This window comes from Arachis stenosperma, chromosome 2, assembly GCF_014773155.1.
Source record: "Arachis stenosperma cultivar V10309 chromosome 2, arast.V10309.gnm1.PFL2, whole genome shotgun sequence".
Lineage (NCBI taxonomy): Eukaryota > Viridiplantae > Streptophyta > Magnoliopsida > Fabales > Fabaceae > Arachis > Arachis stenosperma.
Window position 1 is genome coordinate 3,106,365 of NC_080378.1, and position 72,089 is coordinate 3,178,453.

Here is a 72,089-nt window from a genome sequence, read left to right on the forward strand (position 1 = left end):
ATCGAAGAAGAGAAGACAATAATTTAGAGATTCGGATTTTATAATTGAAAATGGACTAATTTGGATATTATTAAGTAATTTCAGGTACCAATTTGAATTAAATTCAAGTTTGGTACACATCAACATACAGTTGGAATGCCACATCATCAACGTTTAGACGACACTTCTGTAAGGGACTAACGGAGATGCAGTTTTTCAAATTTCAGGAATTTAATTGGTCATTTTAAAAAGTCGAGGACTAAATTGAATAACGATTTGAAATTTAAGGACCATTTTGAGCATTTACTCAAATTTCTTGTGCTAAATTTGATGTTATTTGAAGGAATAGTGATAAGAGACTTATATAAGAGGGTCAAAAAATATGAAATTTGAATATTTGTAACGTAAAATTTATTATGATTAATAATATTATTATGACATTTGTAATATAGATGTTTATTACATTTAATGAATTATTTATAAAAATTAATTATTGGGGTTATAAACTTATTGTATTGTTTATAACGGTAAAATATAATAAATATAGGGATAGGTATTCAATGTCTTTGTAGGTTAATTTTTAATTATCGGTGTTTTTTATTTTTTTATAGTTTATTTTTTTGCTGATTTGGAAATAATAGATGAGTTGGCAAAATTTGAGTGGTCGATTCTAAAATTTTGCCAAGTAAGCGATGTTGCTGACATGGTATTAGTAGGAGAAGAAACATGTCTTAAAAGTAATATGGATAAACTTATGTATCTACTTTTATATATTAAGAATAGATACTAAAAAATTACTAAACACACACGAGAAGTGATTTTTTGCTGTATTGATAGAATTACTCTGCTTAGTATGTCAAAAAATTATTAGTATAAGTTGATAAAAATAATTGAAAAAAAAAATCAATGCCACATGATCATTCTCAAATGGGATATATTTTTGGACATAATGATAACAATAATAATAGTAATAATAAATATGAGAAAAAATACTTATTCTTGGATGCAGGAACAACTTTATTTTAGAGATGCAAGGCAATTATGTCAATCACCAGAGTGAAAAGCTGTATAGGACTAAAGAAGAGTGGTTTAGACATTAAATTAGAACTAACTAACGACGTTGAATTAGGCAGCAAGAGACAAAGAAAAAGACATCCATGATCAAGTATTCCTAATCAAATAAATGATAGTATAATCAAACCTTTTCTTATTTAAGTGGAGATTCTTCGGTCATAGTTCTTCAATTTGGAGGTGTAGTTGTGATCTTAGCTCTCAAGTAGAACTGCCACAAAATCTGTAAACGAGTATCACTGATTTCATTTTGTTGATGCGCCTATGTCCTTGTACAATGCAAGAGTCATGTATGTATGCTTCTTAGTGCTTGTAAGTTTTGAGACTTCTTTGTAGCTTTGATTTGAATACTTATTCTTAGGCTGAAAAACAAATTTTGTATTATACTATAAAATACTGGTTAAGTATCTTGCCTATGAACCGTGAAGGCATGAATATATTAGAATCTAACAAGAAGATATCTCTATAGGCAAACATTATAGTTGTTGATTCAATAGAAGTGAAGAATCACACACTATTAATCACTCAATTCATTAGGAAACCATGTGTTATTATTATTTTTTACCACAAGTACAAGAACCAGTTTGCAGCAGTGTTAAAAGAGATCATTACGAATTTTGCTACAAATGTTTTACTGCACAACAGCATCGACAGATTAAAATGTTCATCACAAGTACAAGGAATAGGAAATTTGGCCCAAAATTTCTCACATCCCCACCATTCATTCTGGACGAGACTTGTTTCGCACTGCAATACTTGTCTCAAGGTAATATGCATTATTTTCTTTCATTCGTGGTGATTGCTATTATAATCCTGCCTAAGAAAAATACTTACTTGGTGATTGCTCACAAATCTCTCTTGCATTATGCACATGGGCATCAAGTCTTTAATGTGTTGTGAATTGTGATTGTTTAGCACTTCATGTCTTATTGATCGTTACTTGGTTCTCTTCATCAAACAAAGCGGTAATAAAGCTTATTGCATTGCTGGAGAAAAAAAAAATAAATTAAAAAAAGACTTACGACACAGTTAAAGCGCTGTCACAGCAAGCAAACTGGAATTCTTCAAGCATTATGTCCAATGCATGTAGTTGTGATGTGAGAGACAAGGGCCTGATGCAACCATGCTTCAAGACTCAAACCGGTAATTTATTCCCTATGTACTCTACATCATTTGCATTTTAATGAAAAAGTTATTTACTTATTTAATTTTTTTTGCTGTCATAGAACATCACATAAAGTTTTGTTTAGTAGTACCATATTTCGAACCAAGACCATTGTTTTGTATAATACACCAAAGGTTTTGGAATCAAAAGCAAAATTAAGGAAAAAGTAAGAAAATTTAAAAATTCATTTCATCCTACAAAATGAGAACCTTTAATAGAAATTATATATAGGTATTGTAGACATGTCTGTATATTTATGAAAATCCTCAGTTTAATTTTTGGTCGATCAACCGGTAATGGTCTTTGACTTCCTCTCTGTTATTGTTTCGTTGGAAAAAAAAAACACTCGGTGAGAATATATGGTTGTAATAATGGTTGCTACCTTTTTTTTTTTTCCATGTTGATTCCTTGTTTTGAGAATATATATATTTTCATTTATTCCAATTTTTTGTTTACAATATTTTGTGAAGTAGAAAATGAAAAATAGTGCAAACAACAAAAATATTAATTGTGCTGAGCTGGACACAGTAACAAACTCACTAACTTTCTGGTTGCTGCACATATCTAATTGCACATGCTTCTCACTCTCACTGCTTCTATCACCAACATCTGTCTGTGGAGATTACCACTATGATCAAGGATCTGCTTTCAATATATGCAGCTGTGTTCATGAACCATTGGAATGTGCATTGGGCAGCCTCTTTGGCAAATGAATGCTGGTGAACGTGTAAGTAACTGCAAACAATTTTCTCTCTCTTTTGACATTATGTCAGCCTCAATTTTCACTGCTACATTGTTATTTTAATGTCCAATTTCCTCAAACTGATTTTATCTCTTTGAAGATGACATGGTACAAAGGAAGATTGGTTGTGCTGTACTTCCATTTATTAAATTTTTCATATTCTTTTGTTAATCATACAGGTTCTGGTGATATAGGCATTTTTTAACATTTGAGCAGTTGAGCAAATAGAAAAAAATTTGAGCAGGTTTTTCCATCAGCAACTTGTCTTCATCAACTGAACATCGGATGGTAAAATCTTGTGATATTGAGCTGAAATTTAACCGGAGATTCTTCACTCACAGTTCTTCAATTTGGAGTGTCTTTTTCTATTAATTTAATCTTTTGGGTGACCAATTTCTTATGTAGAATAGTTGTGCATATGTGGTCAGTGCTTTCGAGTTCTGAAACTTCTCTATTCTGTTCCTTTGATTTGAATAATAACAAAACTTTCTTTATTTTTCTGCCTTCTCTTTAATATTTTGCTGCTATTATCTATTGCCATGGTGCGCCTATGTTATGCCTTGTGGAAAAAATAATTGTACAATGTTAACGCAAATTAAGCATCTTGCCTCTGGAGTCTGAACCAAAAATATCTATTCTTCATATATAAAAAAGTAGATACATAAGTTTACTCACATTACTTTTAAGCCATTTTTCTCCTCCTACTAACGCCATGTCAACAACATCGCTTACTTGACAAAATTTTAGAATCAACTACTCAGTTTTTGCCAAATTAACCATTATTTCCAAATCAGCAAAAAAAATAAAAGATCCAGTAATCAAATTTGTAACCTACAAAGACATTGAATCCATATTCCTATATTTATTATATATCACCGTTATAAACAATACAATAAATTTATAGCTCCAATAATTAATTTATTAATTTTTATAAATAACTCATTAAATATATTAAAGATCCAATTTTAAGAGAGTGGGTCAAAGAAAAATATTAACATGTAATTTCATTTTAGATTATTTCAATTATGCTTATTAAAAATAACGTATTCAAAAAAAATTCTACATATTTTTGTTCTTTTTATTATAGATGTCGTTGGAAAACTACATACACTAGGAGAAGAAGAACAAGTAAATAGTACAGGAAAACCCAGAAAAATATAAAGAATGGAATTGATACTTAAAGAGTAAAAAAATATACAAGCAATTCATTTTTCATTTACATATATAGTTGTTCATACCCTGGCCCAATGATAAGGGCCCAGGTCCAATTAAAAGGCCTAATCCAGTAGATTAAGCCTTACTAAACGCCGACCTTCACACACGAAGTCGGTGTTCATCCCGATCTGCGCTAAAGAAGTCGGACATGAGATTAGCTGGCAGATAAACACTCATTTAAATGGGTAACCGCCCCTAAAATCTCTCTAACCGCTTCCTAAAGCCGTATCTTAACCTCCCCAAGATAATGGGGCAGTTACTATCCTAAAGATACGGCACTACACCAATGGTGGTTATTGGCTCACCACTATAAGTACACTGACACCTATCAGGTATCTCTAAGTCCAATACTCTCTAGGCCTGCTTACACCCTTGCTAACTTAGGCATCGGAGTGTCTTTGCAGGTACCACCCCCCATTCATCCAATCGAACAAGTCGGACGGAGCCTCCCGAGTTGCAGATCCATCCGGAGTCCTCCTCCTTCATACATTTGGGCCACCAAACGCCATCCATCTGTTTAATCTCCGGTTACCCACCGTAACATTGGCGCCGTTGCCGGGGACCCGAGAGATCATCCATCAATGGCGGATAGATCCCACGAAGAAGTCCATGCGGAAACAGATTCTGAAGAAGAAAATCTGGACGCAGGTAATGCGGACTTAACCCTCCACCAAGAGGTTAACGATCAGCTGAGGGAGGGCACCTCCGGGGTAAAAAACCCGAAGGCAAACCCCTCAGACGAGCGAGAATCGGAAAAAGGCGGACCATCCCACGTAACTGAGCTAATGGGGTTGGTCCACAGCCGCCTGGAGCAGTTAGAACAAGAGCGGGAGAAACAAAAAGAGACAGAGAAGTACTTAAAAGAGGAGATGGAACGGCGAAAAGAGTTAGAAAGAAAACTCTTACAGCTGGAATCCTCCCTCAAGAGTCACAACTCCCGCGACGAACAAGAAGACCAAATCCCGGGGGGAGAAGATCCTTTCAGTGAGGACATAATGAGGGCGAAAGTTCCGAGAAACTTTAAAAGCCCTGATATGGACCTCTACGATGGAACCACGGATCCAAAGCATCATCTCAGCAACTTTAAAAGTCGGATGTATCTAGCTGATGCCTCCGACGCTACGAGATGCAAGGCTTTCCCGACCACCTTATCGAAAGCAGCGATGAAGTGGTTCGATAGCCTTCCCCCGAGATCCATCACTAGTTTTGAGGACCTCTCAAGGAAGTTTTTGATGAGGTTCTCAATTCAGAAAGACAAGGTGAAACATGCACCGAGCCTCCTGGGAGTAAAACAGGAGGTCGGAGAATCTCTACGAGCCTATATGGAAAGATTCAATAAAGCATGTTTGGAGATCCAAGACCTGCCCACAGAGGCAGTCATAATGGGGCTAGTCAATGGGCTCAGAGAAGGTCCCTTCTCACAGTCCATATCTAAAAGGCACCCCGTTTCTCTAAGTGATGTACAAGAAAGGGCCGAAAAGTACATCAACATGGAAGAGAATGCAAAATTAAGAGACCTGAGTTGGCGACCTGGACCCCCTCCCTCATCTAAGGAGAGGGAAAGGAAAACCAAGAAGAAGGAGGAACTCGGTCTCGAGAGGCCCAGGAAATATCACTCTTATACTCCTCTAAAAACTTCTATAGTGGATGTATACAGAGAGATTTGCCACACTGAAAGGCTGCCACCCCCAAGACCTATTAAAAATAAAAAAGGGGAAAGTCGCAGCGATTATTGCGAGTACCATAAAATATATGGTCACTCCACCAACGACTGTTACAACCTCAAAAATGTGATAGAAAAGCTGGCTAGGGAAGGTCGGCTTGATAGATATCTCATGGAAAGGTCGGACACTCATGGAAAAAGAAAACGAGATGATATGGATAGAAGAGATCCACCGCCGCAGACTCCAGAGAGACATATCCACATGATCTCAGGAGGATTTGCGGGAGGAGGGCTCACTAAATCTTCTCGCAAAAGACATCTCAAAAGAGTCTACCAAGTCGGGGAAGAGATACCCGACCTCCCCACTATCACGTTCACAAAAGAAGATGGGCAAGGGATAATCCCCGGGCACGATGATCCCGTGGTGATAACTATGATCCTAGCCAATGCCCATCTCCACAGAACCCTAGTAGATCAAGGAAGCTCGGCGGACATCCTTTTCAAGCCCGCCTTCGACAAGCTAGGGTTAGATGAAAAAGAGTTGAGAGCCTACCCCGACACCCTATATGGATTAGGGGATACGCCAATAAAACCACTGGGATTCTTACCCCTTCACACCACTTTTGGGAAAGGGGAAAAATCAAGGACTCTGAGCATAGACTTCATAGTCATAGATGAAGGGTCAGCCTACAATGCCTTAATCGGCAGGACTACCCTTAATCGCCTTGGAGCAGTGGTATCTACTCCCCACCTTTGCATGAAATTCCCAACCTCAGGAGGAATAGCAACGGTGAAGGGAGATCAAAAATTGGCAAGAAAATGCTACAATGAAAGCCTAAATCTGAGAGGAAAGGGCAAGGAAGTCCACACCATAGAGCTAGGCGGCACCAGGACTAGAGAAGAGCTGCGACCCCAACCGGGAGGAAAAACCGAGGAGATACAAGTCGGTGAGGAGGAAGGAAAAAACACTTACATAGGAGCCAACCTAGGGGAAACCCTAAAACAAAGGTTGGGCGAACTCCTAAGAGCTAATTCCGACCTCTTCGCATGGAAGGCTTCTGACATGCCCGGGATTGATCCCGAGCTCATGTCCCACAGGCTCTCGGTTTACCCAGGGTCCCGACCTGTACAGCAAAGAAGACGCAAGCTCGGCCCAGAACGAGCCTTAATAGTAGAAGAGCAAGTACAGGCGCTCCTGGAAGCCGGCTTTATTAGAGAGGTCAAATACCCAACGTGGCTAGCCAATGTAGTGCTAGTCAAAAAACAGAACGGTAAATGGAGAATGTGCGTCGACTATACCGACTTGAATAAGGCATGTCCTAAGGACCCTTATCCCCTACCGAGTATTGATACCCTGGTGGACTCCAGCTCGGGGTACCAATACTTGTCATTCATGGACGCCTACTCGGGATATAACCAAATCCCGATGCATAAACCCGACCAGGAGAAAACATCGTTCATCACACCCAAAGCCAACTATTGCTATGTGGTCATGCCATTCGGATTGAAGAATGCAGGAGCCACATATCAAAGGTTGATGAATAAAGTGTTTTCCTCTCATCTGGGGACCCTGATGGAAGTATATGTCGACGACATGCTAGTAAAAACCAAGGAAGAAGTCGACCTCTTAACCGACCTCTCACAAGTCTTTGACACTATAAGGTTGCACGGGATGAGGCTAAATCCCGCAAAGTGCGCCTTCGCGGTCGAGGCAGGGAAGTTTCTAGGGTTCACGCTAACACAGAGGGGGATTGAGGCCAATCCCGATAAATGCAAAGCCATCCTAGAAATGAAAAGCCCGACTTGTTTAAGAGAGGTTCAACAGCTCAATGGCCGACTTGCAGCCCTCTCCAGATTTTTGGCAGGATCGGCACTAAAATCCCTTCCATTATTTTCCTTATTAAGGAAGGGATGCCAATTCGAATGGACTCCGGAATGCGAGGAGGCGTTCCAAGAGATCAAAAAGTTCTTAAGCCAACCTCCTATCTTAACCCGACCCATACCGGGAAAAGACCTCGTCCTATACCTATCCGTAGCAAACAAGGCTGTCTCGTCGGCCTTGATAAGAGAAGACGAGGTCGGACAACACCCGGTCTACTTCATCAGTAAGGTCCTACAAGGCCCTGAACTAAGGTACCACAAACTGGAAAAGTTTGCCTACTCCTTAGTGATAGCCTCACGGAGGTTGCGACCTTACTTTCAGGCTCATACAATAAGAGTTCGCACAAACCAACCCATGAAGCAAATCCTCCAAAAGACGGATGTTGCAGGGAGAATGGTTCAGTGGGCGATAGAGCTCTCCGAGTTTGACTTAAAATATGAAACTCGGACAGCTATTAAAGCCCAATGCCTCGCCGACTTCGTCGCAGAATGCGCAGGAGAACAAGAGGAAAAGACGACTACATGGGAACTCTATGTAGACGGATCCTCCAACAAAACAGGAAGCGGCGCAGGCATAATATTGGTAGATGAAAGAGGAACCCAGATAGAGGTCTCTTTAAAATTTGAATTCTCGGCTTCAAACAATCAGGCAGAATATGAAGCCTTGATAGCCGAATTGAAGTTGGCAGAAGAAGTTGGTGCTACAAAAGTATTGATATACAGCGACTCACAGGTGGTGACCTCCCAAATAAGCGGAGAATATCAGGCAAAGGACCCCAATATGAAGAAATACTTGGAAAAAACCTTGGAGCATCTTGGACGCTTTGCAGAAACCGAGGTCAAACACATAACTCGGGATCTAAACAGCAGAGCGGATGCCCTATCCAAGTTAGCAAGTACCAAACCAGGAGGAAACAACAGAAGCCTGATTCAAGAAACCCTCCAAGAACCCTCGGTAGCAAAAACAGAAGATAAACAAGAAACGCTTGAGGTAGTCGGTTTAAACCTCGGATGGATGAATCCCTTAGTCGAATACCTGAAATTTGACATCCTCCCTAAAGAGGAAAAAGAGGCTAAAAAGATCCGAAGGAAAGCACAAAATTATACTTTGGTGAGAAATGTCCTTTACAGAAGAGGGATATCAACGCCATTACTAAAGTGCGTGCCGACCTCAAGAACCACCGAGGTGTTGGAGGAGGTACATAGCGGGATCTGCGGAAACCATCTAGGAGCAAGGTCACTCGCCAGGAAAGTAATCCGAGCAGGATTCTATTGGCCAACCTTGCAGAGGGATGCCACAGAATTTGTGAAAAAATGCCAACCGTGTCAGATGCATGCAAATTTCCACATAGCTCCACCAGAAGAGCTCATCAGTATCACTTCTCCCTGGCCTTTTGCAAAATGGGGAATGGATTTGTTAGGTCCTTTTCCCCAAGCACCGGGACAAGTCAAGTACTTGATCGTGGGAATAGACTACTTCACAAAGTGGATAGAAGCAGAACCATTAGCCACTATCACCGCTCAAAGAAGTCGCAGGTTCCTCTACAAAAACATCATCACAAGGTATGGAATACCTTATTCCATCACCACAGACAATGGAACCCAATTTACCGACGCCACCTTCAGAAATCTGGTGGCCAGTATGAAAATCAAGCATCAATTCACCTCGGTGGAACACCCACAAGCTAATGGGCAAGCCGAGGCAGCTAATAAAGTCATACTGGCAGGATTGAAGAAGAGATTACAGGAAGCAAAGGGAGCTTGGTCTGAAGAGCTCCCTCAGGTGCTATGGGCTTATAGGACAACTCCCCAATCCGCCACAGGAGAAACACCCTTCCGACTAGTCTACGGCGTAGAAGCCATGATTCCTATAGAAATCAATGAGCAAAGCCCAAGGGTAATTCTCCATGACGAGGTCGGAAATATACAGGGGCACAAAGAGGAGCTCGACTTGCTCCCCGAAGTCTGAGAAGGTGCCCAGATAAGAGAAGCGGCATTAAAACAAAGGATGACTACAAGATACAACAAGAAAGTCATTCGAAGAACATTTGTCCTGGATGACTTGGTCCTCATCAGAAACGACATTGGAGTCAACAAATCAGGAGAAGGAAAGCTCGCCGCAAATTGGAAGGGGCCATACAAAATCAAGGAAGTGTTAGGGAAAGGTTATTATAAAGTAACCGACCTGGATGGCACTGAGCTACCAAGGTCGTGGCATGCTTGTAATATGAAAAGGTACTACAGTTAAAAGCGAACTCTACTCCCTGATGTACTCTTTTCCCAACTTCATGATTTTTTCCCAAAAGGGTTTTTTCTGGAGAAGGGTTTTTAACGAGGCATCATAGTAGAGGCTAAGGGAAAATAGGCTATCAAGACCCTTAGTAGCAAGACGGTACCTTCCCAATCAATAAAGATCTTTTTCATTTACAATATCTCTCTTAAATATCCTCCTTTATTTTTCTAAGTCTTTCTACGAAACGCGCCGACTTAAGCTCGACAAAACGTGAAAATCCCATGAACCGACCCAAGATGGTCGTCAGGATAAAACGACGAGGCACAAGTCGGTGTAAAGAGGTTGTATGAGTTGATCGTAACAAACTCGGGAACAGTCCGACTCGTAAGTCGAGACAAGAACCCGAGTAGATAAACTCGGAAACACTCCGAGTAGATGAAAAATGCATCACAAAAATAACCTAAGTCATAGAAACTCACTAAAGCAAAGTTGAGTATAAAGGATAACAAAAAGAGATTGAAAAACCTAGGAAAAGTTTAAAGGCTGCATAAAAGCCCTTAAACGGAAAGGGCTCGAGAAAACAATGCAAGCCAACAAAAAGGTTTTTTCCGAAAAGATAAAAAATAATCGAAAACAGAAAAGCATGCACGCACAAGGTAACTTAGAACCCTTATCCAAAAAAGGGCATTTATTTTTCTACACCCTTATTCAAAAAAGGGCACCCACCAGAAATATTTTGTTTACGGCCTTAAAAGGCCAAGAGAAATTGTTCACAGGTCACTAACACAAGCACATAAATAAGTTTAAAAAAGGGGGACCCACAGGCCGAGCCCCCATATAGCCATAAAAAAGAAATAGATAAAAGTCATTTTTTCAAAGGAGCAGAGGAGTCACCACCACCAGATTCAGGAGGAGCGCCACCAGGACCCGGAAGAGAAGCTAAAGAGGAAGACGGAGGAACGATGGAAGAACTCGGAGCATCTTTGGAATGAGGAGGAGACTCAATAATCCTCTGCCCCCGAGTCTTCAGGTCTGACTCGGAAACGACCTCGGGGGCAGGAGGATCAACGATGGCGCCGTCAATAACAACTTTATCAGGATGTAAAGGAGACAGATCCAAGTCAGGAGCGATAACTCTGACCTGCTCCAGAAAAATCCTCCAAGATTCCTCGGCACCATCGGCAATAGAGTCTTCTAACTCCTCATAGGCCTTCCGAGAATTAAGCAGGTCAGTTTTCACAGACACGTGATCCTTGAATAGGCTTTGGTAGCTGGCCTGTGCCGTCTTCCTCAAATCTGCTTCCATATTACATTGCGCCTGCAAAGTTTTTCCTCTCTCCCGAAGGGTATCCCTCTCCTCCTTTAACTTGGCAATTTCTTTCTTCAACTTCCCCTCGTGCTCTTCATACATACGGAGCCTCCCCTCCAGCTCCTCAACCTTCGAGGACGCCCCTAGGGAGCTGAGAGGAGCCCTATCAAAGATATCTATAAGCTTGCCGCAAACCCCCGCCGTCTTAAGACTCTCCTCGACTATGGTGGTGAGGTGGTTCCGAACAGACATATCATCCATGCCTATGCGGGCGTAAGGATAGATATTCTTTCGGACAAAGGCAAGAGCATCCACCTTAGCCTCCCCAGAAGAGCCAGACTCTAGGAGCTTGCGCTTCTTGGGATCGGGGGCAGGTCGGACGACGGGGGACGGCTGAGAAGGAGTTGAAGAAGAAATCACCATAGGGTTGGAAAGAGTTCCAACATTACGAGGAGGAGGAGGAGGAGAGATAACCCTGGCATCACCAGATCGAGCACGAGATTTAGCTTTAGCTTCCTGGACCCTTTGAAAAGATTCTTGAGCGTTTTTCTTTGCCATTTCTGAAAAAGAACACAAACAGCTAAAGAGTCAAACAAGTCAGAATATTAGGTCAACAAGTCGGGAATTCAACATACTATCAAAAACTACCTAGCTGTGATTGGACAAAGGTCGGAGACCCTTGGAGAAACTTTTTGGTATCCAAATAGGGGGCCCTCCCCCAAACTTCTCGGAGGAACCCCACGACAGTAGCCTCTACCTCATCCAGATCATCCAAACTATATTTCTCGCAAGGGGTCGCCTCCAGCCAGTATAAAGGAAAGCGGGGAAAAGAATTATCATCCAAGAAAAAGGGATGGTGACCCTCTACAGCTTGCACTTTGAAAAAGAAATTCTTAAAGTCATGGAAGGACTCATCAAAAAGGGTAAAAATCCTCCGACCTTGTATGGCTCGAAAGGAAACCCATTGCTGTTTATTATTCAGCCCGCTAAAGGGCTTGGTCATATGAAAAAGATGGAAAAAGATCTTCAGAGTAGTCGGGAAATCCAGAGCAAGGCTAATAAATTGGTAAATTTTCAAGAAACCCCAGGAGTTAGGATGAAGCTGGGTAGGGGCAACACGGCAATGCTGTAGAACAGACATCTCAAAATCCGAAAAGGGCAGAAAGACGCCCAGACGGGTGATCATGCACTCATACATAAAGAAGAAGTGGGGGGCCGTTTCGTTGGCTCTCCCATGACAAACCCGGTCCTCTAAACTGGGAACTAGTAATTCATATTTAGGCTCATCTTCATCCGAAGTACAGAGCCGATGATGAGTGCGAAGGTGAGTAATAAACTCTGCATCCACCAACGGCTCTTCCCCCAAAACTGTAACGTCAACCCAATCTATGGAGGCCATTTTTCTTTCTCTAAAGGTAAACAAAGAAAACCTACAAAAGGAAAAAGAAAAGAAAGAAAAAATCAAAAAGGTCTCTAGAGAGGAGAAAAAGAGCCAGGCAAAAAACTACAAAACTACTCCTCTACGAAATTAAGTCATGCAAAGACGAAGAGAAGGAACTAACCTCTTCCTGAGAATGAGGAAGCAGAAGTCTCCAAAGCACGAAAGTATAGTACGTCTAAACACAGCACGAACAAAGAAAGAAGAAGTTCGAAAGATTGCAGAAACGGAAAAATGGAAGAGAGGGAAAACGTTTATAAACACGCTAAGGGGCATAATGGTAAAAACGAGGCAGTCATTAATGTGATTGCACCGTTACCAAAGTCCTCAATCCCTAAACGCTTCCTCAACGGACACGACGCTTGAATTGACGTAACTGTCAGAAACAAAAGGTCGCGAAAATCACGTCGGTTTCAAAACCCGTGAAAGTCGGCTACGAACCCGAGTTAAATACTTGAACCCAAGCCTTAAAAGAGATCTTGGGCTCAAGTAGGGGCACTGTTCATACCCTGGCCCAATGATAAGGGCCCAGGTCCAATTAAAAGGCCTAATCCAGTAGATTAAGCCTTACTAAACGCCGACCTTCACACACGAAGTCGGTGTTCATCCCGATCTGCGCTAAAGAAGTCGGACATGAGATTAGCTGGCAGATAAATACTCATTTAAATGGGTAACCGCCCCTAAAATCTCTCTAACCGCTTCCTAAAGCCGTATCTTAACCTCCCCAAGATAATGGGGCAGTTACTATCCTAAAGATACGGCACTACACCAACGGTGGTTATTGGCTCACCACTATAAGTACACTGACACCTATCAGGTATCTCTAAGTCCAATACTCTCTAGGCCTGCTTACACCCTTGCTAACTTAGGCATCGGAGTGTCTTTGCAGGTACCACCCCCCATTCATCCAATCGAACAAGTCGGACGGAGCCTCCCGAGTTGCAGATCCATCCGGAGTCCTCCTCCTTCATACATTTGGGCCACCAAACGCCATCCATCTGTTTAATCTCCGGTTACCTACCGTAACAATAGTTATTAACAAAATATTAATAATTTTAAGAACATCATGTTAAAAGTCACGTTGTGGAAAAATTTCTCAACTCAGATAAATAAAAAAATTATGACACAGATAAAAGGCCAAAAAATTGTTGCACTCACATTATAGGTTAGTAAATACAAAGATACGATCGTTTTTAAAAAAATTTAAACCTATTATTTTTCTTGGCTCAAAGAATTATATTTTATATAATATATTAAATGAGACAATTATAACATAATTTTATTTTATATAACCTATTATATTATAATATTTTAGGTCATTATTCAGTTAGCATAATTTCAAGTACAAAAATCTACATCAATTCACAAATGGAAAAATTCACACATCTGACTTTTGGGTATTTCATAATTAATAAATCTCTCAAAAATTAATTTATTTATTTAATTATTCAATTTAACAAATATATAAAAAAAAAATTAAACAGAACTGATCAACATGAAGAAATAATGGAAATACCAAGTTAAGGCAATGTCAACACAAATCTTCATAGCAGAATGATTAGAAATAATAACTATTTAAGATTTAATGGCCATACAATGAAAATCTGATGATCAGGTATGACAAAAAAAAACTCACAACATGCATCATATATTCATATTTACTTAAATACCATATACCTAATGATAACATAAATTGAATATTGGAAAAGGAAAAGATCTTCACAATTTTAGCAACTATAAACGAAATTGATGACAAATTTGGATGGAATTATGTTGAATGTGAAAAGTGTCACAAGAAAACATATAAAAAAGGGACAACTACATTTGTGGCACATGTAATCAAATACCACAATATCCAACAATAAAGTACTTTTCATAATCTTATCTATTTAATTATTAGTTACTAACCCAATACTTATTTTAAGTTCAGAATTCAATTAAAAATTTCAAATCAAAACGCTAGAGCAAAAAGGAGGACGAGCGCCATATAAGAAGACTAAGTCCATCAAATAAAACAAATGCAAAAATCAAACCACCAAATAAAAATGTCACTTTATAGTTTATACAACTCCAACATCTAAATCTTTCGTACTACAAATTATTTTAAATAAAATATCTTTTAAATTTAACTTTAGTTTACACATATTTAATTTAATTCTACGAAATATAACAATTTTTAATATTTATTATATATTATCATTAATTTACCGTACCGCACATTGCGCGAGTCTCATTCTAGTATAACATTATCACAAGAAGGAATATTTATGATCAACATAGAATAATTTTTGTCGATTCAACAAAAGTGAAGAATTTTAACTGTTAATTACGTAGCTTGTATACGCCACTTTCTTTGGAAAATTATCTTGGTTTTATCTGCATTTCTCTGAGAAGAAGATAATATTTACATGCAGCAATCCAATAAAAGAATCATCATGAGGGCCTAATGCAGTAATTACCTATAGTTCTATGCATGATTAAATTTGGTCGTGCAACATTTGAAAGCTTCCTCTACTTTCAATTATTCTGTATCAACTATCAGAAATAAAAATACAAAAATTATTAGTCCTAAAGCATCACATATTTAACAGTGTACAGAGTTATTTTTTAAAGCAACCTCATACATAAGCTAGCTATCAACACGCGAAGGCGTGAAAGCCAATGTCTATTGCCAACAGATTTTAACCTTATATTATTACCATAATTAGAGTGAGACCCACGCGGAAAGGTAGATTATTTATACTATATAGTGTATTTTAATAATAATAATTATAAAAATATGTTAGAAAACATATTATAAATAGATTTTGAATTTATTTATTTTTAAAAAAGACATAAGTTATTTATATTAAAGTTATATAAAACTGCATTTTCATTTTTTTCATTTTTTGTTTTGCATTAATTACTACACTTTGTCTTTTTTTTACATTTTTTATTTGTTTGTAAATAAAAATGTTATATTAAATTTAAGAAATATTTTACAATTAGTATAAGAGATTAAGAAATGAAGAATAGTAAGAGTCTTAATATGTATAAGTTGTAAAATTTAAATATTTGTAACTGAAATTTTTTATAATAATTATTATTATTACACTTTTAATGTATGTTTATTGCATTTAATTAGTACTTGATGTTTCAATTGAATAATAATGGATAAGAGTTTTTTGTTTTAATTTTTTTAAAACATTTTATTTTACTAAATAGTGATTGGTTGATTTTCATCTTTTGCCAAGTCATTAGAATTGCTGATATGACATCATTAGCAAAGAAAAGATGGCTTAAAGTCATTGTGGAGAGAGTTGGTATCAACTTTTATATATTACTTGAGTGAGACCCGCACAATGCGCAGAGAGGTAGATTATTTACACTATATAGTATATTTTAATAAATGTTATATTAAAAATATTTTAGAGAATATATTATAAATAGATTTTGAATTTATTTATTTTTAAAGAGACAGGTTATTTATATTAGAATTATACAAAACTGCATTTTCTTTTTTTTTTCATTTTTCGATTTGCATTAATGGCTACACTTTGTCTTTTGTTGCGATTTTTTTGTTTGTAAATAATGAAAAAATAAATGAATGAGAATGAAAAACATATAAAAATGTTATATTAAATTTAAGGAACTTTTGATAATTAGTATAAGAAATTAAGAAATGAAGAGTAGTAAGAGTCTTAATATGTATAAGTTGTAGAATTTGAATATTTGTAACTGAAATTTTTTATAATTATTATTAATATTATGACACTTTTAATGTATGATTTATTGTATTTAATTAGTACTTGATGTTTCAATTGAATAATAATAGATAAGAGTTTTTTGCTTTAATTTTTTTAAAACATTTTACTAAATAGTGATTAGTTGATTTTCATCTAGCAATTTTGGGTATTAACTCTTCTGGTCTGTCATTACCACTGCAAATCCTTCTACAACAAAGAGGATAAGACATGGTTAAAGAATGATAATCCATTCTAAGTAAATTGTGGAAGTAATACTGCACATGTGGAATAACAATTTGAAAAAGAGGAATACGTAAATGTAAATTGTGGAACAAGTACTCCACGTGTAAAATAACAATTTATAATTTGATGATGAAATATTACAATCGATAGTATATAGGGAGCAATAATTTTAAATGCATATTAATTTTGGTTGTGAGTGTTGGATATTACCGTTTACAAAAGAGGAATACATAAACTTGTGCTACTTTTTTTTTTTTATCAAAGATAGAAGACTCGAACCCGCAACCTCTTAATTGAGTATGGGGAGACTATGCCATTTGAGCTATAACTCATTGGCACATAAACTTGTGCTACTTGCAATGAGTTCACAATTAAAATGTTATTATTTATAACAAATAAATAGGGCTATTGAAAATGATATTGAACAATGAGAAGAGTAAACGGCAAAGTTGAAAATCTTTAGGAAGATACTTGAGACATATTTTCTACGTTGGCGGTGCCGAATGGTGACGTTGGTCTGAGACCCAGAATCGAGCTCTGGATAACCGTTTACAAAAGAGGAATACATAAACTTGTGCTACTTACAATGAGTTCACAATTAAAATATTATTATTTATAACAAATAAATAGGCTATTGAAAATGATATTGAACAATGAGAATAGTGGAAATGGATCCTCTCCATTTTTTTGGTCACTGGAGAGAATAAAGTGTAATCTCCCACCTTTAGTTCTACAAGTGGGACCAGAAATAAATAAGAAAGAGAATGCAATGAAGGGTGAGATCTTCCACTGGATATCATCCAGTTTTTTTCCACTGGAGAGGATCCATTCCCGAGAATAGTAAACGGCAAAGTTGAAAATCTTTAGGAAGATATCTGAGACAAATTTTCTACGTTGGCGGCGCCAAATGGTGACGTTGGTCTGAGACCCAAAATCGAGCTCTGACAGAAAAACCGCAAGAGGAGGAATGGAGTTTGCCCTGATTTCTGCAATTTATACAATGCAGCTCCGCCGGAGATGGACATCACGATGTACAATTTATTTTGAGGAAAAAACAATGGCTCATGGGACTGGAAGAGGATGGAGGAAATAGAATCTTGGTACGGAGAGGTGCTAAGAGGGTGAGGGTTTGAGAAAGGTAACAAACTCTTTGGTTTTGAGAGCTTTTTGTTGGGGTAAATGTTAATTTGTGTTTTTGTTGTTTTAGAAATAAAGATTGATTTGGAAAAAGTTAATTTGTTGGTTTTTATTGTATTTTTTAGTTGTTTTTTTTGTGTTTTTTATGTGAAAATAAAAGGTGATTTGGCAAGATTTGTGGTGGATTCTAAAATTTTGCCAAATAAGCGTTGGTGCTGACATGACGTTAGTAGAAAAAGAGAAATAACTTAAAAGCAATGTGGGTAAACCTATGTACCTACTTTTATATATTAAGAATAGATACCATGATTGATATGCAGATTCATGCTCCTTAGTTTTATATAACTAGAATGAGACCCGCTCGATGCGCGGGACGGTAAATTAATGATAGTATATAATAAATATTAAAAATTGTTATGTTTTGTAGAAATAAATTAAATATGTGTAAATTGAAGTTAAATAGAATTAAATATGTGTAAATTAAATGTTATGTATCTTTGGTAAAATAAAATAGAATTTGTTTTTAATAATAAGTAAAAACTACAATAATAGTTCTTTGTATCTAGTGTTACTTCTAAAAATTAAAATCATTATTTTTTTACCAAAGATACAGAGACTCGAACTCGCGACCAATATGGGAGACTATGCCATTTGAGATATAACTTATTGGCAAAAATTAAAATGATTATAATAAGCATAATTATAATAATAAAATATAATTTTCATTTTTTAAACTTTTAATTTATAAATTGATTGTTGCGGTTATAAATTTATTGTATTGTTTATAACGGTAAGATATAATAAATATAGGAATATGAATATAATATATTTGGAGGTTACAAATTTATTGGATTCTATTTTTTAGTTTTTTATTTGTATATTTTATTCTTTTGCTGATTTGGAAATAATAGTTGATTTGACAAGAATTGAGTGGTTGATTCTAAAGTTGTGCCAAATAAGCAATATTGCTAACATGACATTAATTAAAAAAAATGTCTTAAAAGTAATGTGGTGCATGCTTATGTATCTACTTTTACATATTAAAAATAGATTCCCACAAAAGACTAGTGTCCATTGGTCACAGTGAAACCACACCACTAATATTTTTTCTATTTAACAATGTGTTGCTTCTTTCAAACAAGAATTAACAAATGGAGTTAGTGCAGAGCCAGCTAAGCACTCCACTGATACCGAATTTTTTATAGTTACTTTGGAAACCGATACCACGTGATATCATGTAGGACACCTTCTTTGAAAACTTGATTAAGAAAACCCCTCTATTGAGTTCACTACACCCAGCAAACATTGTTCTCTTACCTTTCTCTGCAAATCCATTCACTTTTCTGTTGTTGTTGAGATCATATCATGGCTGGTGCACTTGTTGGTGGAGCTTTCCTCTCTGGATTCATCAACGTTCTCTTTGACAGGTTCCTTACAATGGATGCTGTCAACTTGGTCTTGGGCAAGAAACTTGGCCCTGACTTGGTTCAAAGGCTGAAGACTGCTCTGTTGGGTGCTGAAGGTCTTGTTGCTGATGCTGAGTTGAAGCAGTTCGGTAATCCATCTGTGAGGAAGTGGCTCGATAGTCTCAGGGATGCTGTTTACTGTGCTCAGGACTTGCTGGATGCTGTCCTCCTCAAAGCTACCACTAAAAAGAATGTAAGTTCTTCTTGGTCCCTTAGCTTCTTCATCAATCGAGAAAGAGATGACATGGTAGACAAGATGGAAGGGGTAGTTAGAAGAATTGAGGATCTTGGAAAACAAAAAGATTTCCTTGGTCTTGAAAAGATTCCCACTGGTAGCTCATCATGGAGGACTCCATCCAGTTCTCTTGACAGAGGGAATGTGTATGGCAGGGAGGATGACAAGAAGGCCTTAGTCAATATGCTGAATGACAACAATGATCATCACTTGTTTGTGTTTGCTATTGTTGGCATAGGTGGGGTTGGTAAAACAACTTTAGCCCAATGGCTGTACAACAATGCAGAGTTGATGGAGGGATTTGATCTGAAAGCATGGGTTTGCGTTTCGGAGAAGTTTGATGTTGTGGAGACAACAAGGAATGTCATAAAGGAGATCTCTCCAGATACTCAAGGTCTTGAGCATTTTAATTCACTTCACCGTGCTTTGAAAGAAAAATTGTTGAATAAGAAGTTCTTTATTGTTCTGGATGATGTTTGGAGTGATGATGGTGACAAATGGAGTAATTTTATGACCCCTTTTCAACAAAATGGGAATAAGGGAAGTATTGTTCTTCTGACTACTCGGGAGGAAAATGTTGCTTCTGCAGTTCAAAATTGTCGCCCATATTTTCTCAAGAAGTTGTCGGAGGACTATTGTTGGTCAGTGTTTGCAGAAAATGCATCTTTTCCAGAATCAAATGGGAGTGCAGCACTTGAAGAAATAGGTAGAAAGATTGTCAGGAAGTGTGATGGCTTGCCATTAGCTGCAGAAACACTTGGTCGCTTGTTACGTACAAAGCATGATGTTGAGGAATGGAACAAGATATTAATGAGTGATATTTGGGGATTTTCTGTGGAGAAGAGTAAGATTATTCCAGCATTACTGATAAGTTACTTCCATCTTCCTTCATATTTAAAGCGTTGTTTTGTTTATTGTGCTTTATATCCCAAGGATTATGAATTTGAGAAAGATAAATTAATCCTTATGTGGATAGCAGAAGATCTTTTACCACCACCAAAGAGAGGAAAGAGTTTAGAAGAAGTTGGTAGTGAGTGTTTTGATGAACTAACTTCCAGATTATTTTTCACGAAGAGTGAAGGCTTTGATGATTATTTTGTGATGCATGATCTCTTGCATGACTTAGCAATATTCCTTGCTGGAGATTTCTATTGCAACTTAGAAGAACTTGGTAAAGAGGAGGAGATAAAGATTCAGACTCGGCATTTGTTTGTAGATTTAAGTCATTGTAGCTCAAAACTTTATAATTCTATTTCTAAAGTAGAATCTTTGAGAACATTATTATTGTTTCGCGATTTTTCGTCTACCAACTGCAACATTGAAGCGGCAACATGTGAGATATTATCAAAGTGTAAATACTTGAGAGTTTTATCCCTTACAAAACTTGATGAGGTGCCTAATTTAATAGGGGAATTGATCCATCTGCGCTACTTAAATCTCTCTTGGACTGATGATATTAAGACTTTGCCAGAGTCTTTGTGCAACTTGTGTAATTTGCAAATATTGAAGTTGTATCAATGTTCTGAGCTAATTACGCTGCCTAGTGGTTTGCATAACCTTGAGAATCTGCGGCATCTTGATATTAGAGGAACTTCTTTGGAAGAAATGCCCAGAAAAATGAGCAAATTGAATCAGTTGCACGTTTTAAGTTCCTTTGTGGTTGGCAAGCACAAAGACAATGGAATCCAGGAGTTAGGAGGGCTGGTAAATCTTCATGGATCCGTTGAGATTAAGAAGTTGGAGAATATTGTTGATGTGAATGAAGCAAAAAGCGCAAAGATAATGGATAAGAAGCACATTGACAAGTTATCCTTAAAATGGTGTTCAGGTGATGATATGGTTTTAAGCACACAGAGAGAAAGAGACATTTTCGATAACTTGCAACCGCAGAATGGGTTGAAAAAGTTGAAAATCAAGGGATACAAGGGTACAATATTTCCAGATTGGTTGGGGAGCTGTTCCTACGAAAACATGACACGTGTATCTCTAAAGTCTTGCAAGAATTGCTGCATGCTGCCTTCACTTGGACAGCTGCCATCTCTTAAGTCCCTGCGCATTCAAGGTTTGGATCAGCTGAGGAGTATTGGCGAAGAGTTTTACAAGAATGAAGGAGCTCATCATTCTTCGCGTATTGCACCATTTCCCTCACTGGAGAGACTGGAATTTGATGATATGGCAAGTTGGAAGGAGTGGCACTTACCTGACTTAAAAGCTTTTCCTCAGCTTAAGAGGCTTCAAATAAGAAATTGTCGAATGTTGAAGGAAGAGATGCTTAATCAGGTATTCTTCAGAATCGTTTCTTCTTTGTCGGATGTTCTCAAAGTTCGCAAACTACGTATAGGCGACCACTTTACAAAACGGCACACCGAGGCCATATTTCTTGATGGGGATACTTTAACAATTAGGGGGAGTGAATCTGTGATGGAGTCTGCATTTAAGGCAATGATGAGCATCAACCATCTACGTTGCCTCCAAGAAATACACATCTTGAGATGTAGAAAACTAGAATTCCCGCAGCTACAGCAGCACAAGTATGATTTGGTAGAGCTACAAATACACAGCTGTCATTCACTGAGCTCCTTGTCGTTGGATGTCTTTCCCAATCTCAAGAATCTCTATATAACGGCGTGTTCAAATCTGGAATCAGTGTCAATGTCAGAGGCACCACACGCTGCTCTTCAACGTCTCTCCATCTCTCATTGCTCCAAATTAGTGTCATTTGCAGGAGAAGGACTGGCTGCACCCAACTTGACTCATCTTCAAGTCACGTGGTGCTCAAAGTTGGAGGCATTACCACGTGACATGAAGAGTCTACTCCCAAGTTTACACTCTCTCGAGATATTTCGTTGCCCAAACATTTGCAGGTTGCCAGAGGGTGGTTTGCCGCCTAACTTGAAATCACTTGGTGTGGGAATTGGCGAGCAACAAATGAGGGATCTATCATGGATGCTCAACTTCCACGCCCTCACTCATCTTACCATTCATGGTTATTACTTCCACAACATAAAGTCATACCCAGAGGTGGGTTCGCTGCCTCAGCTTCCCTCCCTTACCTCTCTCAAGATATGGTTGTTTAATAATCTGGAGACATTGGAGTGCAACGAGCTTCTCCGCCTCACCTCCCTTCAACAATTAATAATTCAAGAATGTTGGAAGCTGGGGAATATGTCAGGAGAAAAGCTGCCTCCCTCTCTCTTGCTACTCAAAATGGAAAGCTGTGGTTTGCTGGGAAAACACTGCAAGAACAAGCATCAACTAATCTGGCCCAAAATTTCCCACATTCCCACCATTCAAGTGGACTACGAATAAATTTTCTAAACAGAGATTTCTGAGCAGGTAATTCTCTAATCTTCATGATTCACACATGCTACCACAATTAATTCACACATGCACAAGTCGTACTTATTAACACATATTTTTCAATAAAATTGCATCTATAAAGGAACATAAGAATTAATTACCATGAAATCAAAATTGAAAGACAATTAATATCATTTTTCGTGTATCCAGCACTTAGGAATTTCTTCAGATATATTAAATTATTGGATGAATCAAATTTACTGTTTTTACCATCCTCTGCAGGTAGCTTCTACTGAGGTACAAATGTCCAGATGGCTAAGATTTCAGCACATAATCTTTATATAAAACAAACCATACTTACATTACCTCTCTGCGATTTACTTCAGGTTGGAGAATTTGGCAGGAGAAAAGCTTCCCTTTTCTGTTACTATTTCAAATTCAACACTGTCCTTTGCCCGGCAAACGCTACAAGAAGAAGAGTTGCAGCTAAACTCTTTATGAAGGTAAGATAAACTTGATGGATCTAGAGGCATTGATCTTTGAACCTGCTCTATCTCATATCATTTCCTATGAATACCAACTCAAATAGATTTTCCAGGGGCATCAAGAAATAGATAACTGCTATGGTTGAAGATCTACTTTCTTTCTGGATTCAACCATTAAAATGTGATTGCAATCCAAGCTCTCTAGCCAAAAAGTTCTTATGCAACGGCCGTCTATTGTATCATTGATTTCACTATTTAGTTTATGTGTTTATGTTCTCGTACAAGAGTTCTACATGTATGCTTATTAGTGCTTGTAAGTATTGAGACTTGTTTGTTGAAATTTTTGCCTTCCCGTGGGTCTTTTTGATCTCTCACATTGAGAGGTTTGTCCCACATTAAAATTTGGTGTTCTGTTGTTCTGTCTTATCTTCAATTATTTGCTGGTGTTAACTATTGCCATAGTGTGCCTATATTATGTTTATGTGCTTTCATATTATGCCTTTGACAGGTTTAGTTTATTCCCACCATGAATGATCATTTTACAATGTTAAATATCTTGCCTATAAATTATATTGAGCTGCATTCTATATAACTAGTAGCTTAATGTTTCCAAATTCCAAATGTGCTCACAAGTAGGGGAAATAAAGCCTTGGAGTCTACCTTGGTTGAATATACAATGTACCTTTCATTTTGTCTGCTTTCTCTTTCACCCCTTTTTTTATAAAAGAAAGAAAAGAATTAAAGAAAACTAAAAGCAATTCAATTTGACTGTACTAAACTCAAGAATATTTATCTTGCTCATGCTGCTCATGCTGATTACTATATCTTGCTTCGGGCTTGCACTAGGGTCGCACAGGTTGATGTTCGGATTATGCATGTTGGCGTGTTGAAGCTCAAAAGAAGACTTGCTTGGTTAGAGGAACAGATTGATGAATGCTTGCAGTTGAAACCAGAGAAAATTTCTTGCAAGTTCTGCAGTGATGTGACCCCTGAAAATGAATCTGATGATGTACCTGGGTTGTCACTGTCAGATTTGGATATCTGAGAATTAATATAGAAGGACTGGCTGCACCCAACTTGACTCATATGGATGCTAGAAGGTGCTCAAAGTTGGAGGCATTGACACGTGACTGAATCTCTTGCAACAACTGTTCTGTGCTACCTTCACTTGGACAATTAATTGTCTTAACTTGAATATCTGCACATTGAGATTTGGATTCAGCCAAGATCACAGATATCAGGTTTCACAAGAAGGAAGGTGATATTAAGAAAGGTTTCACAGATATCAGATTTGGATTCAGCCAAGAGCACAGTCGTTTGTGATATTATTTACAAGGCACATTCTAAATTCTTTTATGAATCTGCTGCTATCTATTTATGTCTCTACCTTTCTTGGAGATAACGGAAAAGATATTTCCTCAAACATTATGAGACATTTGAAGAGACTGGCAATTATGATTTTATTGAACAAGAAAGTTTTTTAATGGTGTTTGATTCAATCCACTTCTCAATACTATCAATTGCTTTCTAAGTTGTAATATCTGTAAACTATCGGTTCTGTAATTTATCTTGAAGCACTTTCAAAGAGAAATTATATTAAATGTTTGTTATTTGTGTTGAATAAATATTTTAACTTCCAACTCTTCATAAAAAAAAGTAGACATTATGGTATTTCTTACAAGGTATGTGTTTGGAAATCTCAGCTGTCAAAAAAGAATTTAGAGTAAGTAATAGGCCTCTAAAAAGAATCTAGAAGCCAGAATACTACCAAGCATCAGCAAGAATTTTAGCGTTATTGAATCTGAAGCATTTCTAACATATCATTTTTTTTTCTGAATTGAACCACTAATACCATCAAAATAATATTTTTGCCCTCACAGTGAAGATGCAGCAGCAATGCACACAACAACTTGTCGCTTAGAAAAAAGAGAAAGCTGTGATAACTGTTGACTAGATTAAATCAAAATCAGATTCTTAATTTATTTCATGAATCTTTTCTGTAAATAGAAGTAATTAAAATATTCTTTCCTGTTTTAGTTTAGCTTATTTTAGGGATTTTATGATTAGAAATCTTTCCTTATTTTAGGCTAGTATTTTCCCCATTTTCTAGTTATTTCTATTTCTGTAATTCCTCTATAAAGAGATGATTTCCTGTACATTTGAATATACACAATATTCAGACACTTCAAGTTGGTATCAGAGCAGAATCTCTGCACTGTGCCTCTGATCTATAAATATGACTGACAGTTCCTCAGTCGTTAATCATGAACAAAAGGAGAGCACCACTCCTATTCCATCAGATTTAAAATCTGAGCAACGGGTACTAGTTAGTGGTGACTCCCATTCAGTTCAGATCACCACATTTCGACTCAATGGGTCAAACTATCTTAGGTGGTCTCAATCAGTTCAGATGTACATTCGTGGAAGAGGGAAGATTGGATATCTCACCGGTGAGCGAAGGCAGCCTAACGTCACTGACACACAAGATAACGTGTGGGATACCGAAAATTTCATGGTGATGACATGGCTGGTGAACTCAATGGAAGAGGATATCAGTAGTAACTATATATACTATACCACTGCCAAAGAATTGTGGGATAGTGTCAAGGAGATGTACTCTAATCTTGGGAATAAATCCCAGATTTATGAACTTACTCTAAAAGCTAGAGAAATTCAACAAGGGAGTGACAATGTCACCAAATATTTCCACACCACCAACAAACAGTGGAAGAAGGGAGGATATTTCAATTTCTTGCAGGCCTCAATGTGGAGTTAGATGAAGTTCGTGGCAGAATTATTGGAAGAGCAATCCTACTCTCAATTGGAGAAGTTTTTGCTGAGGTTAGAAGAGAGGAAACTCGTAGAGCTGTGATGATGGGGAGAGGCAAGACTGAACAAACTTCTTTGGAGTCTAATGCACTCTTAGTGGCACCTGCTGCACTTAAAAGTTCATCAAATCAGAAGCATCCCTCCAATCTTTGGTGTGACCACTGCAATAAACCTCGTCACACCCGAGAAATCTGCTGGAAGATTCATGGAAAACCAGCACATCTTAAAGGCAGCAAACCTGGTCCCAAAATACGTTCTACCCCAACTGCTCATGAGGCTGAAAAATCATCCTTGAGTAAGGAACAGGTTGAGCAGCTCATAAAGCTGTTAAATTCCAGTTCTTTATCTAGTACTCCTAGTGGTTCTTTGGTTCAAACATGTAATTTTAGTATTCCTATGTCCCTTAACTGCACCTCAAACTTGAATGCACCATGGATTGTCGATTCAGGTGCATCTGACCATATGATCAGCCTCTCTCCTTTATTTAAAACTTATTCTCCTTCTTTTGAAAATGAGAAAATTAGAGTTGCTGATGGTAGTTTTTCATCCATTGCTGGAAAAGGTACAATTAAATTGTCCAAAAACATTGACCTAAGAAATGTCCTACATGTACCAAAGCTTTCTTGTAATCTTCTCTCTATTAGTAAAATCTGCAAGGATTCCAATTGTGCTGTAACATTCTTTGATACTCATGGTATTTTTCAGGACCGGACCTTGGGGAAGATGATTGGCAGTGCTAAGATGATGGACGGGCTCTATCATTTGAGGATATTTCGGAAGATAAAGTAGCTCAAAGATTTAGTGGTATAAGTTCTATGCCTATAAAGGACCAAATAATGCTCTGGCACAATAGACTAGGACATCCTAATTTTCCATATCTCAAACATTTGTTTCCAAATTTGTTTAAGAATATTGATTCTTCCTTACTTAAATGTGAAAGTTGTATTCGTGCAAAGAGCCATAGAGTTCCTTATTACTCTCAACCTTATCATGCATCTAAACCTTTCCAATTGATTCATAGTGATGTATGGGGTCCATCGAAAATAACAACTCAATTTGGAAAGAAATGGTTTGTGACTTTTATCGATGACCACACACGACTATGTTGGATCTATCTCATGCATGAAAAATCTGAGGTTTCTAAAATTTTTCAGTATTTTTTAAAAATGGTAGAAACTCAATTTGACACAAAAATTTCAATATTAAGAAGTGATAATAGTACTGAATTCTTTAACAAAAATCTGGGTGAATTTCTTCAAAATAAAGGTATTCAACATCAATCTACATGCCCCAATACACCCCAACAAAATGGCATTGCTGAAAGGAAGAATAAGCATCTTCTTGAAGTAGCACATGCCATTATGTTTGAGGATAATGTTCCAAAGTATTTATGGGGAGATGCTGTCCTAACAGCAGCCTATCTCATAAATCGAATGCCTACGCGTGTGTTAAATTACTGCACACCATTGGATACTTTCAAAAAGAATTTTTCAGCTTGTAGGTTGCATTGTGATTTACCTTTAAAAGTATTTGGTTGTACTGTTTTTCTGCATACACCTTCACCCCGAAGTAAACTTGATCCAAGGGCAGAAAAATATATTTTTATTGGCTATTTCCCAAGTCAAAAGGGTTATAAATGTTTCAATCCACAGACAAAGAAATGCCATGTAAGCATGGATGTTACTTTTTTGGAACATGAAATATTTTTTCAAAAAAAATTTCTTCAGGGGGAGAGTTTAAGTGAAGAAAATTTTTTGCATGAACCTTTACCCACCCCTATCTTACATATTGAGGATACAACTTTCACTGATCAAACAAATTCTAAAATAATTGCCAAAAAAGATGTGGAAATCAATTCTGAAATTGTGCCAGAATTAGTTGGAACACAAACAGAAAAAGAAATACCACAATCAGAAAAAGGAGCTTCGATGTTATGTTCGGAAATATCCCAAGAAGAATAGAGACCAGCCCATCATCTCTATACCAACCCAATCTGAAAACCCGAAAGACGGCCCAACTTTAGTACCTGAGGATCTTCCAGGTAAATCTGATATTGCTACTTCTAATAATAATTTGCCAATAGTCCTTAGGAAAGAAACCAGAACCTGCACCAAAAAGGTACTCAAAAACAGCACCAACCATCCTATTTCCAATTATGTCTCTTACCAAAATCTCTCTAAAAAATATCGAGCTTTTACTTCTAAAATTACAAATCTGTTTGAGCCTAGGAATATAGAGGAAGCACTAGATGATCCCAATTGGAAATTAACAGTGATGGAAGAGTGGCATGCACTCAAGAAGAATGAAACTTGGGAGATTGTAGATCTGCCACAGAATACAAAATTGGTTGGCTGCAGGTGGGTTTTCAACGTCAAGTGCAATGCTGATGGAAGCATAGAGAGGTATAAGGCTAGGTTAGTAGCTAGGGGATTTACACAAACCTATGGAGTAGATTATCGAGAGACCTTTACTCCAGTTGCTAAATTCAACTCTGTGCGGATTCTCTTATCTCTTGCTGCGAATTACAATTGGCCTTTACATCAATTGGATGTAAAGAATGCTTTCCTGAATGGGGAGCTAGAGGAAGAGGTGTTCATGAAACTTTCACCCGGATTTGAGGCTGAACTAGGGAGGAATAAAGTGTGCAAACTAAAAAAATCTCTCTATGGATTGAAACAATCCCCAAGAGCTTGGTTTGAACGACTTGGAATGGTGGTGAAGGGACTTGGTTATACTCAAAGCCAAGCTGACCATACACTTTTCTATAAACATTCAGCAGTTAATAAAACTGCCATCTTAATTGTATATGTGGATGACATTATTCTGATAGGTGATGATAGCTTGGAGCTAAAAGACTTGAAAGAAAAGCTTGCCAAAGTTTTTGAAATCAAAGAACTTGGCTCATTAAAATACTTCCTGGGAATTGAATTTGCAAGGTCTAAGGAAGGCATTTTTATGAACCAACGAAAGTATATCCTAGATCTTTTAAAAGAGACGGAATTACTTGGTTGTAAAGCTGCTGAAACACCTATGGAGCCTAACTTAAAATTGAAGCCAGCTGAACCAGAAAATGTAATGGACAAAGGGAGATATCAGCGGTTAGTGGGGAGGCTAATCTATTTATCCCATATACGCCCGGATATAGCCTTTGCTGTGAGCATGGTAAGCCAGTTTATGCATTCACCTGGCCGAGAACACAAGGATGCTGTCTTTAGAATCCTAAGGTACTTGAAGGGGTCGCCTGGGAAAGGGTTACTCTACAAAAACTATGGACATCTTCAAATAGAAGCCTATACAGATGCAGATTGGGCTGGGAATGTCATGGATAGAAGGTCAACATCTGGGTATTGCACCTTTGTTGGAGGAAACCTGGTTAGTTGGAGGAGTAAAAAGCAGAGTGTCGTGGCACGAAGTAGTGCAGAAGCTGAGTTTAGAGCAGTGGCTCATGGAATATGTGAAGCACTATGGGTAGAGAAAATCCTACAAGAACTAAAGGTTCCCATTTCTCCACCAATAAGGTTGTATTGTGACAACAAATCTGCAATTTCTATTGCCCATAATCCAGTTTTGCATGATAGAACTAAACATGTTGAAGTTGACAAGCATTTTATAAAGGAAAAGATTGAGAGAGGACAGATTTGTATTCCATATATTCCAACCACGAAACAATTGGCAGATGTTCTAACTAAAGGATTACCCAAGAAGACCTTTGATAGCATAATAAGCAAGCTGTCAATGAAGGATATCTTCAAGCCAGCTTGTGGGGGAGTGTTGACTAGATCAAATCAAAATCAGATTCTTAATTTATTTCATGAATCTTTTCTGTAAATAGAAGTAATTAAAATATTCTTTCCTATTTTAGTTTAGCTTATTTTAGGGATTTTATGATTAGAAATCTTTCCTTATTTTAGGCTAGTATTTTCCCCATTTTCTAGTTATTTCTATTTCTGTAATTCCTCTATAAAGAGATGATTTCCTGTACATTTGAATATACACAATATTCAGACACTTCAAGTATAACAATACGTTAGAAAATAGAATACCACTTGATATACTATAGGCATTATTCTCTTAAGCATTTGACATTATGGAGGATTATATAAATTTCTACAAATAATTATGTATTATTTCCTATGAACTTGTCAAATATCTTTGTTTTGACAAAGCTATATTTGTTGTTACTATTACAACCCCAAGTCAATGTCAGGCCCCAAATTACATTGGAATTTACAGATACACATTCTTTTGCCTATTTGTGGCATCAGGATCAACATGTTTGAGAGAAACCAACTGATCATGTTTAAGAGCCTTTGAAGATGGCTGGATCAAATACTTCCTCAAATTTTATATTCCCATCCATATTATTAGTACTTAACTACTCAATTAAACAATCCTGAAATTTTACCAATGGACCTGTAGACCTTAAGAAGTTATCAAAATTGTTAAGAAAGTGGAACTCATCATAATAACTATTTAGTTGCTTGATAGTCTCCGGGATGCTGTTTACTGTGCTGAGGACTTGCTGGACGCTGTCCTCACCAAAGCCGCCACTCAAAAGAAGATAAGTTCTACCTTGTTCATTAGCATCTTTATCAACCGAGATAGGGACATGGTAGACAAGATGGAAGGGGTGGTTGGAAGAATAGAGGATCTTGGAAAACAAAAAGATTTCCTTGGTCTTGAAAAGGTTTCCACTAGTAGCTCATCATGGAGGACTCCATCCACTTCTCTTGTAAGAGGGAATGTGTATGGCAGAGAGGATGACAGGAAGGCCTTAATCAAGATGCTAAATGACAACAGTGAGCATCACTTGTCTGTGATTGCCATTGTTGGCATAGGTGGAGTTTGTAAAACAACTTTAGCCCAATGGGTATACAACAACCAGGAGGAGTTCATGAAGGGATTTGATCTTAAAGCATGGGTTTGTGTTTCAGAAAATTTTGATATTGTTGAGACTACAAGAGTCATAAAGGGGATCCTTGGAGATACTTGCAGTCTCAAGGATTTCAATTCATTTCAACATGCTTTGAAAGAAAAATTGTCGAATAAGAAGTTCTTTGTTGTTTTGGATGATATTTGGAGTGACGATGGTGACAGATGGAGTAATTTTATGACTCCTTTTCAATACGGGAAGAAGGGAAGTGTTGTTCTTCTTACTACTCGTGAATAATGTTGCTTTAGCAGTTCAAAACTGTCGCCCTTATTTTCTCAATGGTTTGTTAGAAGACTATTGTTGGTCAGTATTTGCAGACAATGCATCTTTTCCACAATCTAATGGGAATGCAGCACTTGAAGGAGTTGGTAGAGAGATTGTCAAGAAGTGTGGTGGCTTGCCATTAGCTGCAAAAACACTTGGATGCCTGTTACGTACAAAGCATGATGTTCAGGAATGGAACAAGATATTAATGAGTGATATTTGGGCATTTTCTGTGAAGAATAGTAAGATTATCCCTGCATTATTGATAAGTTACTTCCATCTTTCTCCACACTTTAAAACATTGTTTTGTTTATTGCTCTTTATATCCCAAAGATTATCGATTCATGAAAGATGAATTAATCTTGTTGTGGATGGCAGAAGATTTTTTACCACCACCAAAGAGAGAAGAGACTTTAGAAGAAGTTGGTTGTGAATGTTTTGATGAACTAAGTTCCAGATTATTTTTCACAAAGATTCAAGATGGTGATGATTATTCTGTGATGCACGATCTCTTGCATGACTTAGCAATATTTCTTGCTGGAGATTTCTATTGCAACTCAGATAAACTTTGTGAAGAGGAGGAGATAAGGATTCAGACTCAACATTTATGTGTAAATTTACGTTCTTGTGGCTCAAAACTTTATAATTCTATTTCTAAAGTAGAATCTTTGAGGAAATTATTGTTTAAAAAAGTCGCCTCTTGCAACTTTAAAACAGCAACACCTGACATATTATCGAAGTGTAAATACTTGAGAGCTTTATCCTTTCCCACATCCCCACCATTCAAGTTGATGGCGAACAAATTTTCTGAATACAGATTTCTGACCAGGTCATTTTCTAATCTTCACGTCTCTACCACAATTGAATTCACACTTGCATAAGTGATCCTTATTAACACACACATTTTTCGATATTAAAGAGGAACATAAGAATTAGTTACCATGAAATGAAAATTGAAATACCGTGAATATCTATCTTATTTCATGTATCTAGCATTTGAGAATTTCTGTAGATATATTGAACAAATGAATGAATCAAATTACTGTTCTTACCATCTTCTGCATGTAGCTTCTACTGAGTTACAGGTGCCCATGTTAAACTGGACTAATATGTTTGGAATAAAAAGCACTGATTTCTGTTTTAGCTTCAGGTTAGTGCAGTTACTCTATTCCTCTCTACAATTTACTTCAGGTTGGAGAATATGGCTGGCTAAAAGCTTCCTTCCTCTCTGTTTACTACTTCAAATTGAAGAGTGTCCTTTGCTCGGAGACCGTTGCAAGAAGAGTTGCAGCTAAACTCTCTATAGTAACATGAACTTGATGGATCTATAGCTATTGATATTTTAATTTGCTCTATCTCATATCATTTCTTATGATCACCGACTCAAATCCATTTTCCAAGGGCCTGAAGAGATAGATAACTGTTATGGTCAAGGAATTGCTTTCTTTATGGATTCAACCTTTAAAATGGGCATTAGGAAGCTTCTGTGGCAACTGCGACTTGGTGAGCATGTAAGTACTTCTGCAAAATTTTCCGTTGAGGTATTGTTATTTGATGTCAATTTTTTTCTCAAGCTGAATTTGTCCATTCAGTTCTGTTTTTGAAGCTGAAAGAAAGGCAACAATGTTGAACACATCATTGTGTATTTATCATGCAGGTTCTGAACATTTTCCTTTGTGAGGCCCATGCAAACACATTTGGAGTGTCCCTCTAAATTTCTGTTAGTGTATTAACCTGATCCATATGAATGATCGTATAATCAAATCTTTTCTTGTTTAAGTGGAGATTCTTCACTCGTAGTTCTTCAATATGGAGGTGTGGTTGTGATCTTAGCTCTCTAGTAGAACTGCCAGAAAGTCTGTAAATGAGTATCACTGATTTTATTTTGTTGATGGGTCTATGTCCTTGTACAAGAGTTGTGTATGTATGCTTATTAGTGCTTGTAAGTTTTGAAACCTCTTTGTAGCTTTGATTTGAATAATAGTGAGTTTAATTAATTAATTCTTATTCTTAGAGTGAGAAATAAATTTTATATCATACTGTAAAAACTTTTTTTTTATACTGTAAAATACTGATTAAGTATCTTGCCTATGAACCATGAAGACATGAATATATTGGATTCTAACAAGAAGGAATCTCTATAGGCAAACACTCTAGTTGTTGTTGATTCAATAGAAGTGAAGAATCACACACAATTTATCAGTCAATTCATTAAGAAACCATGCGCTATTATTGTTTTTGTTATTATTTTACATCATGTGTACACTTTATCACAAGTACAAGAGCCAGTTTGCAGCAGTGTTAAAAGAGGTCATTATGAATTTTGCTACAAATGTTTTACTGCACAACAGCGTCGACAAAATAAAATGTTCATCATATCATAATTTTATGTAAAATTAACGTATATTAGAAGTAGCTTCTACAAAAAAGTTTAAACCGTGCACCAAAATTTCCAGAAAGACAACAGTTGCATTGGTCACAGTAAAGGCTTGAATGATCTCTTAGTTTCATCCATCCTTTTGGATACTTTCTCTTAAAATTCGCTGAAAAACTATCTGCTGCTGTGTGAATACCTGTCTCCTGCGCTTAGTATACTTTAGCTGGTATGATAAGATGTTGTTTGCAAGCTTAATTTGGATATTCCTTTTGAAAATTTGGCAACTTAAAGTGCTAATTCTATTATTTGATTGTAACAACTAGCTTTCAACTAAACTCTAATGAGGATAACTCTAAACTTGATGATCAATGGGTATTGATATTTCACATAGCTCTATCTCATAGCATTTCTTGTGAATATCAACTCAAAACAGATTTCCTAGAGGGCCTGAAGATAAAATTCTGAAGTCAAATTTTTGTTAATATACTTCGAGATGGCCTTTTTTATTTTTCAATTTGACATATATATCATTGTATAAAGAATTGATGGAACATTTCTTAAGGGATGAATTCCTAGCATGAGTGCTCCTTTTATGTTTGATAGGTAATAAGAAAAGACTTAAAAAGCAAGAAAGATCCAAACAGCAAAAACAGAACTCCAATGATGTCCTAATATTGCATTCAACTTGTCAAATATCTTTTTCTTGGCAAACCTATGTTTGTTTTCACTATTACCAGCCCAATTAAATGTTAAACCCAAACTTACATAGAAATACACTAAATAATAATAATAATAAAAAATAAATTAATAATAAGATCATCATAAGCTGCTAACATTAGTGCACCTCTATAGAGTATCCACATGCTCATATTTTCATAGAAGCAACCTCAGTGACCAATAAAAGTTTTACAAGACCGAATAAAGATTTACTCATTTGGATTAATCACCTAATATGACTTGGATATGCCTTGCATATTCCCAAAGACTGATACTTAGTCATGACTCATACCACAGTTGAAACCTTCCTCAACTTGCAGTTTTGTTGCATCTCTTAGACTTAAAAACACAAACTAAAAGTTCCAAACAAATTATTAAACTAAGACTAAGACATTAGCAACGTACAATTAATTAAAATAAGACAACTACCATGCATTATTGTTATTAATGACCTCATAATATATTACCATGATATACATACAAAAATGTGGTGCCAAAATATTCCTAGTTCTATATAGTTTCCACAAAGACTAGTAGTGTCCATTGGTGACACGGAAACAACACCACTTGCAAGAATTAAAAAATGAGGAATTAGAGCAAAGCCAATTAAGCACACCACTGCTATGAATTTCTAGGTTATCTCGGAGGCGATACTGGGTCTTGTTTCTAAGGAACGAGGAACGATTGACATTGACACCTTCCAAAGAGGAATCTTAACTGTTAGTTACGTAGCAATGTAGCATGTATATGCAGCACTTTCTTTGGAAAGTTTTCTTTTTTTTTTTAACTCTGTAGAGTTTCGTGATATTGTATATCTCTAAGAAGAAGATAATTGATTCATGTGCAGTGAAACAACTCCATTGTTGCTATTTAGTAATGTTGCATCATTCAAACAACAATTAACAAATGAAGAGTTGGTGAAGAGCCAGCTAAGCACTCCACTGATAATACATGAACATGTACATCAAGACAAAAAATTTCTCTGCCAAATTTCTCTACTTGCCTCATTGTTGGGAAAACTTTTATAATACATGAACGTTGTTGAACATGTACATCAAGACAAAAAAATTCATCACGTATTTACTGTAAAGTAATGTTTGTTAGCAACAACTTCCAAAAGCAAAAAGAAAAGAAAAACTAGACCTTAAATCCTTAATTAATTAGGATTAGGAAATTTAACATTGCAGCATCAGCATCATTATTTTATTATTATGATCCTCAAAATAAAAAGCAGAGTGTTATAATTAAGAGCCGCAAGACACTCCACTAACATAATTTTTTTATTGTTACCACGGAGACCCTGAGCCAATTGCCTTTGTCTTTTATGGCGGGAATCCAATGTCCATGAACCTTACATTATTTTTGTTAGAATATAATTAGGATCAACTAGGATCAATTAGTATTATTTAGTATATCTGAATATTTATTATAAAATATTACGTCTTTATTATTACGATTCTCTTAGTACCTATAAATATCCTTTGATATTATATCATTCTAGGCAACTTGAATAGACAACTTGAACACACCCAATAATACACAACTCCTTTCTCCAGTCTAGTCTCTTGTTTCTAACAATTTTATTACTAAGGTGTCTAAGGAAACGTTCCTTTAAACAAAAAAAACAGAAAAGATAAATAATGTTATATTAATCATTTGTTTCATCATTCAAACAAGAATTTAAAAAGATAAGCAAAGCTAGGTGGCAACTCCACTACTTTGAAATTTTAATTATTTTAAATTACCCCAGAGACTTGCTTGACACCTTCTTTGTACACTTGATTAAGAAAACCACTCTATCGAATTCACTATACCCTGACACCATTGTTTTCTTACCTTCTCCGAAAATCCATTCACTTTTCTGTTTCCTTAGTTGATCTATTCAATTTGTTGTTGAGATCATATCATGGCTGGTGCAGTTGTTGGTGGAGCTTTCCTCTCTGGCTTCATTAACATTGTCATTAACAAGTTCCTTACAGAGGATGTGGCCAACAAGGTGTTTGGCAAGAAGCTTGGCCCTGACTTGGTTGAAAGGCTGAAGACTGCTCTGTTGGGTGCTGAAGCTCTTGTTGCTGATGCTGAGATGAAGCAGTTTGGTAATCTCAATGTGAGGAAGTGGCTCGATAGTCTCCGGGATGCTGTTTACTGTGCTGAGGACTTACTCGCCACTGTCCTCACCAAAGCCGCCACTAAAAAGGAGGAAAGTTCTTCCTGGTGGTCCCCAAGCTTCTTCATCAACCGAGATAGAGATAACATGGTAGACAAGATGGAAGGGGTAGTTAGAAGAATTGAGGATCTTGGAAAACAAAAAGATTTCCTTGGTCTTGAAAAGATTCCCACTGGTAGCTCCTCATGGAGGACTCCATCCACTTCTCTTGTAAAAGGGAGTGTGTATGGCAGGGAGGATGACAAGAAGGCCTTAATCAAGATGCTGAATGACAACTGTGAGCATCACTTGTCTGTGTTTGCTATTGTTGGCATAGGTGGGGTTGGTAAAACAACTTTAGCCCAATGGCTGTACAACAATGAAGGGGAGTTCATGAAGGGATTTGATCTGAAAGCATGGGTTTGCGTTTTGGAGAAGTTTGAAGTTGTTGAGACTACAAGGAATGTCATAAAGCAGCTACACGGAGATTCTTGTATTCTCGATGATTTCAATTCACTTCAAAATGCTTTGAAAGAAGAATTGTCCAATAAGAAGTTCTTTATTGTTCTGGATGATGTTTGGAGTGATGATGGTGACAAATGGAGTAATTTTATGACCCCTTTCCAACAAAATGGGAATAAGGGAAGTATTGTTCTTCTGACTACTCGGGAGGAAAATGTTGCTTCCGCAGTTCAAAATTGTCAGCCTTATTTTCTCTGGGAGTTGTCGGAGGACTATTGTTGGTCAGTGTTTGCAGAAAATGCATCTTTTCCAGAATCAAATGGGAGAGCAGCACTTGAAGAAATAGGTAGAAAGATTGTGAAGAAGTGTGATGGCTTGCCATTAGCTGCAGAAACACTTGGTCGCTTGTTACGTACAAAGCATGATGTTGTGGAATGGAACAAGATACTAATGAGTGATATTTGGGGATTTTCTTTGGAGAAGAGTAAGATCATTCCAGCATTACTGATAAGTTACTTCCATCTTCCTCCATATTTAAAGCGTTGTTTTGTTTATTGTGCTTTATATCCCAAAGATTATGAATTTGAGAAAGATAAATTAATCCTTATGTGGATAGCAGAAGATCTTTTACCACCACCAAAGAGAGGAGAGAGTTTAGAAGAAGTTGGTTGTGAGTGTTTTGATGAACTTACTTCCAGATTATTTTTCACAAAGATTCAATATGATGGCAATTATTATTTTGTGATGCATGATCTGTTGCATGATTTAGCCATATTCCTTGCTGGAGATTTCTATTGCAGCAACTCAGAAGAACTTGGTAAAGAGGAGATAAAGATTCAGACTCGGCATTTGCGTGTGGATTTAAGGCATTGTAGCTCAAGACTTTATAATTCTATTTCTAAAGTAGAATCTTTGAGAACATTATTATTGTTTGGCGCTTTCACATCTCCCAACTGCAACATTGAAGCGGCAACATGTGACATGTTATCAAAGTGTAAATACTTGAGAGTTTTATCCTTTGATAAACTTGATGTGTTGCCTAATTCAACAGGAGAATTGATCCATCTGCGCCACTTGGATCTCTCTTATACTCATATAAAGACATTGCCTGAGTCTATGTGCAGCTTGTGTAATTTGCAAACATTGAAGTTGCGTCGTTGTTATGAGCTAACTTCGCTGCCTAGTGGTTTTCATAATCTTGTGAGTTTGCGCCATCTTGATATTAGAGGAACTCATTTAGAAGAAATGCCTAGAAAAATGAGCAAATTGAATCAGTTGCACATTTTAAGTTATTTTGTTGTGGGCAAGCACGAAGACAATGGAATCCAGGAGTTAGGAGGGCTGGCAAATCTTCATGAATGCCTTGATATTAGGAAGTTGGAGAATATGGTTGATGTGAAAGAAGCAATGAGTGCAAAGATAATGGATAAGAGGTACATTGATGAATTATGGTTGGAATGGTCTTCAGGTGATGATATAGTTTCAAGCACACAAAAAGAAAGAGACATGCTCGATAACTTGCAACCGCAGAATGGGTTGAAAGAGTTGAAAATCGAGGGATACAAGGGTACAATATTTCCAGATTGGTTGGGGAACTGTTCCTACCAAAACATGACAAGTGTATCTCTAAAGTCTTGCAAGAATTGCTGCATGCTGCCTTCACTTGGACAGCTGCCATCTCTTAAGTCCCTCAGCATTAAAGGTTTGGATCAGGTGAGGAGTATTGGCGAGGAGTTTTACAAGAATGAAGGAGATCATCATTCTTCGCATATTGCACCATTTCCCTCACTGGAGACTTTGGTATTTGATAGCATGGCATGTTGGGAGGTGTGGCACGTATCTGAGTCGGAAACATTTCCTCAACTTAGGAAGCTTGAAATAACAGATTGCCCAATGTTGAAGGAAGAGATGCGTAATCAGGTATTCTCCAGGGTAGTTTCTTCTTTGTCGGATGTTTCCAAAGTTCGCAAACTACTTATGGGCTACCACTATATAACCTCGCACACCGATGCCATGTTTCTTGATGGGGATACTTTAAGAATAAGGGGAAGTGAATTTGTGAAGGAGTCTGCATTGAAGGCAATGATCAGCATCAACCATCTACGTTGCCTCCAAGAAATACACATCCATGGGTGTAGAAAACTAGAATTCCCGGAGCAACAGCAGCACAAATATGATTTGATAGAGCTACAAATAGAACACAGCTGCGATTCACTGAGCTCCTTGTCGTTGGATGTCTTTCCCAATCTCAAGAATCTCGAGATAAAATGTTGTAGCAATCTGGAATCAGTGTCAATGTCAGAGGCACCACACGCTGCTCTTCAACGTCTCTCCATCAGTGGATGCGACAAATTAGTGTCATTTGCAGGAGAAGGACTGGCTGCACCCAACTTGACTCATCGCAATGTTAGCAGGTGCTCAAAGTTGGAGGCATTACCACGTGACATGAAGAGTCTACTCCCAAGTTTACAGTCTCTCGAGATATATGGTTGCCCAAACATTTGCAGGTTGCCGGAGGGTGGTTTGCCGCCTAACTTGAAATCATTTGGTTGGGGAATTGGCGAGCAACAAATGAGGGATCTATCATCGATGCCCAACTTGCACGCCCTCACTCATCTCACCATTTCTGGTCTTGGGTGTGAGAGCAGAACAAAGTCATACCCAGAGGTGGGTTCGCTGCCTCACCTTCCCTCCCTTACCACTCTTGAGATTTGGGGGTTCGAGAATCTGGAGACATTGGAGTGCAACGAGCTTCTCTGCCTCACCTCCCTTCAACAATTGCACATTTCATTCTGCAACCAGCTGAAGAATATGGAAGGAGAAAAGCTGCCTCCCTCTCTCTTGCTACTCACAATGGAATACTGTGGTTTGCTGGGAGGATTATGCAAGGATAAGCATCAACAAATTTGGCCCAAAATTTCCCACATCCCCACCATTCAGGTCAATCGCAAGAAAATTTCCTGAATAGAGATTTCTGAGCAGGTAATTCTCTAATCTTCATATTTCTCATGCTAAATTCACACACGCATAAATTTCCATTTCCATTTCCTTCAAGAGAAAAAAGACAATTGAACTCGTATGCCAAATTGCATTCTTTTCTTTCATTTATCTCGGAACCTCTCACTTTGCACTTGTACTTCAACAAATATCTTTTCTTTCTTTCACAAACTCATTGCTCTCTCTAATACTTATTCACATTCATATTTTTCAATAAAATCACATTTACAAAAGAACATAAGAATTAACAAACATGAAACAAAAATTGAAGGACAGTGAACATCTTTTTTGTTGAAAAGATTCTTTTTTTTTGTTGGTATGTTTCTCTCTTCCTCTCTATAATTTTATTTTTGCTTTGTGGAAAGAAAAGAGTTATAAAATGGTATGTGCAGTTTGTACATATATTAACCTGCAGTGGGATTCAAATGATTCAAGAAAAAGCATCGTCATAGAATATTTGATCTTTTTGGACTGAATTGAAGAGGATAGCTACAATTATGCAGGGTTATTTTTATATAAAGTCAGTGTATTATGTGTATGGAAAAATTTTTCCTTTTATAACTTGTAATATTATAACTATCAATCACTTTAGTTTCTTTATAATTTCTCTAGTTCTGCTTTGACTTCCTGTTCTTGGATATCATTTCTTTTCACTGTTAACTCTAAAATTAAATGAATAATCCAACATTGTGTTCATGAGGTTTTCACATAAGTGTGTTTGTGGTTATTGTGATGACATTATGATAAACACTTAGTCTTGAGATGTAATATATAATTTGTGTTTCAGGAGATACTTTGAAGATCAAGCAGAAATTGTCCTGACTGCATTGCAGTTCTGGAATGGATCTTAAATGCCAGTTTCAGTCAAAGCAAGCAGAAGAAATGAAGAATCATTTTCCACCTTTACTTTCGTTTTTCCAAAGAAAAAATAAGATTGAAAGATAATAGCAAATGGGGAGAAAAGATGATAAAGTTGCTATTAGCATGAAGGAGCATAACAGGTGAAGGAGTTGTGAATATCAATTCACATCAAATCATAGCTTTTCTTTTTCTTTTTATTTGTATATTTCTTTGTTGTTTTATCGTTGATATCCAATGCTAATACATGAGTTCAATTTGGAATTCTCTTACTACTTAGTCAGGAGCCACCAATAGTAAAATAAATATTTGTTCATTATATTCCAAAGATGAACACTACAAATTTAAACATCTATCTATCTATTCTTAATATATAAAAATAGATGCATAAGTTTACTCACACATCTTTCACCTCTTACTAATATCATGTCAGCAACATCGCTTATTTGGCAAAATTTTAGAATCAATCACTCAATTTTTGCCAAATCAACTATTATTTCCAAATCAACAAAAAAAAATATACAAACTTAAGTTGCTATATACAACTTAATTCAGCATAAACATCAAACAGTGGCAAAGGCCATTTTGTCATGAAGTGCACACATAACTAATTCCTTCTCAAATAAAGCTTTCATAACTTTTTCCTTTTTTCCAAATGAAACAGCAAAGTAAATTCTAAAGTATAATGGAGTAATCAAACCAACCTGCAGCTAAAAATAGAAACCACCTCTTCTGATTCCTAACATACAACTCCAGTTTATTGCCTCGAACAAACTCAGGATTATTAATTCCTACACATATGGTGGAATCCTAGCCATCTGCATCCTTTTACCTCTGTACGTGTAGCGATCTGCAAAGACGGTCAAAACAGTAAATTTGGTTCATCCATTTGTTTAATACATTTGTTTAATTGTAGTTGCATGAGAAACATGAAGATTAGAGAATGACCTACCAGTTCTCCATAGAAACACTTCTTTGGTACCAACTTGAATGGATGGGATCTGGGAAATTTTGGGCCAAATTTGTTGATGCTTGTTCTTGCAGTGTTCTCCCAGCAAATGACAGTAGTCAATTTCAAGTAGCAATAGAGAGGAAGGCAGCTTTTCTCCTGCCATATTCTCCAGCTTCTCACATCGTTCAATTATTAAATGTTGGAGGGAGGTGAGGCAGAGAAATTGGTTGCACTCTAATGTCTCCAAATTACTAAACTGACTGATCTTCAAAGTGGTAAGAGAGGGAAGGTGAGGCAGCGAACCGGCCTCAGGGAATGACTTCACATTCTCACTGCCAGAACCATCAATGATAAGATGAGTGAGGGTGTCCAAGTTGCGCATCGACGATAGACCCCTCCATTGTTTCCCAATAATAAGCTGTTTCAGGTTAGGTGGCAAACCAGCCTCTGGTAACCTACAAATTTCCCAGCAGCCCTCTATCTCGAGAGACTGTAAACTTGGGAGAAGAGTATTCATATCATGTGGCAATGCCTTCAACTTGGTGCAGAAGCTGACCTCAAGACGAGTCAAGTTGGGTGCAGCCAGTCCTTTTCCTGTGAATGACACAAATTTGCAGCATTTAAAGATGGTGAGACGTTGAAGAGAAGCATGTGATGGCTCTGACAATGAAACTGATTCTAGATTCTCACACTCTGATATAGTAAGAGTCTTAAGATTGGGGAAGTCATCCAACGACAATGAGGTCAGTGAATCACAGTTTCCTTCTATGTATAGCTCTACTAAACTGTACTTTTGCTGTTGCTGGGGGAATTTCAGCTTGCTGCATCCCCATATTCTCAGAGTTTGCAAAGATTTGAGTACACAATTGTCCCGGAAGAGTACATCAAGCGACCAACGTGAGATATAGATATCTTTGAGGCAACTTAGATGGTTGACACTCATTGCCTGAAGTACAAACTTCAGCATAGATTCACATCCCTTAATTGATACCATATCCTCTCCAATAAGTGACATCTCAGACTCTCCATAATCCGTACGTATATCTAGTCTGCGAACTTTTGAAACATCCCACAATGAAGAAATGATTCTCAAGAATACCCGGCCAAGCATATCTCCCTTTAACACCGGACAATCTCTTATCCGAAGCTTCGTGAGTCGAGGAAAAGTTTTTGAGTCAGGTAAGTGCCACACCTCCCAACATGGCATGTTATTGAACTCCAAAATCTCCAATGAGGGAAACGGTGCAAGAAGCGAAGAATGATGATCGCCTTCATTCTTGTAAAACTCCATACCAATACTCCTCAGCTGATGAAAACCTTCAATGCAAAGGGACTTAAGAGATGGCAGCTGTCCAAGTGAAGGCAACATGCAACAATTCTTGCAAGACTCCATAGACACATCAGTCATGTTTTGGTAAGAACAATGCCCCATCCAATTTGGAAATATTGTACCCTTGTATCCCCTGATTTGCAACACTTCCAAGCCATGGTGCGGTTGCAAGCTGTCGAGTATATCTCTTTCAGTTTGTGTTCTTGAAACTATATAATCACCTGAAGACCATTCCAACATTAAGTTATCAATGTTCTTCTTATCTATTATCCTTGCACTCCTTGCTTCTTTCACATCAAGGACATTCTCCAATTTTTGAATCTCAAAGTATCCATGAAGATTTAATAGCTCTAATTCCTGGATTCCATTATCTTTATGCTTGCCCACGATAAAGTAGCTTAATGTGTGCAGGTGTTGCAATTTGCTCATTCCTCTTGGCATTTCTTTCAAATCAGTACCCGAAATATTGAGATGTTGCAAATTCACAAGTTTATGCATGCCATTGGGTAACTTAGTCAAACTAGAACAACATGCCAGCTTCAATGTTTGTAGATTGTACAAGTCACACAATGATTCTGGCAGTGTCCTAATACATGTCCTAGAGAGATCCAAGTAACGCAAATAGGTTAATTTACCTATTAGACGAGGCAATACATCAAGTGCTTTGAAGGATGGAAGTGACAAAACTCTCAAATATTTGAGCTTCAATATTGGATTACATGTTACATCATCAATGTTATCTGACTTTGAAAAGACATTAGTTGACAAAAATGTCCTCAAAGATTCAACTTTACTGATGGAACTAAAATTTTCTGAGACTAGATTCGAACTTTCATAAGACAAATGACGAGTTCGAGTATACACATTCACTGCATCACCAAGCTCTTCAAATCTACCATAGAAGTCTCCAGCAAGGAACAGTGCTAAATCATGTAAAAGGTCATGCATCACAAAGCTCTCAGAAGCATAGTGATCATGTCTTTTGAAAAACAACCTAGAAGCTAGTTCATCAAAACATTTGCTACCAACTTCGAATAAACTCTCCCCTCTATTTGGTGGCCTTAAAAGATCTTCGGCCATCCATAGCAAAATTAGTTCATCTTTACAAAAACGACAATCTTTGGGATACAATGAACAATAAACAAAACAACGTTTTAAATGTGCAGGAAGATGAAAGTAACTGATTAATAATGCAGGAATTATTTTACTGTTCTTCACAGAAAATTCCCAAATATCACTTATTAATACAGCTTCCCATTCCTTAACATCATGTTTTGTTCGCAACAAGCTTCCAAGTGTCTCTGCAGCTAATGGCAACCCCTTACACTTCTTGGCTATCTTTCTACCGATTTCTTCTAGTTTTGGATCCCCATTTGATTCTGGAAAACAAACATTGTTTGCAAACACTGACCAACAACAATCCTCAGACAACTCACTGAGAATGTAAGGGGGACAAGTTTGGACTACAGAGGCAACCTCTTTGACACGAGTTGTTACAAGAACTAGAATGAGACCCGCGCGATACGAGGCACGGTAAATTAAAGATAGTATATAATAAATATTAAAAATAATTATATTTTGTAGAATTAAATTAAATATATATAAATTAAAAATAAATTTAAAAGGTGTTTTATTTAAAATAATTTGTAGTTCAAAGTACTTGGATGTTGGAGTTGTACAAGGTGAAATTTATATTTGGTGGTTTGATTTTTGCATTTGTTTTAATTGATGGATCTGGTCTTCTTATGTAGTGCTCATCCTCCTTTTTCTTTATTGGTTGTTGTTAAAGTTGTTACTTTCTTCTTTCGATCGTAGGTTCTTATGAATGCATATTCTTTATAAATTGTTGAGTTGTATGCACTTTCTTTTGTGTTGTTTGTTCCATCTTTGTATGTATGTTCTTCTTCCGAAAATGTGTCTTGAATTTGTATGATTTTCTTTCTCCTCAATTGTTGGGAATAAGTAGTATGACCATAATCTAATCAATCATGTGTCAAATAATTTGTTATTGTTATTATATTAAAATATTAATATAATAAGGTCCTTGATTAAATTTAGAGATTTATCATTGTGATAGTGATCATAATATTGAGAGATAAATCTTTTATAATTTAATCTAAATTGTTCTTGGTCATAGGATTATTAAAAAGGACATTAATAATCCAGAAAGATCAATATATATATATATATAATGGTCTTCATTGGATGAAGATTAATAGATCTCATTTATTAAATTATATATATAGATGGTGCATATAGAGATATAACCATTGAACTGACTCACTTTGAGAATTCCTAATGGTTATAATTACCGTATATTTGTCAATAGGATATTCTCAAGAGGAACATAGTAATAGAATTTCCTTTGACCTGCGACTGTCATAGTAATTAACAATGTATTTATTATACTTTGATTCCGGACACCTAATACCCTAGGGTGTTAGTTGAATGGATATTGGGTATGATTTAGATACTTGTAGAATTAATGATTAGTCAATAAGGAATCCATCAACTATCGGTAAAGAGTTTGAGCTCTATGATTATAGTGACTGAGATGAATAAAACCTTGGCCAAGGAGATTGAATGAATGAAGAAATGAGTTTCTTAGGTCATTCACAATTCATTATAATAATGGTAACAAGTTAGAGTTTGACAATTAAACCATACTCTAAGGGTTAACCAAGAGCTGGAAAGATGGAAGGAATTATACTTTGTTCTTCTGAGGTTCTTAGTAAAAATATATTACTTCATACTATCGGGTCGTTGAGGAGTGTTGCTAGACGCCAACCTTGATTAGTAAATTTAGTACGACTAATTTACTACCCGCTTAGTATTGAACCTATGGGGTCACACACTAACGAGTGTTCTAACCTTTGCTATAGAATTATTTAATTATTATTTTGATTTGATCAAATAAATAATTATATTAATTCAAATTGAATATTATTATATTCTTTGCTAGCACCAAGAATATAATAATAATATGATAATTGATAATATTAAATGAGATTTGAGAATAATTAGTTATTCTATTTCTGAATTTGAATTATAAATTTGGATGAGATCCAAATTGATTATGTTTAAATTGTTATGATATGATTCATAAAATTTGAAAGATTCAGATTTGGAATTTCAAGATATGATTTAAATTTGAATTGAGAATCAGATTTAAAATCAATAACAAATCTCATACTATATATATGTACGTCAAGAGTACAGGAAAAACACGAGAGAATAACAAGGGTTTTATTCCTTTACCACTACACACATAAATGTATGTGAGCCTAATTCTTGGAGAAGAATTTTATGGCGTGCAAAGAGTTGCAAGAGGTTTCTCAATTTAGATCAGATGTCCATTGGTCAAGGAGTTGACAGCAAAGGTTGGTCTCGGTGTGGATACGCATAGCGCCTTCGTACCATCGAAGGAGAAAAAGATTTTTACTAGTGTACTCAGGTATTTAGATCTGATCTACTATATATATTTATTATTGGAATAAAGTTTAAGTACAAAATAGATCTTTAGGATTACTTTTTTTTTCCGCTGCGTGTTATGAACACATGGTAATCCTACAGTGGTATCAGAGCTTTGGCTTTTTTGTGTTTAAATTTTTATTCCTATTTTCTTAAATTTTGCGAATTAATAGGATTAATTCAAATTTTTTTTTAAGCATATGATGTATTTATTTCCATTGAGATAGTTTTCTAATAAATTAATAGTTAATTTATTTTAATTATTTAATTGTGATTAAATTATCATTTTTTAATATAAAAGTCATATTTATAAATCAAATATTTTGTTTGATTTTATTTATTTATTAAATTTTATTGTGATTTTGATCACAATAAAAGGAATAAGATGCAAAATATCTTTTGTTCGTTTTTTTTATATGTGTATATATAAAGGTCAAATTTAATTTGATAAATTTGTTAAGGCTAAACGTTAGTACATGAAAAATCAAATTTTGATTTGATTGATGTGTTTTGAACACTATAATTTTAGAAATTAGTTTTTCTAATGTTCTTGATTATAAAGAGCGACCTGACAACCAGGAGTTTTATTTTCAAGATAACAATCAGTATATACATTTGATGTATTAGAGATTTAATTTTATATTTTTCCTAGACAACCTGGGAGTATAAAATTTAATCCATGAGTACTGATAAAAATTCTCTAACAATAGAGATAAGTCCTAAAAGTTAAGATATTGTCAAAAATAAATTTATCTCTTGTTTACAAGGTACGACCTGACAACCAGACGACTTGTAATCATGGATAGAATTTATTGATGTATATGATAATACATAAGGAGAATTAATTTTATACTTGAACCTAGACAACCTAGGGTATAAAATATAATTCAGTTAAATAATTGTTTGATAACCAGATAATTATTTGGGATTATAATTGTATGTGATACAATTTAATCATGTTTATTTAGAATAGGTATGAGTAACAACTTGACAACCAAGGTACTCATTCATGATTCTAAATAATTTTAACAGAAATATAGATTTCTTAATTTACTTTCATATTTTTTAAATATGTCCATCTTTCGTATGGCATAATTGAAAGTAATAAATTAGTTATACATTGAGAATTGTTCTTATGTATGAAAGAGTTATCATAGACAAGATAATCTTATTGAAATAATATTCTCCAATAAATTTGGTTATGGAATGATTAGAAGTTGTGAAGAATTTGAAACATTGCTTTATTGCAACATGGGTTGTTTTGACACTCATGAGTTTCAATTTCAAAGACAACCTACTATTTATTATTAAACATCTTGAGAAGATGTATAATGCCCAAAGCAAGATAGTACGACTATCAAAGATTTTATTTAAATTAGTAGGAGTATTAGACAATATATTTTGAATTAAACAATTTTAGAAGTTGGAATTCTATTAGCCAAATGGCTTTAGCAAAAATTGTTCTTGCAAGTATTTTTGGAGATTTATTTTGTTTCAAACAATTTATAATTGTCCTTAATATGATTAATGTTTGTGATCTTTTTAGAAAAACTCAATATGAGTATTGAGGATGCCAATTAAAATTGCTCTTAAGGGTTGGTTTGACTATTAATAAAGATATTGAGTATTTTTATTATAAGAGTTTAAAGTAAAATCTCTAACATCTAATTGATATTCTATTGAATAGAGAATGAGATTCTCTCAACGCACAAATATTAGTACTCTATGTACTCTATCATGTTTAAAGAAACATGAAATTTGATTTAATTGAGGATCACTATTTGTTAAATATTTGGACTATATTTTAAAATGTTGCTAAATTAACAAATTTCTCATTAAATCAATTTTTTTACCCATATGAGATATGGAAAAGACATAAGTTGAAATTCAAAGAACATTAGAGTTTGGAGATGTCTTAAATGTGTTAAGAGATTGCACAACAATAGAATTGATATTAGGTCCATTAAATAAGATTTATTGGTTACCCTAAAGAAATAATGAGATTATTTTTATCACTCTTCTTATGACAAAGTGTCTATGATAAGAGGTAAAACACCTTTTTAGAAAATGGATTCCATCTTAAAGAAAGAGTGGGAGTACAAACTAACTTTTTGAAAAAGTAGTTTATTTGTATAATGATACAATTTTATAAAGATAGATCTAATGGTTACTTAGACTTTTTATAATCATGTTCAATAAGGATTGTCCTTAAAATAAAATTATGCACTATTGTAGTGGGAGATTTCATGTTTTAAGAAAACGTGATATTTATTATGCACTAAGTGTATTTTACAAAAGGTCAAGCAAACATGCTCAAAAGCTAAGGTGTTTAAGGTCAAAAGAGTTTTGATAAACACAAATGTGCATTGAAAATTATAAACATGATTGATTGGCTCTAGTGCAAGTGGGAGATTATTGAGATAATAGTATGCCCAAGATCCAATCTATCATGATTGGCTCTCGTGCAAGTGGGAGATTGTTGGGAATAAGTAGTATGACCATAATCTAATCAATCATGTGTCAAATAATTTGTTATTGTTATTATATTAAAATATTAATATAATAAGGTCCTTGATTAAATTTAGAGATTTATCATTGTGATAGTGATCATAATATTGAGAGATAAATCTTTTATAATTTAATCTAAATTGTTCTTGGTCATAGGATTATTAAAAAGGACATTAATAATCCAGAAAGATCAATATATATATAATGGTCTTCATTGGATGAAGATTAATAGATCTCATTTATTAAATTATATATATATGGTGCATATAGAGATATAACCATTGAACTGACTCACTTTGAGAATTTCTAATGGTTATAATTACCGTATATTTGTCAATAGGATATTCTCAAGAGGAACATAGTAATAGAATTTCCTTTGACCTGCGACTGTCATAGTAATTAACAATGTATTTATTATACTTTGATTCCGGACACCTAATACCCTAGGGTGCTAGTTGAATGGATATTGGGTATGATTTATATACTTGTAGAATTAATGATTAGTCAATAAGGAATCCATCAACTATCGGTAAAGAGTTTGAGCTCTATGATTATAGTGACTGAGATGAATAAACCTTGGCCAAGGAGATTGAATGGCCAGAAATGAGATTTCTTAATGAAGAAATGAGTTTCTTAGGTCATTCACAATTCATTATAATAATGGTAACAAGTTAGAGTTTGACAATTAAACCATACTCTAAGGGTTAACCAAGAGCTGGAAAGATGGAAGGAATTATACTTTGTTCTTCTGAGGTTCTTAGTAAAAATATATTACTTCATACTATCGGGTCGTTGAGGAGTGTTGCTAGACGCCAACCTTGATTAGTAAATTTAGTACGACTAATTTACTACCCGCTTAGTATTGAACCTATGGGGTCACACACTAACGAGTGTTCTAACCTTTGCTATAGAATTATTTAATTATTATTTTGATTTGATCAAATAAATAATTATATTAATTCAAATGGAATATTATTATATTCTTTGCTAGCACCAAGAATATAATAATAATATGATAATTGATAATATTAAATGAGATTTGAGAATAATTAGTTATTCTATTTCTGAATTTGAATTATAAATTTGGATGAGATCCAAATTGATTATGTTTTAAATTGTTATGATATGATTCATAAAATTTGAAAGATTCAGATTTGGAATTTCAAGATATGATTTAAATTTGAATTGAGAATCAGATTTAAAATCAATAACAAATCTCATACTATATATATGTACGTCAAGAGTACAGGAAAAACACGAGAGAATAACAAGGGTTTTATTCCTTTACCTCTACACACATAAATGTATGTGAGCCTAATTCTTGGAGAAGAATTTTATGGCGTGCAAAGAGTTGCAAGAGGTTTCTCAATTTAGATCAGATGTCCATTGGTCAAGGAGTTGACAGCAAAGGTTGGTCTCGGTGTGGATACGCATAGCGCCTTCGTACCATCGGAGGAGAAAAAGATTTTTACTAGTGTACTCAGGTATTTAGATCTGATCTACTATATATATTTATTATTGGAATAAAGTTTAAGCACAAAATAGATCTTTAGGATTACTTTTTTTTTCCGCTGCGTGTTATGAACACATGGTAATCCTACATCAATTTCTTGATAGGTATGTGATTTTCGTCTGATGATATTAGTGTTGGCGAAATTGGTTCCTATAATCAATGAATAATTTAAATTAAAAATGAAAATAATGTCTTGAATAAGTGATTTTTTTAGAATTACCTGTTTTATTTGTTGTAATGGGTGTTGAGGTTCGGTATTTTTAGTTGCAACAAATATCTTGGCAACAGTGTATTGTTGAGAACCTTCTTTGAGATTAAAGTTATTTAGTTTGACTTCAAATATAAGTGTGAGGTTGCACAAGTTTTTCAAATGGGGTGGTGCTTCAATGATCAATCATTACTTTCCTGGAGTGTTATTAGATTTGAAACAGTTGTGCCTAACAATTTTTTTTGCTTCGCCATCAAATAATACAAAAGTTGTTGTAGCACTTTGATCTGAAATCTTTAATTGAATTTTGAACCTAAAATAAGTATTAGATTAGTAACTAATAATTTGATAGATGAGATTATGAAAAGTATATAGAATTATCTTATGGTTGGATATTGTGGTGTTTGATTACATGTACCACAAATGTAGTTGTCTCCTTTTTTATATGGTTTCTTATGACACTTTTCACATTCAACATAGTTCCATCCAAATTTGTCATCAATTTCGTTTATAGTTGCTAAAATTGCGAAGATCTTTTTCTATTCCAATATTCAATTTATGTTATTATTAGGTATATGGTATTTGAGTAAGTATGAATGTATGATGCATGTTGCGAGTTTTTTTTGTCATACCTGATCATCAGATTCCTATTGCATGGCCATTAGATCTTGAATAGTTATTCGATTTCTAATCATTTTGTTCTAAAGATTTGTGTTGGCATTGTCTTGGCTTAATATCTCCATTATTTTTTCATATTGATCAGTCCTGTTTAGGATTTTGTTATATTTGTTAAATTGAATAATTAAATAAATAAATTAAATTTTGAGAGACTTATTAGTTATGAAATACCCATAAGTCAGCTGTGTGAATTATTCAAACATACGAATTAGATCTCTCACAACTTTCTCTTTAAGGGGGCTACTTCTATCATCATTGTTGAACACTCCTATTCTATTTGATATCTCATTAGTTGTGTCATGGATATAAAGCTGTGCAAATTTACCTTTCCTCCTATCTAAAGAAACCAAAGATTCAAGAAAATAGTAATTTTGACTATTAATGTGAAAAGTATATGGGCCACCATGTTTATTAATTTTATGATCAATTTTTCCATCCATAGACATAAAAAAGCAAAGGATGCATTATAGATGCGAATATGCTTCCTAAAATTTTTTGTAATGTTGCTTCCATGGTAATCTAGTAAATTATGTAGCAAAAGAGGAGGGTTTTTAACAATGGCAATTGGACTCTTCCTTCCAAACAACAAATGAAAAATTTCGGATGAATTGTATTTTTGGTTTTGTGGGTCCTTTCTTCGTACCAAAGTATTGTGCCACAATACTCACAGACGCATGTTGGTCTTCCGAAATTTCATACTTCATTAGTCAAATTTGTAAAAATTGAAATAAAGAACATAATTTAAATGATATATTTGCAATCAAATTAAATTAATACTTAAAGAATCAGTTTGTAATAAAAGAGTTCACTCAAACATTTAGTTGCCTTAATTTTGAGCTATAATGTTAAAGGAAAATTAAAAAATAAAATTGGCCACTTACTTGAGCATTGGTTTGCTCGATTAAAAACAACCATCATTGAGAAAGTAGTTGGTTGAATTTCTGGATTGCATGCTACAGTGTAAAAAAACGAAAAGAATTAATTATGAGTAATGAAATTTAAAATTTACTTTTAGAAAAATAGGAAGAAACTATTGCTGAAAGTAGGTATACTTAAATTTTGAGTAGATCGAACAGATCTTTTTTTTTAATAATTGCCTTCTTTTGCATTTTGCCTCTCAAAACACAGCATATTTTCCATCTCATTATTTGTATTATCTGCGGAGTGAAAGATATACAATAAAGCCACAATAGGTCTTGAAGGTAAGCTATGAATACATGATGATTGTCCACCTGTAAACAAAAAACTTCGATGAAATGTAGTTTTAAGGAGAAAATATACCATGAAGAAGTATTAAAAATACAAGTAGGCTTCTCAATTTATTTCTCAACAATTGGATTGAACTAATGGATTGGAAAATATTACACAATAAAACTGGAAGGATATCCATATTTTTTTATGGATTGCAAAATTACTATTGATGTGATTTTTTTTTAAAATATCCCCTTTTTTCACATATTTCTATGATTTTAAATATAATGCAAAAGATTTCATTTGCATCCTACATCAAATAATTACAATAAACTATACAGATTCTTCCCTATTAATTAGCTATGAGTAGCAACAATTAGAACAAAACATGTTACAAAATAATTTGTACTCACCCAAAGTGAAAGCTGAATTGGCAATACTCCTTAACTTAAGACATTCCTTTTTCTTTGAGGGTTGCAAAATTATTATTGAAGTAATTTTTTTAAAAAAGATCCCTTTTTCACACATTGATAGAATTTTAAATACGATAGAAAATATTTCATTTAAATCATACAGAATGATTCGTAAACAATTACAGCAGAATATTTTTTTTTACCAAAAATCAATACAAAAAATAGAACAAAATATATTATAAAACTCTTTTGTACTAACCTGATGTGGAAGCTAAATTGACACTCCTCCTTGACTTAAAGATATTGCTTTCTCCTCACCTTGCTTGTCTAAATTGGATAGATCTAAGTGTTTCAAATAACCGTGTTTTTACATTTTTAAAATAGGCATCAAAATCACCTTAGGAATCAATTTACAATAAAATAAAGAAGGTGCAATCAAAATTATGTTAAACAAACCAAACTGCATAATCATATGTTGGAGGCACATATCCTCTTGTCTTCTTTTTTCGAAAGGATTGCTCTCCTCCTCTTTAATCTAGCTAACTCTGTCATTGCCACTGAAAAATCCTTCTACAACAAAGAGAATAAGACATGGTCAAAGAATGATAATCCATTCCAACTAAATTGTGAAAGCAATACTACACATGTGGAATAACAATTTGAAAAAGAGGAACACATAAATGTAAATTGTGGAAGCAGTACTACAAATGTAGAATAACAATTTATAATTTGATGCTCAAATATTGCAATGGACAGTATATAGGGAGCAATAATTTTAATGGACATTAATTTTGGTTGTGACGCGTTGGATAGAACTTGTTAAAAAAGATGAATACATAAATCTGTGCTACTTGTAATGATTTCACAATTAAAATGTTACTATTAATTACAAATAAATAGGGCTATTGAAAATGTTATTGAACAACGGAATGAAAAGAGTAAAGGACAAATTGAAAAATCTATAGAAAAATACCTGGGGTCTGGAATCGAGCTCCCGCAGAGAAACTGCAACAGAAGAACTGGAGTTTGGCCTGGTTTTTGCAATTTATGCAATGCGGCTCCGCCGGAATCGTGATGGACAATTTGTTTTGGGAAAAGCGCAATGGCTCATGGGATTGGAAGATGATGCAAGTAATAGGATTTTGGTATGGAGAGGTGTTGAGAGGAAGAGGGTTTCGAGAAATATGAGAAAGGTAATAGACTCTTTGGTTTTCCCAGTTTTTTTTTCTAGGCAAATGTTAATTTGTGTTTTTGTTGTTTTAGAAATAAGGATTGATTTGAGAAAAATTATTTATTGTGTTAAGCTGTTGGTTTTTATTGTGTTTTTTTTAGTTTTTTTTGTATATTTTTATTTTTATTTTTTTTATTTGGAAATAATAACTGATTTAGCAAGATTTGAGTGGTTGATTTTAAAATTTTGCCAAGTAAGCGATGCTGCTGACATGGCGTTAATAGGAGAAGAGAAATGACTTAAAAGTAATGTGGGTAAACTAATGTATCTACTTTTATATATTAAAAATAGACTGTACTTCCCTTTACCCCATATTGAAAGGGGGTTCTAAATTTCTTCCAGACATCACCATCATCACTCCAAACATCGTCTAACACAATAAAGAACTTCTTTTCAGACAATTTTTCCGTCAGTTCAAGTTGAAGTGAATTGAAATCCTCTGTATTACGAGCAGTTTGACCTATAATATTCTTTGTAACCTGAACAACATTAAAGTCTTCAGAGACACAAACCCATTCTTTGACTTGAAAACCCTCCATCAACTTGTCATTATTGTACAGCCATTGTGCTAAAGTTGTTTTTCCAACCCCACCTATGCCCACAATAGGAATTACAGACAACTGATTTTCTCTGTTATCATTTAATATCTTGATGATTTCCTGTTGGTCCTTTTCCCTGCCAAGGATATTACCTTCCACCAGAGATGTGGATGGAATTCTCCATGACAAAAAGTCCCTATAGGAACTCTTTTCAAGACCAAGGAAATCTTTTTGCTTTACAAGAAATTCTATTCTTCTAACCACCCCTTCCATCTTATCTACAATCTTCCTATCCCGGTCGAGGAAGCTAACAGGCCAGAAAGAACGTACCTCCTTTCGAGTGGCGGCTTTGGTGAGCACAGCGTCCAGCAAGTCATCGGCCACATAAACAGCATCCCTCAGACTGTTAAGCCACTCCCTCACAGAAGGGTTGTCCAATTGCTTGAACTCAGCATCACCAACCAGAGCATCAGCAGCAAGCAGAGAAATCTTCAGCCTTTCAACTAAGTCAGGACCAAGCTTCTTGCCCAAGACCAGGTTGACCGCATCCGTTGTAATAAACCTGTCAAAGATAACGTTAATGAAGCCAGAAAGCAAAGCTCCCCCAACAAGTGTACCAGCCATGATATGATCTTAGCAACAGCAAAGTGAATGGATTTTCAGACAAAGGTAAGAGAACAATGGTGTCAAGGCAGTGAACTCTATGGAGTTGCAAGCTGGCTTTGATCTAATAATTCTTCTTTGAAGTCCACGGACACTAGTCTTTGGAAAATTAATTAATTATATAAAAGTGGCTAAATAAACAAGCAACATCATGTTGCAGCACATGCATGTACGAAAATATCATGGCAATATATATTATGTTATGAGGTTATTAATAACAATAATGATGGTAATAACATATAAAAACTATAGAAATATATAGCTGCACATGAATCATGCCATCATGGTAACAATATATGGTTAAAAAATATTGTGCCAATAGACAATGTCTTTACATCTTCACGTGGTACCTGTCTTCTGGATTCTTTTTAAAAATAAACTAGAATGAGACCCGCGTCATACGCGGGATGGTAAATTAATGATAATATATAATAAATATTTAAAAATATTATATTTTGTAGAAATAAATTAAATATGTGTAAATTGAAGCTAAATTTAAAAGGTGTTTTATTTTAAATAATTTGTAATACAAAAGATTTGGATGTTGGAGTTGTACAAAGTGACATTTTTATTTAGTGATTTGATTTTTGCATTTGTTTTAGTTGATGGACTTAGTCATCTTATGTGGCGCTCGTCCTCTTTTTTTTGTTGGTTGTTAGAGTTGGTGCTTTCTTCTTTTTGTCGTAGGTTCTTGTGAAGACATGTTCTTTATGAATTGTTGAGTTTGATACACTTTCTATTGTGTTATTTGGTTCCATCTTTGTATGTATGTTCTTCTTTCGAAGATGTGTCTTGAATTTGTATGGTTTTCTTTCTCCTTAATCTCTTGATGGGGTGGTGCTTCAATGTCATTATTTTTCTGAAATGTCATTAGATTTGAAGCAGTTGTGCCCAATAAGTTTTTTGCGTCGCCATCAAATAGTACAAAAGTTGTTGTAACACTTTGATCTAAAACCTTTAATTGAATTCTGAACCTAAAATAAGTATTGGGCTAGCAACTAATAATTTGATAGATGAGATTATGAAAAGTATATAGAGTTACCTTCTTGTTGGTAGGGGTGTGCATAAAAAAACCAAAATGTGGTTAACCGGTTAAAAAACCATAACCACATTTTGGTTAACTAGTTTAATAAAACCATTTTAAAAACCATATCCATATTTTTTAAAATTGGTTAACCAAAACCAAATTTAAAAAAACCGGTTTTTAACAGGTCAACCAAAACCAAAACCAAATTAAAATCAAAACCTAATTTCAAAACCAAATTACATACTCTCTCTCTCTCTCTCTCTCTCTCTCTCTCCCTCTCTCTCCCCCCTCTCTCTCTCTCTCCTCCCCCCCTCTCTCTCTCTCTCTCTCTCTCTCTCTCTCTCTCTCTCTATCTCTCTTCTTCCCTTCTCACCTTCCTCTCTCTCATTTTTCTCTTTCTCCTCCTCCTCTTTGTCCCCTCCTCTCTCTCTCTCTCCCCTCTCTCTCTCTCTCTCTCTCCCTCCTCTCTATTTCTCTTTCCTATCTCTCTTTTTTCCCCTATTTCTCCCCTCTCCCTCTCTCTCCCCTTCCTTCCCCCCCCTCTCTCCCTCCCTTCTCTCTCTCTCTCTCACTCTTTCTTTTTATCCTCTCTCCTCTCTCTCTCTCTCTCTCTCTCTCTCTCTTCTTTTTCCCTCTTTCTCTCCTCCGCTCTCTCCCTTGTCTCTCTACTTCCATTTCTTCCTCTCTTTCTCTCTCTCCCATCTTTCTCTCTCTCTCTCTCTATCTCTCTCCACCTCGGCTTTCTTTCTCTCTCCCTTGTCTCTCTATCTTTCTCTCCCTCTCTCTTTCTCCCCTTTCCTCTTTCTCTCTCTCCTTCTCTCCCTCTCTCTCTCTCTCTGTCTCTCTCTCCTTCTCTCCGCTCTTTCACTGCCTCTCTCTTTCTCCTTGCCCTCTTTCTCCCCATCCCTTCTCTCTCTTCCTCTCTCTCCTCTCTTTCCTCTCTTTAATCATCTCTCCTCTTTTTCTATCTCTCATCCTCTCTCTCTCCCCTCCTATCTCTCTCTCCTCTCCTCTCCTTCTCTCTCTCTCTCTCTCCCCTCCTATCTATGTCTCCTTTATCCTATTTTTTCCCTTCTCTCTCTCTCTCCCTGCTCCTTCCTCTCTCTCTCTCTCATTTCCCTCCCCTCTCTTTCTCTCCATCTTTTCTTTTCTTTTCTCTCTTTCTCTCTCTCACTCCTCTCTCTTTCTTTTTCTTCTTTATCTCTATCCCATTTTCTCTCTCTCCTCCTCTTCCTCTCTTCCTTTTCTCTTCTTCTCCTCTTTTTTTCTTACTCTCTCTTTTCTCTTTCTCTCTCAACCTTCTCTCAATCTCTATCCCTCTTCTATCTCTGTTCTCCTCTTCTCTCTAAAGCGAGAGAGAAGAGAGAGAGGAGGAGAAGATAAAGGAGGAGAAAGAAAAAAGGAGAGAGATAAGAAGAGAGAAGAAGGATAGGAGAAAGAGACGAAGAGAGAGAAAAAGGACAAAGAGAGAAAAAGAGGGAGGGGAGAGAGAGGATGGGGAGAAAGAAGGAGAGAGAGAGATAGAAAAAGAGAAGGAGAAAGAGAAAAGAGAGGAGGGGAGAGAGAATGAGAGAGGGAGAGGAGGAGAGAGAGAGAGAGCATGGGGAGAGAGAGGGAGAGAAGGATAGAGAGAAAGAAAGGGGAGGGGGAGAAAGATGGGAAAGGGAGAGAGAGATAGATAAAGAGAAAGGGGGAGAGAGAAAAGAAAAAGAAGATGAGAGAGAAAAATGGGAGAGAGAGAGAGAGAGAGAGAGAAGGAAGAGAAGTGGAGAGAGAAGGAAGAAGTGGAGAGAGAAAGGAGGGGGTAGAGAGAAATAGAAGAGAGGGGAGAGATAGAGAGAGGAAGAGAAAGAGAGGGGAGGGGGAGAAAGAGTGGAAGGGGAGAAAGAGAAAGAGAGAAGGAAGAGAGAAGAGGAGGGGGAAAGAAAAGGAGATAAGAAAAAGTTACTCGTATCATTTAGAAATAAAATTATTTATATTAGAAAAAAATTATTTATAGAAAATGCTGAAAAGAGATAAGAAAGAAAAAGGAACAAAAGCAATGGAAGGGATTTCATTATTTACAAATGTTACTCGTATCATTTAGAAAGAAAAAAAATAGATTAAAAAAAGGTTTGAAAAGTTTGGGTTTTTTTATGTAAAAATATTAATTTTTGTGTAAAAATTTATTTTTACATGTAAAAACCAATTTTATGGTATAAAAATCAATTTTTAATATAAAAACCGGTTTTTGGTGTAAAAACCGGTTTTTAATGTAAAAACCGGTTTTTTAATATAAAAACCGGTTTTTTATATAAAAACTGGTATTTTTATATAAAAATCGGTTATTTTTTAAAAACCGATTTTTATTTTAATAACTGATTAAAAACCGATTTTGAATTTCACTAACCGGTTAATAACCGGTTTCATCATGTAAAATCAATTTGGTTAATTAACCAATACTATATTTTTGGTTAACCAAAAAACTGGTTTGGTTTTTGGATTAACCAAACCATGAACACCCCTACTTGTTGGATATTGTGGTGTTTGATTACATGTGCCACAAATGTAGTTGTTTCTTTTTTTATAATATGCTTTCTTCTGACACTTTTTACATTTAACATAGTTCTATCCTAATTTGTCATCAATTTCGTTTATAGTTGCTAAAATTGTGAAGATCTTTTTCTATTCTAATATTCAATTTATGTTATCATTAGGTATATAGTATTTGAGTAAGTATGAATGTATGATGTTCCTGTGATTTTTTTTTGTCATACCTGATCATCAGATTCTCATTGCAGTTCGAAAATAATTTTTTTTGTGCTAAATTTGATGTTATGTGAAGGAATAGTGATAAGAGACTTATATATGTAGTTTAAATGGAATGGTATGGAATTTAAATATTTATAACGTAAAATTTATTATGATTAATAATATTATTATGACATTTGTAATATGGATGTTTATTATCTTTAGTGAGTTATTTATAATAATTAATAAATTAATTGTTGCGGTTATAAATTTATTGTATTGTTTATAACGGTAAGATATAATAAATATAGGAATATAAATTCAATGTATTTGGATGTTACAAATTTATTGGATTCTATTTTTTAGTTTTTTATTTGTATCTAATATGAAAATGTATGTCTAATATCATATTTTTTGGTTTCGTTTTGTACCTAGTGTTACTTCTAAAAAATTAAAATGATTATTTTTTTTTTTACCAAAGATACAGAGACTCGAACTCGCGACTAATATGGGAGACTATGACATTTGAGGTATAACTCATTGGCAAAAATTAAAATGATTATAATAAACATAATTATAATAATAAAATATAATTTTCATTTTTTAAAGTTTTAATTTATAAATAAATTGTTGCGGTTATAAATTTATTGTATTGTTTATAACGGTAAGATATAATAAATATATGAATATGAATTCAATGTATTTGGAGGTTACAAAGTTATTGGATTCTATATTTTAGTTTTTTATTTGTATATTTTATTTTTTTGCTGATTTGAAAATAATAGTTGATTTGACAATAATTGAATGGTTGATTCTAAAGTTGTGTCAAGTAAGCAATATTGCTGACATGACATTAGTAGGAAAAAAGAAATGTTTCAAAAGTAATGTGGTGCATGTTTATATATCTACTTTTATATATTAAGAATAGATTCTACGTATTGATGTCTTATGCTGAGTTTATTTTGAACCGATAATTTTTTTGTTTTTAATGATAAGAGAGATGCAATAAAATTGCAACTTGAGGAACGTTTCAACAGTTGCCAAAACTATTAATATAGTTTTTTATTTTTTTATTGGGTACCTATGCTTCCTATTCAAATCTATTTATCTATTTATTATTACTACTAGTACTTATTTATATATTTATAATATATTAGAAGAAAAACTAACAATTTTAAATCCATCTTTAGATATTTGATATTTCTCTATTTTGTCACTAGAAAATTTTTTTTTAGATGGCATAACCTTTTATCTTTATATTATGTTATAAAATTCTTATTATTATATTTTTATCCTTGATGGTATTCAGTAGCTAAGAAAAATGGGAGTTGAATCTTAGTCCTTTTTTGCTGAGTGTTTCTTTCTGCCTTTTAATAGCTTCTGGAGACTTTTCTTATTTTTGTCTCGTAACTAGTCAAGAGACTTGTTCTTTTTGTCTCGTAACCAGTCAAGAGATATTTTTCAATTTTATCTCCTGTGAACAGAAACTGAAATGGAGTAGAAGAGAAAGAGAGAATTACACCAAGAAGTATCCTGGTTCAGCTGCTAGTGCAATGCAGTCTACATCCAGTCTCCATCACAACAATGATGGAATTTTACTATAATCATCTTTGATTACAAACACCAATTTTCTCTAGGAACTACCCTTCCTATCCGAGACAAGACCAGAATCTATCCCCAATCCTAAACTTGACTTGGTCACCTACCAAGCTTTCAACTACTAAGTGCTAACCCAACTTGCAAGGGGATTCCCACATAATCATGATACACAACACAGATGTACAAAGGACCTCTAAGACATCTATGGCTTTTTCTTTAATTTTGTACCCTCTGCCTTTTTTCGCTCATTGGCTTTTTCTTACAAACCTCACATTGTTTGTCTTTTTCACCATGAGACTCAAGGCAAACAAAACTAAAGAAAATACAAAATGAAACACATTGAAAGAGAAGAACTTCTGTTAGCTTGGGTAGCTATGAGAATTCTGTGCTTACTCTCCTTGCTTTAAGCCTTGGCCGTTCACCTTTATTATAGAAGGGAAAGCTTCCAAGGTTGAAACGGTTCAACCGAGCCAACTTCTTCTTCTTCAACACTAAAACCGGTTCGGACAGAGAGAGATGAGAGGGAACCGAAAGCAAAAACCAACATGCAATTACCTCTCTCTCATCCCTTCTCATTAAGCTTCATCAATTTGAGCCTTCCATCTTGACTTGGTTCCCAAGAAGGATTTCTGACCCTTGATGAACACTTGATCCTTGACAGCTCTATTTGCTCCACTTTTGCTTCTTTCCTCACGTAGCTACAGTAGCTACCTTCTGTGATGGATGAACAAAAAGTAGAGACGAGCCTCACCTAAGGGATCTTCTTCTCTGACCGAATTGGATTGCAACCATTTTAGGCATGGTGATCTTGAGGCTTCTTTATCACATCTTACCATTAGTGGTAAAGATCTCAGTCACGCCATACTGTAGATCTTCCTTTTGCAAGGGCCATCATCACCCTGGCCTCTTGCTTCTTCATAGCTTCTCTGCTTCTACCTCCGATAACTTGCATCTTCAATCTTCTTCTTGATAGATGAAGTGACCGAAACTAGAGAGAGAAGAGAGAGAAGAGTGAAAGGCTTTCAATGAAAGTAAAGGAAGAAATTAAAATGAGTTAAATTTTCACTTTCCAAAACCCCATGTTTAATAATGTGTGAGAGTAATAAAAGCCATCAAATCAATTTTGAATTTTCTCTCTCCTATTACCAATGCAATTAAACCAAGTTAAATGAATTTGAATTGCATTCCTCTAGTGGGGTTAGGTAACCGAACTCAATCAAATTCCATTTCATTCTTTCTTCCTTCAATTCGGACCAAGCCTTGTTGGTCTTTTAATTTGAAAGTTTTGGGCTGCTCATTGTTATCCTAGCCCAATTAACACTTGCAAAACAATTCAGCCTTATATCATTAAACTCTTTGTACCAAAAGCTAAATATTACATTGGGCTTGATGTGATTTTTGGCGCCAAAGAAATCTACAATAACAAAATTATTAATCAACAAATGTGAATTAAAATCCAATTTAATAATTTTGTATTTTATTATTTTTAACAATGTTTGATCATCATCATATTAATTTGGAGTTTTCCAAACTCATCAATCCTCTTGTAATTTTTTATCTTTATATTATGCCATCGAATTCATTTTTTAGTCTCATGTTGTCTAAATATTTATTTCTCTTTAAATTACACTATGTATTCAACCTTAATGTTATTTCTCTTCAATAGGTTTGAGTTATAAAATATATTTCATTCAACTATTTCTTCTCATTCATCTTTGAATATTTGATATTTAGCCTTACCTTTTCATATTTTTACCTAAGTAAACATCCAATCTGACTCTTATCCATTTTCACAAAAGACAAGGCGCCCCTTATCCAATAAAAAGGAACACTTCAACTCTCAACCTTTTCGTTTTAGGACAATACAACTCCTCTATTAAAAAATTTGTTAAATAGTAGCGAAAATTAGTTTTATAGAAATTTTATTTGTAATTTGTGGAGATTTTAAACTCCCACAAACTATTAATAAGTTTATTTTAAAAAAAAAATCTTTCACTGGTGGTGGTGGTTAAGTAGAGAAAGACCATTGCGGTACTAAGACCTTTTAAAGGGGAAAAATAGCATAATAAGATAATATTAATGTTGATGATATTTGTATTGGTGATAATGACAGTAGAGGAGATAACGATGGTGATAAAGTATGGTTACACAATAGAAATAGTAGAGGTAGAAGTGATAATGATGAGGACAAAATTATTGCATGCCTACCATGACAACAGGAATCTCAGCTTTTTTTTTTCCTTATCTATGCTCTTGGTATCTTGATGATGATGAGGACAATGAGTTGTTGCAACAACGGATAATAAATGCAAATCACGAAACAAGTTGGACTTGCCACTATTTTAGAAGGGAAGGATGAGAAAGAAGAAAAAAATTGAGTCTCCATCAAAAGTTATTGAAATCCTAAAACCATTGAAGATTTAAGAGAAGAAGATGGAAAACAAGGATCACATTTTTCAAATTGGGGTCTTGAATGATCAAAGTCATCAAACCATGCATGCAATTGTTGAGATTATAACTTTAAATTAATATTCCTTAATTTAATTTCTAAATCTTTCTGTTTATTTGTCACATTTATATCTTGCAACTGTGAGTGAAGAATCTCCAATTAAAGATTCAGCTCAATAAAATTAAAAACAAGTTCTTGTTGGAAAAAGGTACAAAATCACCACTAATACATTAACAGAAGGGAAAAAAGTACATTATTTTTGCCAAAGTTAAACCTTAACTCTGTCAATATCTAAAAATTAAAAAAAAAAAACTTGGGTACAAATATCTTAGCTTCATATTATGGTATGCCAAGTTTAAAAGATTCATTGCTAGTTGATATTCATATTTCACATATCTCTATCTCATAACATTTCTTGTGAATATCAACTCAAAACAAATTTCCTAGAGGGCCTGAAGATAAAATTCTGAAGTCAAATTTTTGTTAATATACTTCGAGATGGCCTTTTTTATTTTTCAATATGAAATATTTATCATTGTATAAAAAATTGATGGAACATTTCTTAGGGGATGAATTCCTAGCATGAGTGCTCATTTTATGTTCAATAGGTAATAAGAAAAGATATAAAAAGCAAGAAAGATCCAAACAGAAAAAACAGAACTCCAATGATGTTCTAATATTGCATTGAACTTGTCAAATATCTTTTTCTTGACAAACCTATGTTTGTTTTCACTATTACCAGCCCAATTAAATGTTAAACCCAAACTTACATAGAAATTCACTAAATATAATAAATTAATAATAAGATCATCATAAGCTGCTCCTAACTAATGTTAGTCATTAAGTGCACCTCTATAGAGTAGAACCAGTGCGAAATTAATTGGCAACGATTCAGTGAGGAATATTTCAAAGTCTTCTTAAAGTAAATTCAGAGGGGCAATTAGAGTAGAACCAGCACAAACACATATTATTTTACAATTGATCTTTGCAATATGAAATATCTAATGTCATGATCTTGTTTCTATGCTTTAATAAACTAAAGTTAGTTCACCGGACTAATCACCTAATATGACTTGGATATGCCTTGCATATTCCCAAAGATTGATAAATATTATTACCTTAGTCATGACTCATACCACAGTTGAAACCTTCTTCAACTTGCAGTTTTGTTGCATCTCTCAGACTTAAAAAACACAAATTAAAAGTTCCAAACAAACTATTAAACTAAGACTAAGACATTAGCAACGTACAAGTCATTTGCATTATTGTTATTAATAACCTAATAATATATTACCATGATATACATACAAAAATGTGGAGCCAAAATGTTGCTAGTTCTATATAGTTTCCACAAAGACTAGTAGTGTCCATTGGTGACACGGAAACAACACCACTTGCAAGAATTAAAAAATGAGAAATTAGAGCAAAGCCAATTAAGCACTCCACCGCTATGAATTTTCTAAGTTATCTCGGAGGTGATACTGGGTCTTGTTGCTGAGGAACGAGGAACGATTGACATTGACACCATCCAAAGAGGAATCTTAACTGTTAGTTACGTAGCAATGTAGCATGTATATGCAGCACTTTCTTTGGAAAGTTTTCTTGGTTTTAACTCTGTAGAATTTCGTGATATTGTATATCTCTAAGAAGAAGACAATACCATGATTCATGTGCAGTAAAGACAATACCACTTGCCTCATTGTTGGGAAAACTTTTATAATACATGAATGTTGTTGAACATGACATCAAGTCAAAAAAATTTCATCACGTATTTACTGTAAAGTAATGTTTGTTAGAAACAACTTCCAAAAGCAAAGAGAAGAAAAACTAGACCTTAAATCCTTAATTAATTAGGATTAGGAAAGTTAACATTGCAGCATCAGCATCATTATTTTATTATGATCCATAAACAGCTCATGAATCGTGATGATTTTTACTGTGATACAAAATTTCCACAGAGACTACAATTCCATTGGTCCTTCAGAAGTTTGTTGGAACTTTCCACGCCTTCAAAAGTTTCTTACGATACGATTAAAGGCTTTATGCAGTTACGTTGTACCTTCCAAAATAACAATTAACGATAACAATTAAAAATATAAAGAAAAATAATGTTATATTAATCATTTGTTTCATCATTCCAACAAGAATTTAAATTACCTCAGAGACTTGCTTGACACCTTCTTTGTACACTTGATTAAGAAAACCACTCTATCGAATTCACTATACCCTGACACCATTGTTCTCTTACCTTCTCCGAAAATCCATTCACTTTTCTGTTTCCTTAGTTGATCTATTCAATTTGTTGTTGAGATCATATCATGGCTGGTGCACTTGTTGGTGGAGCTTTCCTCTCTGGCTTCATTAACATTGTCATTAACAAGTTCCTTACAGAGGATGTGGCCAACAAGGTGTTTGGCAAGAAGCTTGGCCCTGACTTGGTTCAAAGGCTGAAGACTGCTCTGTTGGGTGCTGAAGCTCTTGTTGCTGATGCTGAAATGAAGCAGTTCGGTAATCCATCTGTGAGGAAGTGGCTCGATAGTCTCCGGGATGCTGTTTACTGTGCTGAGGACTTGCTCGACACTGTCCTCACCAAAGCCGCCACTAAAAAGGAGGAAAGTTCTTCCTGGTGGTCCCCTAGCTTCTTCATCAACCGAGATAGAGATGACATGGTAGACAAGATGGAAGGGGTGGTTAGAAGAATTGAGGATCTTGGAAAACAAAAAGATTTCCTTGGTCTTGAAAAGATTCCCACTGGTGGCTCATCATGGACGACTCCAACCAGTTCTCTTGTGAGAGGGAATGTGTATGGCAGGGAGGATGACAAGAAGGCCTTAGTCAAGATGCTGAATGACAACAATGAGCATCACCTCTCTCTGATAGCTATTGTTGGCATAGGTGGGGTTGGTAAAACAACTTTAGCCCAATGGCTGTACAACAACAAGGAGTTTATGAAGGGATTTGATCTGAAAGCATGGGTTTGCGTTTCGGAGAAGTTTGAAGTTGTTGAGACTACAAGGAATGTCATAAAGCAGCTACACGGAGATTCTTGTATTCTCGATGATTTCAGTTCACTTCAAAATGCTTTGAAAGAAGAATTGTCCAATAAGAAGTTCTTTATTGTTCTGGATGATGTTTGGAGTGATGATGGTGACAAACGGAGTAATTTTATGACCCCTTTCTAATATGGGGAGAAGGGAAGCATTGTTCTTCTGACTACTCACGGGGAAAATGTTGCTCTAGCAGTTCAGAACTGTCACCCTTATTTTCTGAAAGAGTTGTCAGAAGACTATTGTTGGTCAGTGTTTGCGGAAAATGCATCTTTTCCACAATCTAAAGGGGGTGCAGCACTTGAAGAAATAGGCAGAAAGATTGTCAAGAAGTGTGATGGCTTGCCATTAGTTGCAGAAACACTTGGTCGCTTGTTACGTACAAAGCATGATGATCAGGAATGGAACAAGATATTAATGAGTGATATTTGGGAACTTTCTGTGGAGAAGAGTAAGATTATCCCAGCATTATTGATAAGTTACTTTCATCTCCCTGCACATTTGAAACGATGTTTTGTTTATTGTTCTTTATATCCCAAAGGTTATGAATTTAGGAAAGATGAATTGATCTTTTTGTGGATGATAGAAGATCTTTTACCACCACCAAAGAGAGGAGAGAGTTTAGAAGAAGTTGGTTATGAGTGTTTTGATGAACTAACTTCTAGATTGTTTTTCACACATCAGCTAGATGGGGTTGTAGATGTTTTTGTGATACATGATCTCTTGCATGACTTAGCAATATTCCTTGCCGGAAATTTCTATTGCAACGCAGAAAAACTTAGTGAAGAGGAGGAGGAGAGGATTCAGACTCGGCATTTGCGTGTAGATTTATGTCATTGTGGCTCAAAACTTTATAATTTGATTTCTAAAGTAGAATCTTTGAGGTCATTATTGTTTATAGGATTTCCCTATCCCAAATTCGACATTGAAATGGCAACAGGTGACATATTATCAAAGTGTAAATACTTGAGAGTTTTATCCTTTCATAAAGTTGATGTGCTGCCTAGTTCAATAGGAACATTGATCCATCTGCGCCACTTGGATCTCTCATATTCTTCTATTAAGACATTGCCAGAGTCTTTGTGCAACTTGCGTAATTTGCAAACATTGAAGTTGTATGATTGTTATGAGCTAGCTATGTTGCCTAGTGGTTTGCATAATCTAGTGAGTTTGCGGCATCTTGATATTAGGGGAACTTATTTGAAAGAAATGCCCCCAAAAATGAACAAATTGATACACTTGGACATTTTAAGCGATTTTCTGGTGGGCAAGCATGAAAATAATGGAATCCGGGAATTAGGAGGAATCTCAAATCTTCATGGATCATTTGAGCTTAAGAAGTTGGAGAATGTGGTTGACGCCAAAGAAGCAAAGAGTGCAAGGATGATAGACAAGAAGCACATTGAGTGCATATTGATGGAATGGTCTTCAGGTGATGAGATAGTTTCAAACACGCAAACTGAAAGAGAGATATTGGACAGCTTGCAACCTCACAATGGGTTGAAAGAATTGACAATCAAGGGATACAGGGGTACAATATTTCCAGATTGGGTTGGGCATTCCTCCTACCAAAACATGACAAATGTATCTCTAGAGTCTTGCAAGAATTGCTGCATGCTGCCTGCACTTGGACAGCTGCCATCTCTTAAGGCCCTAAGCATTGAAGGTTTCGATCAGCTCAAGAGCATCGGCATGGAGTTTTACAAGAATGAAGGCGGTCAACATTCTTCGCATATTGCACTATTTCCCTCACTGGAGAGATTGGTATTTCGGCATATGCCATGTTGGCAAGTGTGGCAGTTACCTGAATCAGAAACTTTTCCTCAGCTCAGGGTGCTTGAAATAGTAAATTGTCCAATGTTAGAGAGAAATATTCTTAGTGACGTATTCTGGAGAATCATTTCTTCTTTGTTGTCAGATGTTTCGAAAGTTCGAAAACTATGTATAAATAAAGATCGTAGAGGACAATCTGAAACGATGTATCTTGATGAGGATACTTTAAAAATTAAGGGATGTGAGTCGGTGATAGATTCTGTATTTAAGGCAATCGGCATCCACCAATTGCAATTCCCGGAGAAGCAACAACACAAGTATGATTTGGTAGAGCTACAAATAGGGAAGAACTGTGGTTCGCTTACCGTATTGCCGTTGGATGCCTTTCCCAATCTCAAGAATCTCGGGATACATAGGTCTGGTAATCTGGAATCAATTTCAATGTCAGAGCCACCACATGCTTCTCTTCAACATCTCTCCATCTGTGAATGTCCCGAATTTGTGTCATTTCCAGCACAAGGACTGGCTGCACCCGACTTGACTGATCTCGAAGTTTTCAGGTGCTCAAAGTTGGTGGCATTGCCACGTGGCATGAATACTCTCCTCCCCAATTTACAGTTTCTCAACATACAAGATTGCCCAAAGATTTCCAGGTTTCCAGAGTGTGGTTTGCCGCCTAACTTGAAACAGCTTACTGTCGGGAGACAATGGAGGGATCTATTGCCGACGGGCAACTTGGATGCCCTCACTCATCTCACCATTATTGATGATTGTGGGTGTCAAAGCATGATAAAGTCATTCCCAGAGGTGGGTTCGCTGCCTCACCTTCCCTCCCTTACCACTCTCAACATATGCAGGTTCTATAATCTGGAGACATTGGAGTGCAACGAGCTTCTCCGCCTCACCTCCCTTCAACAATTAATAATTCAACAATGTTGGAGGCTGGGGAATATGGAAGGAGAAAAGCTGCCTCCCTCTATCTTGCTACTCAAAATTGAATACTGTGATTTGCTGGGCGAACACTGCAAGAATAAGCATCAACAGATTTGGCCCAAAATTTCTCACATCCCGACCATTGAAGTTGATGGCCAACAAATTTTCTGAATAGAGATTTCTGAGCAGGTAATTCTCTAATCTTCATATTTAGAGAGGAAGATAAGAATTAATTACCGTGCAATCAAAATTGAAAGACATGGAATATCTTTTTATTGTGTATCCAGCATTTGAGAATTTCTTTACATGCATTGATGAATCAAATTTACTGTTTCTAACATCTTCTGCAGGTAGCATATACTGAGGTACAAGTTCCCAGATGGTTGAGATTTCAGCATATAATCTTATACGGAATCAGAAGAGGTGATTTCTATTTTAGCTTCGGGTCGGAGAATATGGAAGGAGAAAAGCTGCCTTCCTCTCTGTTACTACTTCAAATTCAAGACTGTCCTTTGCTCGGAGAATCCTGCAAGAAGAGTTGCAGCTAAACTCCGCATGAAGGTAAATATGAACTTGATGGATCTATAGCTATTGAATTTGAAATTGCTCTATCTCTTAGCATTTCTTTTAGTACCAACTCAAATATATTTTCCAGGGGCCTGAAGAGATAGATGAATCTGTTTTCTTTATAGATTCAACCATGAAAATGTGCATTAGGCAGCTTCTATGGCCATTGCAACTTGGTGAGCATGTAAGTACTTTTGTAAAATTTACCATTTGTAGTATTATTATTTTGATGTCAAATCTTTTAAAGCTGAATTTGTCTCTTTCAGTTCTGTTTTTGAAGCTGTAAAGGAAGGCCAACAATGTTACACATCATTGTGTATTTATCAAGCATGTTCTGTTCATTGTATGTTTGAGGCACAAGCAAACACTTTTTGGAGTGTCTCTCTAAATTCCCATTAGTATATTAGCCTGATCAAGAGAATAATCGGATGGTCAAATCTTTTCTTGATTAACTGGAGATTCTTCACTCATGGTAATTCAATTTGGAGTAGCGATTGCGATCTGATCTCTCTAGCAAAACTACCAGAAAATTTGTAGACTGCAGCTGCTTTTCCGGTGAACTTTTGCACTTGTGTTTCATTGGTTTCATTTTGTTGATGTGTTTGTGTCCTTGTACAAAGAGTTGTGCACGTATGCTTATTAGTGCTTGTAAGTTTTGAGGCATCTATGTAGGTTTGATATGGATAATACTGAAGCCTTTTACCTTCATGTTATCTCTCACGTTTGAGAGGTTTCTTCCCACATTAAACTTTGGTGTTCTATTTTTCTGCCTTCTCTTCAGTATTTTGCTGGTATAACTATTGCCATATATAGGTTGCCTATATTATGTTTGGGTGCTTCCATATTATGCCTTTCACTGCCCTATATTGCCTATGAATCACTGATATATATGATTCTCACAAGATTATATTAAGGTGGATGCTAAATTCGAGAATATTGATTAGCAACGCTGTTTATGCATCAACTACTAATTTGTCTAAAATGTTTGCATAGGTGTATACAAGAACTTTATCTCGCAGCATATACACAATTTTCCTGGAATAAGTGAAAGTGAAGAATCATTCTCTTCCAAAAGGAAATTCAGTTTGTACTTCATGGCATTGTCAGCAGTTAAAATACTTTAAACAATAGTTGGCTTGGCTGATCAAGATCCAAGAATGACAACAAAATTTTTCTCTTAAAAAAAGTTACGTAAAAAATATTAGGTTTTCCCTCAATAAATCATGGTAGAGGTGGGGACATTGAGTTATTAGTAAGGAATAAGGATACTAACTTATGATATAATGGGCTTATTAGGATAAATTTTATTACTTATGCTTCATATTCAACAAAAATGACAACACAAGCAAGAAAAATCAAATAGAATATATAAACTGATGAGTAAGTCTTCAGGAGTTCCAGAATGATTAAAAAAATGTCAACATTCAAAGGAGCTAGTCAAATACTCCCTCCAGCTAAAAACAATTATCTTGTTAACAAAATGTTGAATAAGGCAGCAAGAGACAAAGAAAAAAGTGTGTCCCAAGAAAACAGCTTCTAATTATTCCATTGAACTTGTCAAATATCTTTGTTTTGACAAAGCTATCTTTGTTGTTACTATTACCAACCCAATTTTGTGTCAGGCCCCAACTTGCATTGACATTTATGGATACACATTTTTTGGCCTCTTTGTGGCATCAGGATCAACATATTTGAGAGAAAAAAACTAATCATGCATGTTTAAGAGCCTTTGAAGATGGCTGGATCAACTACTTCCTCAAATTTTCTATTCCTAAAATATCTTATGAGAAAGTTGAAACCTTCTCAACTTGCAATTTTCTTACTTCTTTCATGGAATTAAAGCAATTATGAATACCAAACAAATTAGCATTAACCATCAATTGCCAAGATTTTAAGCACTTATAAATAACCACCTTCACCAAAACTTCATTCCATTGCATGCGTTATTTACTTTATTAAAAATAATATATATATATATATATATATATATATATATATATATATATATATATATCAGTGCCTAAGAGAAGGGGGATTGAATCTTAGTAATGCGGAATTTATAACCCACACTTACTAACCGGCAAGTGCACCGGGCCGTACCAAGTAATACCTTACGTGAGTAAGGGTCGATCCTACGAGGATTGATGGATCAAGCAACAATGATTGATTGATTGGATTAGTTAGGCAAGCAAAAAATGGTTTTGAGATGTTTAAAAGATTTAAGTTCGAATTCAAAATATCAAAAGTATAGACAATTAAATAAATTGGGAATAAAATATGGATAAACAGTTAAGACTTCAGAGTTATCTATTTTTTTGAATTAACTTTTCTTACTAACTATTTTAATTATGTAGGATTTAATTTATGGAAAACTATATGTGACTAGACCCTAATTCC

At 35.4% G+C, this 72,089-nt stretch overlaps 3 protein-coding genes and 2 pseudogenes across 3 annotated transcripts; 4 read left to right on the forward strand and 1 right to left on the reverse strand.

Annotated features, from left to right (window-relative positions):
* The first annotated feature begins 19,068 nt into the window (after positions 1-19,068).
* LOC130962367 (putative disease resistance protein At3g14460) lies at positions 19,069-24,363 on the forward strand. Its single transcript, XM_057888590.1, has 3 exons — positions 19,069-22,838; positions 23,189-23,305; positions 24,134-24,363. The coding sequence occupies exon 1, from the start codon at positions 19,167-19,169 to the stop codon at positions 22,809-22,811; it is 3,645 nt and encodes a 1,214-aa protein (XP_057744573.1). The 5' UTR covers positions 19,069-19,166; the 3' UTR covers positions 22,812-22,838; positions 23,189-23,305; positions 24,134-24,363.
* Positions 24,364-30,725: 6,362 nt separating this feature from the next.
* LOC130962368 (putative disease resistance protein RGA3) lies at positions 30,726-33,027 on the forward strand (annotated as a pseudogene).
* A 3,286-nt stretch (positions 33,028-36,313) lies between these two features.
* Positions 36,314-39,979, forward strand: LOC130962369 (putative disease resistance protein At3g14460). Its single transcript, XM_057888592.1, has one exon. The coding sequence runs from the start codon at positions 36,314-36,316 to the stop codon at positions 39,977-39,979; it is 3,666 nt and encodes a 1,221-aa protein (XP_057744575.1).
* Positions 39,980-41,944: 1,965 nt separating this feature from the next.
* On the reverse strand, positions 41,945-55,528 carry LOC130962370 (putative disease resistance protein At3g14460). Its single transcript, XM_057888593.1, has 3 exons — positions 54,659-55,528; positions 42,084-44,574; positions 41,945-41,994 (listed from the first exon to the last, which is right to left on the reverse strand). Exons 1-3 carry the CDS (start codon positions 55,526-55,528, stop codon positions 41,945-41,947), a joined length of 3,411 nt encoding a protein of 1,136 aa, XP_057744576.1.
* A 9,919-nt stretch (positions 55,529-65,447) lies between these two features.
* On the forward strand, positions 65,448-69,774 carry LOC130961754 (putative disease resistance protein At3g14460; annotated as a pseudogene).
* The last annotated feature ends 2,315 nt before the right edge of the window (positions 69,775-72,089 follow it).

Excerpts from the sequence above, each read along its gene's own strand:
- LOC130962367 (XM_057888590.1), top strand. The coding sequence starts at position 19,167 with ATGGCTGGTGCACTTGTTGGTGGAGCTTTCCTCTCTGGATTCATCAAC.
- LOC130962369 (XM_057888592.1), top strand. The coding sequence starts at position 36,314 with ATGGCTGGTGCAGTTGTTGGTGGAGCTTTCCTCTCTGGCTTCATTAAC.
- LOC130962370 (XM_057888593.1), bottom strand. The coding sequence starts at position 55,528 with ATGGCTGGTACACTTGTTGGGGGAGCTTTGCTTTCTGGCTTCATTAAC. Across the intron at positions 44,575-54,658 it reads ATGGGGTAAAGGGAAGTACA|GATTGTTGTTGGTCAGTGTT; the intron begins GTCTATTTTTAA and ends GAGTTGTCTGAG. Across the intron at positions 41,995-42,083 it reads TCTTACCACTTTGAAGATCA|CTGGAGAATATGGCAGGAGA; the intron begins GTCAGTTTAGTA and ends CGATGTGAGAAG.